We start from the raw sequence: 72,089 nt of genomic DNA on the forward strand, positions 1-72,089 counted from the left end.
TGAAAGAGAGGGTTTTAAGGTCTAAAAACCATCCAAAATAGCTTTGGTCCAAAATGGGGTGTGAAGTTGAGATTTGTCTCTCTCCTTGCCGAAGAAACTGAGTCTTTGCCCTACATACCTTTCTCCACCAAGTAAACCATCAGTAATGCCCAAGTCTTGAGGGCAGTCAAAAATGGGGTGTCTACAGCGTCATGGTGATGCAGCTCTTGCCCTCTTTTAATCCCTCGGTGACCTCAATCAAACGAGTACTAAACCCACCGGAGCCTGGGGCAAGCAAGAAATGAGACAGCATGCATAAGCAAAGCACATGTCGCCGATAACCCTTCCAATGATTATCGTCGCGGCCGCCGGCATCAGAAAACTGACGAATCAAACTTGGAATGTCCAACTCTCTGTCGTGAATCAGTGACCGAGCGTCATGCAAAGTGAGGCCGTACATCCGTCCTAAGGCTTGGACGTGGCCGAATCGGAGCTGAAGCAGGATTTCTTCATCACGCTCGGATTCCATTAAAGCTTGGAAATCCTCGAAAGTGGGACACATCTCTTGTCCGCCAAAGCTAAAGACGTGTGTCACCGGATTCAAAAACCTTGCCGCGGCATGGAGGAAGGGAAAATGCAGCAGGGTGCGACTCAACGTGAATAGTGCATTTATGCCAAAGCCCCAGAAGTTTAGCTTTTTCGAGCCATCCAAGTTGGCAATCCAATTTGTGAGATTTTGGACAAGAAATGCTTCCATTTGGTGCAAAACTGAGCTAAAATGGAGAAAACTACGAAGTTGAGGCTTTTGTAGAAGATAAGGTATTGAGTGGAAGACAAGTGTCAGCATTTTGGAGGTGCTTTCCATTTTTGGCCGATCGGCCAAAAATAAGGTGTTGAGGCTTTTGTAGAAGATAAGGTGTTGAGTGGAAGACAAGTGTCAGCATTCTGGAGGTGCTTTCCATTTTTGGCCGATTGGCCAAAAATAGTGCCGACCGACCATCTTTTTTGGCCGATCAGCTAGTAATGATGGCTGATGGCCATTTCTTGTGGCCGATGGTCTCTTCCTTTGGCCGATGGCTCTCCCCTTGTTCTCTAAGCTGTATATGTGTTGAACATATTGAGAACATGTGACTGGTTCCACTTCAAATGCCTTCCGGTGATGATTTTGCAAAGTCGTACCTGTGTCACTTCAATCTGCTTATCGAGTTGTTGTACTTTTGTATTCTTTAAGTCTTTGTTTTGCTTATCGAGTTGTATTTACAATTGGTTGGCTTGTCAAGTCCTTTGTTTTGCTTATCGAGTTGTTTTGTTGTTAGCCGGTTCACTACCTGATTAATGCAATTCAAGTGTTCATTTTCCAAAACAAAGGTCAATCTCATTTACATTATTATGTAATGCGATGCGATGCATAGAATGTACAAATGCAACACTTTTTCAACAAAAACACCTGTTTCATTTCATCATATTCTCTTTTGCAAAAGTACATAGTTTTGAAGAAAATAAAACATGCCTAAGGTAGTACAATGTGCAAAACTACCAGTAAAAAGAAAAATAAAGCAAAAAAGAAGAAAAGCAGCAAAATGTCTGGATCGGCGCCGGCAGCCTCAAGTGCGAGAGTCCATCCTGGTCCACTTCCTGGACGAAGGTCCAGGATTTCCACCGTCAGAGTCTGAATCGAGCCATCCCCGACCTCATCCTGAGACGATGCTACCTCCTTGGCAGACTCATCATCTGGGGTAGGCTCACGTGAGCTGCTCTTAGCACGAACACGCCTATGTTTGCCTCGGCTGTGTATCGTCATCCCCGGTCTGGCTCCCCCTGCTGCTCTGGGAGGCGCTGAAGGTCCTACTGGAGCACCCCCTACGGCCGGTATCTGAAATGGGGCCTGAAAAGAATAATTGGCAAACGCATCAGTTATGATATGCAAAGCAGAGTATAAATACCGAATACAGTGTATGAGTACAGTGTATGAATGTCGTGGGCAATGCTGTGAGCAGTGTATGAATGCTGTGAGTTACAGTGTATCAGTGCCGTGAGTAGTATGTGAGTGCAGTATATCAAGTGCCGCATCGATAATGTGATGTATCAAATTAGTACGGAACAGAATGTGCGATGTTTTGGGACTGAGGTTGAAGGGATTTACCGGGATACCGTAAATGGTCAACAGATCGATGCTCCTCTGCAGCATCCCCATCACCGAGGCTGTCAGCTCTAGAGACTAGTCAGTGTACTCGATGGAAGCCTGCAAAAGTGTTGAAATCATTAGTATTCTGCGGGATGTTAAATGAAATGAAATGAATGTACAGAATGCAAAGTACGGTACATACCGGGGTCGAGCCGCGAACTCCGACATGCTCATGATCAGCCGGAGGAGGAGCGATGGGTATCTGATAAGTCTCCCTACCCTGTCCTCGGCATGTCATGGTGGTGGGCAGCTCTGGCCACCCGACTCCCTGTCCCCTCCGGGACCCACTCCTGCTACGGGCCTAAGTCGCCCATGGTGCTCTCGCTCCTCTAACAGGCGCTGCAGGCCTCTCCCTCTCAACTCGGCGAGCATCGGTCAGAGGCCGCATGAGATAAGCTTGGGTGAACTCGGTGTAGTCGCCCTCATCTCTGAAGAAGTCAGAGTCCCAGCCGATCATATAGTCCATCATCTCCTCCAAGGTGTACCTCTCGGTAGCCCTCATATGGATGGGATACGGCCTCGGGACTATCTGCTCGGGCAAGCCAAGGGTCTACCGCAAGAAGCGCTCTCCAAAATACCATGCCCGGCAGACCGAGCCCTCCAGCAAAATCCTGAACCAGGTAATCTCCCGAGCACCTACATACTGGTCCCTCACCGCATCCAGCAAAGCGACCCAAGGCTGCCAGGTGATCTACAAATAACAGGATATACAGTTTGTTATCTACTGTTGAAAGTACAATGTAAAGCGAAGCTTAAATAAACTGTAATGTTTGAAATACCTCTGCTGCGGTGATGGTATCGAAGTATCTACGGAAGAACAGGAAAGACTCCCGTGGCCTCCGCTCGCACCTCACGTCATAGCGATGAGAATATGGAATACCGAGGGGTATCTCTATATCCAGCACTAAGGAAAGCCTCGGAAAGTAGGCATACACCCATAACTACAGAATGTAACAGGGCAAATATGAGTATGCTTATCAGTAAGGCAGTATGCGGATAAAGCAGAAATCAGAGAATGATATGTAGTGCATTGTGCAGTGTGTGCAGTGTATTGTGCAGCGTGTGAAATGTATTGTGCAGTGTGTGCCGTGTACAGTCAGTGTAAAACAAATTGCGTGTGCGCAGTATGTGTGGTGTACAGATAGTATAAAGCAAAACTATAAAAACAGAAAGGGAAGGTGTACCTCCCAGGCTCGCCAATAGCCTCCAAGCAGATGTCCGCTGCAGCGAGAGGATGAGCCCATGTATCCATAAAGTGTGGCCAAGCCTGCACCACCCCCCGTCATAGCGGCGGACCTGCGTCACGTCCACCAATGCACTCAACAGATAAAGGGCAACAGTGTTCGCCCGGTCGGCGAAGAGGGTGGTCCCTAGCAAGAACATGATGAATCCGTGAGCATACTGCTCCACCTCCTCACAAGTTGTGGGCCCCTGTACCCTGAAGTGGTCCTCGAACCAAGAATACCTCATGAATCCTGGCCAGGAGAGAGGTGGCCGAGCGCCGAGCAAGAACATCTGGGCGACGTCCCACTCATCCATATCAGTGTCAAAGGGAATCGGATCACCCCCTACTCCATTGCCGGTGAGCATCGAGAAGTCGAAGGGAGTCATCGTCATCTCCCCTGTAGCAGAAAGGTAGAAGGAATTGGTGGTGTCCCACTACCTCTCCACCAGTGCACCAAGAAGGGACCTACTTACAGTGAGGCACAAGAGTCCCATGCAGAAAGTGTCGAAGCCAGCCTGATCAACGATGTGGTGGACCGCATCAGGCAGCTCTATGTACCAACCTCGGGCAATGGTGTTCCCATACCCCCGGAAGGCATGGGAATCTCCCCGTGTTCAAAGACAAACAGATGCGATGCAGTGTGAGAAATATAGTGTTCAAATGCGTTCAGAATTGATGAAAGTGCAGTGTGTATACATGTGTTCGAGTTTAAACAGATATCGTGTGTGGGTGTGCTCACGGTGAACTAAGCATGTGATGTATCAGTGTGTTTGTGATGATCAATTAAAGAACAGTGTCGGCTATCAAAGATACTTGATCTACATTGCAGAAAGTAAAAGAGGGGAATAGTGTACCTCAGCAGCACCGTAGGACAGATGCGACTCTGGCTCGCGTAGCAAGAGCTCCAATGGCGCGCCTCGCGCGTAGCTCCTGAACTGACGGATGCTATCAGGAGGCAATATGTGTATCGCCGGCCAGTATGTCATCGGGTCGAACGGTCGAACGCTTAACGGCAAGAGCTCGACCTCAGGTTCTGTATCCATCTCCGGGGAAGTCCCACCTTGTGGAATGTTGTCCGACATCTCGAAAAGGGTGCAAAAATGGCCGAGAGTATGGAAAATGGGTGAAAATGCAAAAAGTCAACCCAAAAGTCAACCTCGAGGGGTGAAAAATAGGAGAAAAGGTTAGAGTGTGGGGAAAGGCATGAAGATCGAGGTAAACTCGGGGGGGAAACAAACCCCAAGTGAAGGAAATTGAGAATGGGGCACCGAAATCGTGTTTCATTCCGTTAAAAGTGTTTAGAACGTGGGTTTCGCGAATCAGAAGTCGCGGGAGGCTCAGAAACAAGGGAAAAGCTCAGATCTAAGGGTGAAGAATGACCTAGAGAGAGAGAGCACTGATTTTTGACTAAGAGGAAGTGAGAATATAGGGTTTGGAACCCTATATTTAAACACCTGAGGCAAAATGTCAAAACTGCCCCGAAATTGCCATTTTTGGCCGATCCGCCAAATTGTTAGCCGATCAGCTAAATGTTTGGCCAATGATATCCTTTTGTGGCCGATGGATGGCCGATGGCATCCCCTTGTGGTCGATGAACCTCCAATTCCCTTGTTTGGGTCATTTATGTTGATTTGTACCCTTATCTCTCAAGGAAGTGCAAGAAAATACACTTTTGAAACTTAATCGGCCTTCGTGTTGACCTCGAACCGTGTCTTCCGTGTGCGGCACTCGATATATGAAAGGTGTATCCTTTTTCGTATCCTTTTGTATATTGCGAAACTCGAGAACTACTTTTGAGCATGTTGCATTACAATGTTTTGTCATGTTTGTAATAAGCACGCTTGTTATGCGTCTTTTCGCTCTTGCATTGAGCATGCTTCTCTTGCTTTCGAGTTGCATCTCAACATCCAGAATAACATGCCTTTACCATGCTTCCGTTGAATATGTGCCTCTCTCTGTTCTCACATTGTTACACACATTATATGCGTTGTTGCGTATGCTTTACTTACAAGTGTTTATGCTTTTCCTCACATTGTTACACACATTGTATGCGTTGTCGTGTATACTTTACTTACATGTGTTTATGCTTTTCCTCACATTGTTACACACATTGTATGCATTGTCGCGTATGCTTTACTTACATGTGTTTATGCTTTTTCTCGCATTGTTACACACATTGTATGCGTTGTCGCGTATGCTTTACTTACATGTGTTTATGCTTTTCCTCGCATTGTTACACACATTGTATGCGTTGTCACGTATGCTTTACTTACATGTGTTTATGCTTTTCCTCGTATTGTTACACACATTGTATGCGTTGTCGCGTACGATTTACTTACATGTGTTTATGCTTTTTCTCGCATTGTTACACACATTGTATGCGTTGTCACGTATGCTTTACTTACATGTGATTATGCACCCTTCTCACATTGTTGCACACATTGTATGCGTTGTCGCGCATGCTTTACTTACATGTGTTTATGCTTTTCCTCGCATTGTTACACACATTGTATGCGTTGTCGCGTATGCTTTACTTACATGTGTTTATGCTTTTCCTCGCATTGTTATGCTTGTTTCAAATTGCATTGTTATGCATCCCACTCGGCTTGCGTTGTCGCGCATGCCCTCCTCGCATTGTTATACTTGTTTCAAATTGCATGTTATGCATCCCACTCGGCTTGCGTTGTCACGCATGCCCTTCTCGCATTGTTATGCTTGTTTCAAATTACGTTGTTATACATCCCGCTCAGCTTGCATTGTCGCGCATGCCCTCCTCGCATTGTTATGCTTGTTTCAAATTGCATTGTTATGCATCTCACTCGGCTTGCGTTGTCGTGCATGCCCTCCTCGCATTGTTTTGCTTGTTTCAAATTGCATTGTTATGCATCCCACTCGGCTTGCGTTGTCACGCATGCCCTCCTCGCATTGTTATGCTTGTTTCCAATTGCATTGTTGTGCATCGCACTTAGGTTGCATTGTCATGAACCCCTCCGCATTGTTATGCATCACGCTTGGGTTGCATTGTCATGCACCCCTTCACTTGCGTTGTCACCCACTTTTCACTTGCATTGCTATGCATATTTCTAACAGTATTGTACCTGTTAACTTTCTTTTTTAGGCACAATATTGTATGTACGGTTCATTTGAAGCTGGCGCGACCAGACGAACCAGACGGTATTATATGTACTTCGCGTGAAACGTAGCGAGAATTGTATAATTCTCTTACATCCTTTCTGCGTGTTTTGTAGTTTGATTCTTATTCGCTTTCTTAAACTGTTGCATGTTATACTTCATTACAGCTCTCTTTGTATGATCATAAGTTATGTTCGGCATCGTGCATGTCATTTGCATCTTGCCCCTACTTGCGGGCGCATCTCTTTGTCATCTTGTAAGCTTGTCTAAGTCTTCGGCCTTGTCAAAAATGGGTTGTCTCTAGGCTTTGACATTCACTCCCGTCATCTTATGACTTTCGAGTTCTGTCAAAGAGGGGCAACTGTAGACACCCCATTTTTGGCCGTCCTCAAGACTTGGACGTCATCGTTTGAACACTCAATGATCATCCATGCTCGTGTTCATTTTGAGTTCCCGAAGGTCTCGACTGCGCGCCTTGCCTTAGGATCTCTCAACTTGTCTGTTTTGTACTTGGTTGTGGACCAAGCATTTGTGGTTTTGCTTCTGAGGGAAGAGGGTGGCTTGTTGGCCATCCCCTCAACCCATCGGCTAAGGCATTCTGCCATCGGTCTTGCTTTCTTGCCATCGGCCAAAAGTGGTGCCCGATTAGCACTCTTTTTGGTCGATCAACACTTTTTTTGGTCGATCGGCCATATTTTTGAGCCGAGACCTTTCCATCTGCTTTTTGCAGATATTTTCTGCCAGCTGCAACAGCTAGTGGGCAATATTAGGGATTGCATTCAAGACTCAAGCTTGTTCAACAAGCTTAAGAATTGAAATTCTATAAGAAGGGAGGCCCTCCTCCCTATCCAAAGGTTCAGAAAATTGAGATACAAAGTTCAATATCTCTGTCTCTATATTTTACCTCTCTCTCTTGTTTTACATTGGTTTATACTCAAAAGTGTAAAATCTTCTTACTTTTGCACTACAACACCTAGCAATACACCATCCTTTTGTTGCTGAGGTACTAGGGAGTTGGTTTTGGTGTTCCTGGGTTGGTTTGAACTCAGAAAAGTTGCTGGAGTAGTGTTCTTGAAGGTGTTCTTCAAGGGTGAGCAACTAACCTTTAATCCCCCATTCTTGCTTAAGCTCTTAAACCTATTTGCATATTGTTTTAAGCTTAACTCTAAACTGTAAAAAGTTCTGATTTTCCATGCTTGTGAAGTTTGTTTAAGGTCACTTTTTGGTTAGGGGTTGTCTACCCCCTCTTAGGCCTTCTTTGGCCTTATTTTGTGCCTTTCTTTTTGGGCTTTGGAACCATCTTGTTTTGACCTTCTCACCACTAAAATCCCGTGGATTTTTAGTGATGGAAAAGTGATTTTGGAGTCTTGAATAGGAGAGGGACACCCCCCTCTCCTTGTGTCTCATTTGCTAGTATAAATGGCTCATATTGGTAGCATGTTTGCTTAGCATGTTTTGGCTTCATTTCAGCAAGTATTTGGTGTTATTTTTCCATGCTATACCTATGTTTTAGGTTAATTTGATAGACTCTTACATGCATCATGCACTTGTAGTGTAATCCTCTCTATTGCCTTAACATGCATCTTGCATTTGGATCATCTTCCTTGCATGTTTTGGCTCAACTCAAAGAAGCTTTTAATCATGTTTTACCATGCTTGAGCTCTGTTTCATATTGTTTTAGTCATGCATGCACTGTTTTGTATAGCCTTGGTTCAATCTAGCTTGTTAGCATTGAGTGTCCAAGTCATTAGCATGCATTGCTTAGACCCTTTTTTTATGATTTGGCATCATTTCATATATGATTTTAGTTCATGTAGTGTAGCCATACACTTGCATGTGTCATCCTTTCAATGCTTTGAAGAGTTGGTGTTTTATGCCTTAAGAGTGGACCATTGTGCATGCCTCTATGCTTAGGCCTTTAGGATGCCATCTCAGTGGGTTTTTGGGCTTATTTTGACATGCCATAACTCTGATTTTTATTGGTTAAGTCATGCCATGTTTGGTTTTAATAGGTGTAGTGTAACACCCCTTGTTAGCCTTGCATGCTTCATGCTTTTGGTTTTTTGTTCTAGCTTGTGTTGGCTAGGTTCGAGCATGCTTTTGGTCTTGTATTGACCTGCCTTGGGACTGTTTTGGGTGCCCTTGCCCCTTTGGGGCTTGCTTTGCATGGCCATGGTTTAAGTCCCTTGGGCTAGTTTCGAGTTTTGAGCTTTCTTGCATGCTTTGCTTGTCTTATGTGAGTGGTTTGGCACCATTCCATGCATGATTTCAGGGCCTATAGTGTTGTCACACTTGCATGCTTTTCACTCTTTAATTGCTCTTGAGGGTTGTCCTCTTTATGCCATAATTCTTGGGCCAATTGGCATGCATGCTTGTCTTGCATTTCATGTCATCAATTTACCATTTTCGCCACTGATTTGGGCATGGCTGAGTTCTGCCCATTTTGGTTTAAGTCCATCTTTGCATGTTGTCGCATGCTTGTCACATTGCATGTTGTTGCATGCTTGCATCTTGCATGTTGTTGCATGCTTGACATGTTGCATGTTGTTGCATGCTCGCTAGTTTGCATGTTGTTACATGCTTGTCCATCTTTACATGCTAGGTATGTTTGTGTGTTTAGGTTGCATTTTGCATGCTTGCTAGTTTGCATTTTGTCACATGCTTGCTTAGGTTGCATTGCATTTGGCATGCTTGTTACCTTAGCCTTGTGTGCATGCTTGAGTCATATTGCATTTGGCATGCTTATGTTGCATTGCATAGCTTTTCCATGTTGCATGCATTGCATTGTGTTTGGTTTGGGTTGTGAAACCAAAAACGAGAATCGAGGGACGTTTCATACTTGAAGCGACGAAACGTGCCTCAATCCTCGGTCGCCGACACTCTTGATCCAACATGATAGAGTGTGAGGCATTTGTGTGTTTTTGTGCATTCATTCTATATTGATGTCTGCAATTCGGCCTCTTTGGCTATCATGCATCGAAATGCATGATTGATGGCTCGAGAGTCAAACACTACACTCCTTTGAGTCTCAAACATGATAAGGGGTGTAGTTGCACAACATTTTCTTGCAAATGTATTGTCATGCCCTTGTTTGTCCTCTGCTGCAGCAACAGGAGCAGTTTGCAAGAAGAGATGGTCGATCGACTATCTGCAGTGCCGATCGGCTAACAATTTTTGGCCCATGGACTAAAAAGTGGTCGATGACCCTTTTCCCTTGGCCGATGGCCTCTCAGAATGTCCATGAGGTGGTTCAGAAGCATCACAGAGATTTTCACAGTTTTCAAAGGTGCATAAGTGTCCAAACAGAGGCAACATGAGGCATGACAACGAATTTCCAAGCGAAACCGATCGAGCATGCATTATTCATCATTCCGAGGCAGAGCTAGGGCAGCTTGTTTTAGCTTCTTTCTGTTCTTACTTAGTTGGTTTTGTAACTTAATTAATGTGCTTAATTAGTTAAGGTTTTGTAGTAATTAATTAGCTAGGGTAGTTGATTAATTAGTTGGTTTGTATTATTTATTCAGACCCTCCGTCGAGAGGGCAAATTTTGTAATAAGTGTGCATGAGTGTGTGAATGTCTTCCAACCTCACGTCTTTCTCCCTTTTACTTAACCGCTTTCAATGGTTAGTTTAGGTCATGTTTCAATTAGCATTCTTATGCTCGCATGTTTGCATCCATTCATTCGTATTGCATGCACCGGGCTCGGCGCATCATACTAACTGCATTGTATTTCAATTCCTACTTGAATACATGATTATCAAGTTGCATCTCATATGCCATTTTAGAATAGCCGAGCTTACTTCTAGTCATATTTTGCATGTGTTGCATTAACCATCTTAACATAGCTAGGATCATGCATTGATTACTAACTAGCCATTGTTTTGGCTCGAAGTACTAGGTAAGCTTTTATGCTTTAGCATCTTGCATAAGTGTGAGTGTTAACATGACAGCATGCTTGCCATGAGGCTATTTGCTTAAATGATATAACTGCCTGAATGCTTGTGGGTGAAGGTTGGATTACTTGAATTGGAACAATTCATCAAAATACGAGTTTTAAGCCCACTTGAGAGTGGCAAAATCATGTTTTCTAAGCCCACTCGAGGGTGGCAAAATCCACGTCTTAGTCTACTTGCGGTAGCACCCTCAAACCATTTTCAAACAAACATGAGATGTTTTGTTTCAACTTAGGCGATCTAGTCTATACTTGTGTGTTGTGCGCATCACATAGTAATTCTAGGCTAATAACCAGAATAAGAACACATGTGTTCTCAAAAACAAAATATCATGTTAGTAAAGGCCGATCTTTGATCGGGCGAGCAGGGGTGCTCATTGAATGACCTTCTCCTCTTGTACCCAAGTTCCCGAGCCGAGGCAACTTTGGTGATGACGGACACGTGACCTTAGGCACGAGTCAGGGTTTCCTAAATTTCTCAAAATAAAACATTTAGATGGCAACTCTGTATCTGGCAAAGCAGTCCATGTCTGGCACTTCTTTATAAAAATCAGTTTTCCAAAACGATTTTCCAGATTTGGACTCTTTGGTGATTTATCGGTCTTGCATTGCACTTTGCAAGATTAGATTCAAAACCATGACATTTGAGTCCGAACTATAGTAGCAGCCTAATGAACAAAACGGATTTCTGCGCCATTCCGCGCGCGCGAAGCTCGTTGCGTTCGGGCACGTCTGCACTACCCTAGTGTCTTTGGGAAAAATATACAACATCTCGAGAGCTCCATTTTGATCTGAACAAAAGTCAGTTTCGACGTCTTTGAAGTTTTCTCCTTGCTTTGCTCATCTTCTAACTTTGAGGTAGGGGCTTTCTATACTCTTCTACGATTTTTAACTTAGTTATTTGTTTGTTGTATAAATGGTATTGGGATTTGGAGGATTTTAGACAAACCTAGGGTTTTAGTTTGAAATCAAAAGAGGGGTTTTCAAATGAAGGTATTGAAAGTGATAGCGGGTGTAGATATGAGGATGTGTTGTGTTAAATTTATCGATTTTAACATATGGGTTGAATTTGGAAGAAATTGGAGTTTTGCCCTAAAATGTTTCAAATAATTTTTTTTTTATAAATAATGAAATTGGTATGGGAAATGTGAAATTGAATAGATATGTATGTAAATGGTGGAGTTGGATATTTGTTATCTCTCATCTATGAAAATTTGGATAGTTTATCTATTTTAGAGATTGTATATCTATTTAGAAATATCTATTTTGGGCTATTGCTGGAGGATAGCTATGGTTGCTGTATAAATTGCATGAGGTTAGGTGAATTGAAATTAATCTCTTATCGGTTGTCATTGAATATGACTGTGTTTTTAATACATTGTATATGCATGATGTTTGGGATGAGAAAGGAGATGTACTCCTTGTTTGGGAGAAAAAAGGGGATGGACTCCATTGAATTAAGTTAGCCTGTGTGTCTAGGGTGAAAGTCTCAAAAACCACGCGTATATACATGGGTGTGGATTTCCACGGACGAAATTTCCATAAAATAGAAAATTGAAGTGTTTGTGAAATGATTGTATTGGTTAAAGAACCACTGAATTGTAGTCTCAGTTGGGTTGTCTGGAGAACAATGGACTTGACTCATAGATTGAGGTGAAATGAATAATCATAAAATGAATTAAGATAAAATGAGTTGAGACATCAAACTTGGCATATTATGATCTGGTAAATACGAATGATTTTATCATGAGCATTGTATATTCATGTCTTACCTATATCTTTGTTAAGATTTATATATTGTGATAGATTGTTTCTACTAGACTTTGGTTCACCCTACTTGGAAAAAATCATTTTCAGGTGCTAGTGATATGCCTCTGCCAAGAATTTAGCTTGGGAGAACTGTGGAGCTGAAGGCTCAATTTTGTTTATTTTGTATTTACCTTTTTGTACAAGTCTAGGGCTTTATTTGTATTGAGCTTATGACTCGTTTTGTTGTAACCAAGCATGGTCTTGGATAGCTAAATATCTGAAAGCTAAATAACTGAAAGCTAAATATCTGTTTAGCTTTCATCACATAAATATCTGTTGTAACCAAGCATCGTTTTGTTGTAACCAAGCATGGTCTTGGAAAGATGTAAGCTAATATCTGTTTAGCTTTCAAGAATGGTGAATCCAAACGGTCGACAAGACCTCATATTAATTCCCGACACATCTAGCACGAGTATGCTAATCACAATTACAGGAAAAACAATACGGGTTACATACCCGGGCATCACAACAGACAAGCTACTATTACAAAACTCTAAAGATGAAATTATCTATATTTTATCGTAAGGTAATTTTTGTATTTCCCTTATATTTTTCTTTTTATATTTATCAATTATGTACACATGTTTTCATTATTTAATATTTAGGGCGCACTGCACCATTAATAATAAGACTACAAAAAAAAAAAATGAGTGTAGCTGTTATGAAAATAGTTAAGTTTATTTGATTGTAAACAATTTCATTGTAACTATAAAAATATCTTTTATTTTTAAAATATTGTAGTTTATTATGTAAAATTGTGCATAGCACGGATATTATACTAGTATCTATATATATATATATATATATATATATATGTATATTAAGTAAAAGGGGGTTTTGAAGTTTGAGAGATGTAGGAGTTTCAAAATTTCAATCCAGTTATGTTGATTTTTGGTTATTTTTTAAAAATAGAAAATTATCATTGGCTACTAACATTGAAATTTAAAGTCTAAAATTTAAAATTATAGTTAACAAAGAATTTATTGAATTCACCTATGATTTAGGGATTTAAATTTCAAAATTATATACCTAATAATACACATTATTTAAGAAATTTTTTTCCATAAAAATATACTATATATTTTACCTAGCTAATTAATCTTTGTTTCAGTAGAAATTACTAAATCCCTTCTTGAAAAAAAAAAACATCTTTCATATATGTAGTCTTTCATAATCCCTTCTTGGAGTTTGTGACTGAGTATAGATGTATCAAATAGATTATAAATAAAATAAAAATTCGTATCATTTATTGATTTTATATATGTAGTCTTAAAAATTATTTTTCATAATTTTCAGTTTCAATTTTATTCAGTGACTCAATTAGTGTGTTTCTTAGGTGTAGAGTATACAAGTGACATAAAATTAGTGTGTTTCTAAATAAAAGAAACTTTTGATTTAAAATGCTCTTGGAATTTCAAAGTATTAATATAAAATTATGAATTTTAAATAAAATTATTGATGGATTTAACCGTATCGATGATTTTAATTTTAAAAAAAATATTTATATATAAAAGTCAAATAAAAAAATTTAACCATATCTAAGCCACATCTAATTTGATATTTGGAAATCCTTAAAAGGAAATTCTAAATTTAATTTTAGCATTATATAACTTAAAATTATAAAAATATGTTTTTTTAAAAAAATATTATTATTTTAATATTTGAAACTAAAAAATAAATATAATTTAAGACTATTGACTTTTATTTCACCATATCTAATTTTCAAATTCAAAAAAAATATAAATAAAATACCAAAAAAATAACTTTAGCTATATCTTTTTGGTTAGATGGTAATATTTTTTAACTATGTCTAAGCTACATTTAATTTAAATTTAAAAAGAAAATACCAAGAAAATTTAAATCATGTATAATTTTAAAATATTTAAATTATTTTTAGCTATAAATCATAATTTATCAAATTGTTAAAAATTTCAAGTACACATGTCATAATCTTATTGAAAAATGGAAAAGTTAAAAATTTTAAGTGAGAACTTCAAATTAATAATTAAGAAAATATATATCAGTTTTTTAATACTTGTCAAATCTTGTTAATTTTTTGTTTCTCAATTGTCAATTAAACAAATTAAAATCAAAAGCAAAAATATCTTGACTTAGATAGTTAGAAAGTTACTTTTGCTAAAATCAAATACAAATAACCACTATATTGTCTATTAAAAGTGTTGGTTAGTGAAGCTTATTTTTTTTAAACTTACTATTTTATTAAAAGAATTAGAATATCATTCTAAACTTTCTTCTTACTCTTTTTTTAATTCATATGCTTTTATTTTGTGAGAAATTATATTTATGCCCGCTTTCTAATATCAACATGATTATCTCTTACAAAAGGTGCATTTTTTTAAACATTTTTAAAAAAATTTATTGAAAACTTGAGTTAATTATCTAAAAATTCTATTTACAAATATTATGGTAGCTCAGGTCCTATCTAAGATTTTTTGAATCAATAAGTCATTTTTTAGTAAAATTGAATATGTTATCAGTTTTTCCTAATTTTTAAAAATAAGAATATTATCAATTTTGTATAGTAATGTTCCAAATAATTTTTTCACTAACTGATGAAAAAAAACAGAGCATGAGATTAAACGTTTTTTCCCTTCTACTTGTTGGTTTGATTCAACTATCCAATAAAACTGAGAACATTATCAGTTTTTTTTTTCAATTTTAAAACTGAAAATAATATCAATTTTTTCATTTTTAAAGTTTTTTTTTTCAGTTTGCACATCAATGTTCCATCATTATGCTCCTTTATAGACACAAAATTTTCAGTTTTACACAAAAAAATAATTCAATTTTTTTAAAAAGTATTTTTTTACACATAATTTTTTTTTTTTTTAGTTTTTTCAATTTGAAAGTTGATGTTTTAAAGTTTTGAAAATCAAAATAAATGTCAAATCATCATATTCCTTTATAGATAACCATAAATGATGAACAATCATTGTTTGAATGGCAATTCTGACTATTAAAATTTAATGGGACTTGAAGGTCTAAAAAATATTAGTTAGGACTTAATGAAATATAAGTTCATAAATTAAAACTTGTGTGTCAATGTCCCAAAACTTGAGTATATCGCTTTTACCTCTGTTCATTCATATTAAATTTTTAATTATTTTTACTAATTATTTAAAAAAAATAAATTAGCAAATAATTATATATATATATATATATACAATTCGAGTTTCAAATTGTTGAGTTGTTTGATGTTTTTGTCTAAGTCCATTCAAATTTAATTCATATTTTTTCCTAAGCCCTTACCAAATTAAAAAAATATGTTGTTTAATCCTTAAAAGATTTCAAGTTGGGCCCAAGTTTGTCACGCCTCAAAAATTTTCTCAATAAATATTCACCAACTCCCATTATTAGACATAAACAAGAGGAAGTGCTCAATGTTAACATCATCTACAAATCTCCATCATTTATATTCATTAATCAATAAGAGATTTACAAAAAATACTCCATATGCAAATATACATTCAACATCCCTAGTATGTGAATCTATAGCATGTGGCATGGCAATTCAAAAACAATTAAATGCCCTCAAGGGATACAGTTTCCAAGGCTTATGCTTGGTTACACAACAGTGGTTTTTCAAACCCATACACTTATAGCCCTCGGCATGGCAAAATAATTACAACAAAACAAAGAGCCTTATGCTCTCAAAACATATCCCACGCCTTTAATTCGGCGGAATCGCTACATCTTTTCTTGTACAAAATTCCATAGGGTGAGCACCAAGCCCAGTAAGAAAAATCTTAACAAAGCATATACATTTTATACAATCTCATGGGATGAATGCATATGTCATGCCATGTTCAAAAACACATATCTTTATCCTTTGAAAACCTTTATACACCATGAAATCTTGAAGATTCAACAACTCAATAGTTTCAATAAAGTTCAAAGGGGCAGTAAATATGACTCAGGTAATCCCTAGGTTGGTGTCTGCAAGTAAGCTTAACCAGTACTACCAAATCCTCACTTTATCGGTAGCTAACCGGAAGGCACGTGATATCTCATCTGCGTGTTTTTCGGCCTTTCACCCTAGACATTTAGGCCAACTTAAACAATACCAATTTACACCCCCTGTCCGGACCTACCAAACATATTTACCCCAACAACAATTCAATATGATCTTGTTTCATAAACAATTTCTTTCTCAATGCAATAGCTTTCAAATCTCAATTCGAAATTCATAATAATCAAATGAAAAGAAATGCCAACGCAACATGCATCAATGCATTACAAAATGTTTTCATATTTAATTCCACTGCACAATCTTCTATTATGATCAAGTTTCCACCTCTTTTCTCAATGTAGTTTCACAATATATATATATATATATATACACACATATATACGTCAATCGAGGAATAAATCACATTTCCACATTACAGGTATTCTCCACATGTTAATCAATATTTTCAACTTGGTCATTTCAAGACCAATCAATAGTATGTTATACAACAAGCTTTAAAACCAACCATTTCTCATATTCCATGGGATTTCTCATTATATGCAAAAATAATAACAATCCTCAATCATATATCACCATAATACCTTATCAAAACAAAATCTCAAGAGAACTCAACCTTTTTCCCAAAATCTCCAATTTCTAGGTTTTCACCAAAATTAGATATTTCCCCCATTTTTGAAAGGGATTTCCAAAACAATAATCCCCTTTAACAATATAGTTCAATCCCGCAAGAGTTTTTAGAAAACAAAGGGTAAACCCATTTTTTTTTTAAATCATCAAACACTCATAGACCAAAATCAAGTTCAATACTACAAAAGGGAGTTACAAAATCAACATATTCTTGCAAAAAATGTATATATAACCCCAAGAAAATCCCTACCTCAAGTTCTTGAAGGAAAGAGAGAAGAAACCCCCAAAATCAGCGGTGTTGAAACCCGATCTCCACCGCACACAACGTAACCCTCAAAGAGATCTCCAACTTTGATGAAGGAACTAGGGTCAAAACTTTAATGGATTTGGAGAAATCAAGGATTTAATGTAGTTTGGTGAAGGAAAAGTATAGAGAAGGGGGGGAAATGTGTTTTATAGAGAGAGTGAGAGAGAGAGAGAGAGAGAGAGAGAGAGAGAGAGATGAGAGAAAATTGAGATACACTCAGCCCAAGGAGGAGAAAAGGAAAAGAAAATTCAAACTCAGCATTTCCCGTACGTGCACGCCTTCTTCTACACATGCAGCACATCCTTCACCGCACGTGGGCCGCCTCCCTCGTACCTACCCTTGCTCGTGCAATTAAAGTAGTACTGCACCATCACAACCTCACCTCAGCACACGTGCGATCTCACCTCCCGCACGTGCGTGGCCCAAGCTCCCGCATGTGCAGTCCTGCCTCCATCTAAGAAAAACACTAGCTAAGCCCAAGACACCCCTGATCCAATTTCACGACTTTTTGAAACAAGCAAATTTCAACTCCAGAGCAAAATAAATGCGAGAATCTGAAGAAGGTTTCAAGAACGGTGAACCCAAACGATTGAAAAAACCTCAATTTAATCCCTGACACACCTAACACGAGTGGGCTAATCACAAATAAAGAGGAAAATAAGACGGGTTATGTACCCGATTATCACAAGTTGCTCTGGTTCTGGTTGAATTCACCCAAATTTGCTACTTTATCAAGGGGATTGAAAGTTACATAGTGGAGTTAATGACAACTTAAAAATTGACACATAAAGTGCATGTCATTATGGTAAAATTGTGAGTTATGTTTGGGAAAAATGATTTTTAGTCAAAAAAATCACTACAAGTTGTCAATTAATTATCTCTATTTTTTTTACATAACTTTTTATAAAAAATTAAAAAATTACTAAAAATTTCAATTTCCAAACAAGTCCAATTGTGGGTTCCTATCTTTTTAATTTTCGTAATTTACATACAAAATTCTAACTATTTATATTATTTATATAAAAACTATGTCATTAATTTTTTTTCACATCACGTACACAGCACGGGCTTACTGTTAGTTGTAATAATGAATGACTGAATAATGATTTTTTTTTTTTTTTTTTTTTGCAAAGTTAAAATATTGGGTCATTTTTTGATAAATCGTCTTTCTAAGTATTTTATTTGTAACACTTGTATCCTTTAAACTATTGGAGAATGTATTTAATTCCTTTATTTTCATTTTGGGAGTCCTTGGGAGTTGTTGTATCTTGGTTTTGGAGGAGTGCAATTCAATTTAATCTTGTTGGGATTGTTCGTTCACACTTGTTTACGTTGAAAATTCTTTGGAAACTTAAAAAATTTTCTCTGGGGTCGACACCAACCTTGGAGGTGTCGACACCATCTCACTGTTGTGTTCCTAGATCGCTGCTGAAATTTAGTGTCGACACCGGCCCTTGGTGGTGTCGATACTTTCCTTTTCTTATTGACCTTTGGGGTCGACACCAGTCTATGAGGTGCTGACCCTTGTTTATTGCAGAATCTGGGGTTTGCTTGCTGAAATTTAGTGTCGACACCAGTCTGGGAGTTGTCGACACCTTGTCCTCTGCATACATTAGTGTCTCAACTTTCTTCCTGAAGGGTCGACACCTTTGTCTGAATGGTCGACCCCTATGTGTAATTTTCAAATTTTTGGATCAGTTTGGGCCCTACTTTTGGGGGGTTTTTGACTTGTTCTTTTCATTTGACTCTGGGGCTATTGTTCTATTATTATCTTGCTACTATAAATAGGCTGCAAACACTTATTCATTTCACTTTTCCTCCTCTTTTCCATCTCTACATCGTGAGTTCTCTTCTCTCTCTCTAAACTCAAACTTTTTCACCCAAGATCTTTAGATCTACTCACCTAGAGTGATCTTTTCACCTTAGTTCTTTGAGAAAGATTGTAGATCTCATCAAGGGCTTCCTTTTGGTACGAATAGTTCGTGGTTTCGTCGCTTGTGATTTTTGGGTTGTCTTCTCTTCGCTTCAAGAGGTAGGGGTTTCTAGCTCTCCTTCAATACTCTTATTTAGGGATAAATTTATGGTATTTTCTTTATATACATGCAAAATTTATATTTTTAAGCATATAATGAATAAATCATGAGATTGGGAGTTTAGCGTTTGAAGAGTTGGGGTTTACTTGTTGGGTTATGATTTTAGGTTATGAATTTGGGTGTATAATTAATAAGAGAATTAGAATAAAAAGGTATTTTGTGAAAAGCTTTAATTTCTCTTAAAAATCCTATTTTGGTTCATAAAGATAGATGATGGTTTTGCTTAAATTGAAAGTAGTATCATAAAATTAAAGTGTTAAATTACACATATACAAGTTTAATTGATATTTTAAAGAGTTTGAAAATTTATGTAAAAGTTACATTGAAATCTTAATGTTGATATTTTAAATTTTGTCATAATATGAAACCAAACCTGGGGAAAAGAAATTACTAATGGTATAGATGATATGAGCTTTGTAATGAAATAATGATATGGAGGTTTAAGAGTTTGTATTGAATTTTGAAAATTGTATTGAATAGTTTTGAATTTGGCCTGTGTTGAAGTTTGTGCGTTATGTTGAATTGCAGTGAGTTATGTTGAGTTGAGTTTTGTTGAGTGGTGTGGGTTGTGTTGTAATTGTTACCCACGCTAGTCAAAAAGAAAAAGAGGAAAGTGTCTTTTAGAGCCCACGTTTGTCTGTATAAGAGCCGGTAAATGTGGAGGTGGTTTTGAATTCAAGGTGCCCAAATGCCCTATCTAAGCTTATCATTGGACGAATGTGGAAAAAATGATTTTTGGGTGTCCACACAGTCCTGTCGTATTGTAGCCGACAAAAATGGAAAAATGTTTTTGGGTGTCCACAAAGTCCTGCCATATTATAGCTAGCAAAAGTGAAAAAATGGATAACTTTGAAAATGTTTTAAGAGTGCCCACTCCCGTCGTATAATAGCCGGCAAATGTGGGGATGGTTTTAAAGTTAAAATGTTTTTGGGGGTCCACGTCCTGTCGTATGACAGTCGGCAAAAGGTGGAATCTGTTATGAATTGGGTGCCCGCTATCCCACTGTATCAAGTCGGCAAAAGATGGAAGGTGTTATGAGTTGGATGCCCCCTATCCTACTGTATCAAGTCGGCAAAAGGTGGAATGTGTTATGAATTGGGTGCCCGCCATCCCACTGTATCAAGCCGGCAAAAGATGGAAGGTGTTATGAGTTGGGTGCCCCCTATCCTACTGTATCAAGTCGGCAAAAGGTGGAATGTGTTATGAGATGGGATGAGTCGGTGATGATATGTGTGACTTGTGATGAACTTATGAAATTACAATTTGATGTGTAATTTGGTATGGAAGGGGAATGCATATAGAAATTATTTGAAAAGAATGGATAATGAAATGGTAATTAGATAAGGGGTTGGTGATAAAGAACTCACCGGGTTGTTTGTATCTATAAGGAAAGATTAAGAATTTTGTTTTGTGATTAATTAAGAAATTTAATTAAATGGGCTTATCATTCTTGTGTTATGTTGAATTACAATTGATAATGCAAATGTGGATGTGGCGTAGTTGTTAGACAAATAGAAGTTGAGTGTGGGAGAATTGTTATTGAATATAAAGGAGATGTGGATTTCTACGTTATGGAGTTACAATAATGGAAGTCAGTGAAAAGGAAAAATGAAAGTAAACAAAAGAGGAGTATTAAAATGGAAATTAAATGAAGAATATTTTGGAATTGGTTAATAAATCCGAAATGATGTCGTTCCTTAAACATAATGGTTTTCGGAAAGGATTATGGTTTTTCTGATAATGATGGATAGTTTTTATGGTTGAAGGTTTTCCTCAAATGTTCAAATGAATTTTGAGAAAAATGTACTCTACGTACGATATTTTGAAATTACAAAACGTCACCTTACTATATGGTATCACCCTACATGTATGATCATTTTTATCTGTGTGTTAGTTATTGTTGTAGAACTATGATATTCCTACTGGACAATTGTGCTCATCCCTCATTGTTTTATTTTTTTTTAGGAAGAGAAGTCGGATCCAATAGTTGAAGAAAGTCCATGAGTCTCTTTTGTGTAATTTCGTTGTGGATGTGAAGGAGATAAATATTGTATATTGATATCTATAATTATTTATTTGTAGCTCCGTAGCGGAAGCTTGGCATGTATCATTGTTATTGTTGTATTCATTGAGAGAGAGAGAACTTGTATTATTATGTCTCTATTACTTAAGGGTAATAGATATTTGTAAACGTTTAAAAATAAAATGGACCTAAATTACAAGCTTTTGGTAATGTTTCCGAGTAATTAAAATTCGGGGCGTGACATTATTCCATCTAACCCATATTCATTTTGCGTATTCTATTAAATTCTATTTAATGTAATATGACCAAATCATCATTTCTAATTTTTTTACACATGTTTCTATTTTGAAACTAATACATAACAATAGTCACTCATTTTATGGAGAAAATATCTCCCTTATTCTAAAGAGAATCTTTCCCTTCTTCCATGAAGAAATTCTCTCCCTTATTCTAAAAAGAAAATCTCTCCCACATTCTATGGAAAAAAATCCCAAATTATGAACTTTGAACCTTTTTATAATTTAAAAATTTTGAAAATAACGCAACAAAAATCTGAATGAAAATCAAAATACAATGTGAATGTTCATAGTAAATAACAAACATACAACTAATTTTTGAAAAAACAAAACACATACTAAAATACAATGTGAATGTTTACAACAAACAACAAATGTAGTGCCATGATGGTCTGTGTTGCATTGATGTTTGGGAATTCAAACTTGTTTAATTCACTTCGCGTTAGACCGAGTTAATTTTTTTTTTCAAGTTCGGGCGTAAGGAGGAAATTGAGGGGAGTGGGGTCACCTCAAGAAGTTTAGGCCGCACGTGCGGATTGGGGGCCGCATGTGTGGAGGGAAGTGTCGCACGTGTTGGGTGAGAAAAATGGTGAGATTTCAGTTCTACTTTAATTGCACGTGCAGTGGGAATTTTTGCACGTGTGGTGAAGTCTTCGCACATGCAGTAAGGGGCTCTAGACGTGCGGCCAAACACGTGAAATTGCCTCAATTTTTGTGCTTTTCAACTATGTATTGATCATTTGCCCTTTTTTCATTCATTTCAGAATATATCTCTCTCTTTCTACAATATTTTCTCTCATCCCTCTCTACCCAAACCCTCAAAGGTCTACATATTCTTTTGATCCCAAGAATCCATTGAGATTTGGGTACTAGTTCCTTACACCAAAATGACGAGCATACCGAGAGCTTCGTTTTGATCGGTGGAGATCGAATTCCAGCGAAGTTGATTTTTGAATTTTCTTCTCTTCTCTCTTTGAGGTAGGGATTTCTTTGATCTTTTTCAATACCTCGTCTATAGATAGACATGTGGTAGATTCTATTGCATAAAAACCATGTTTGTTATGGATTTTTTGAAAATCATGAAAGGCGATCTAAGATTTGATATTTGAGATGAAGATTTGTGAAATTGATTGTTGTTTGGGTTAAGTGAAGAGTGGTTTAACATGTTCATGTTGAGAAAGTGGAAAAGCCCTAATTTTAGTAATAATGCCTAATAGGTAAAAAGGGTTGAAATTGTGAAATAATCATGTTATCAATTAATGCCAAGTTTCGTGGGACCACACGTGCGGGGGCTTAGGCCACGCGTGCAGAGAGAAGTGTCACATGTGTTGGGTGAGAAAAGGGGTGAGATTTCAGTTCTGCTTTAATTACACGTGCGATGGATATTTCTGCAAGTATGGTAAGGGCTCTGTATGTGTGGTGAGGGGCTTCGCACATGTGGCCAGACGTATGAAACTGCCTCGATTTCTGTGCTTTTTTAGCTATGTATTAATCATTTGTTCCTTTTTCATTCATTTCAGAATATCTCTCTCTCTCTCTCTACAATATTTTCTCTCATCCCTCTCCACCCAAACCCTCAAAGGTTTACATTTTCTTTTGATCGCAAGAATCCATTGAGATTTGGGTACTAGCTCCTTACACCAAAATGACGAGCATACCAAGCGCTTCGTTTTGACCGGTGGAGATTGAATTTCGACGAAGTTGATTTTTGTCTTTTCTCCTCTTCTCTCTTTGAGGTAGGGATTTCTTTGATCTTTTTCAATACCTCGTCTATAAATAGACATGTGGTAGATTCTATTGCATAAAAACCATGTTCGTTATGGATTTTTCGAAAATCATGAAAGGGGATCTAAGATTTGATATTTGAGATGGAGATTTGTGAAATCAATTGTTGTTTGGGTTAATTGGGGAGTGGTTTAACATGTTCATATTGAGAAAGAGGTAAAGCCCTAATTTTAGTAATAATGCCTAATAGGTAAAAAGGGTTGAAATTGTGAAATAATCAGGCTATGAATTAAGGAATTTGATTAATGATTTAGTAATTAAATTGAGATTAAATCGGGTCTCATGATTTTAGCATCAACTTTGTGTTGGGTTGATTATAGTTGAGTATAACGAATTGGTAGTTTGTTAATTGCTAAAAAAAGGGTTAAGCATGAGATTAGAATCATTGGGTTACATTTTGTTGAGTTGAAATTGAGTGGATTATGACTTTGTTATCCATGGATTGAGTTTTTGGTTAAATAAAGGAAATGATTTTTTTTTTTTTTTTTTGAAAATATAGTTTGTGTATTGTGAATTGGGAATTATGGAAATTGATTTTGGAAAGAAGAGGTAATTATAACTCTTTTGCAAATTGAGAAAGACCTTTAGGTAAAGTTGAAAACCTTGGAATATTATTGTTGTTGTTGGACTTAATGTCTCATAAGAATTGGATAATTGTATTACGTGTATTCAATACATATTGTTTAGAGGTTTCGTCCTTGGTCATCGGTAGAGGAAGACGAGTTGGGTGAGTTAAAGATTCAACTCCAAGAATTGCTAGACAAGGGTTTTATCCGCCCTAATACTTCGCCTCGGGGAGCACCGACCCTTTTTGCCAAAAAGAAAGATGGTACATTACGGCTTTGTATTGATTATCGAAAACTGAACCGGGTGACTGTTAACAACAAGTACCCATTGTCCCATATAGACGATCTGTTTAATCAGTTGAAGGGGTCTTCTTGCTTTTCAAAGATAGACTTGAGATCGGGTTATCACCAGTTGAGGATGAGGGAGGAGGACATTCCGAAGACAGCATTCCGTACGCGGTATGGCCACTATGAGTTCCTAGTCATGCCTTTTGGGTTGACTAATGCACCAGCCTTGTTTATGGACATGATGAATTCGGTTTTTCATGAGTATCTTGATCATTTTGTGGTTTTCTTTGTTGATGATATTCTGATTTATTCACCCTCTGATCAGGAGCACGAGGAACACTTGCGGGTCGTGTTGGAGTTGCTTAGAGTCCATCAGTTACATGCTAAGTTTGGGAAGTATGAGTTTTTGCTGAAAAAGGTGAAGTTCTTAGGCCATGTGGTATCTGGGGAAGGGGTGACTATGGATTTCTCCAAGATAGAGGCAATGCAAGATTGGGGGCAACCCAAGAACGCCTTTGAGATCTGGAGTTTCTTGGGGTTGGCCGGGTATTATCGCCGTTTTGTGAAAGACTTTTCTAGTCTAGCCGCTTCATTGACCGGACTGACGAGGAAGGGAATCAAATTTGTGTGGAGTGAGACTTGTGAGAAGTCATTCCAGGAGTTGAAAATTAGACTCACCACTGTTCCAGTTTTGATTATCCCGGAGAAGGGTTTGGGTTATGTTGTATATTGTGACGCATCTCGGGAAGGTTTAGGTTGTGTCTTGATGCAAGAGGGGAAGGTAGTTGCTTATGGTTCACGGCAGTTGACCGACTTTTTGTGCCAGAGTCTTGCTGAAAGGAGGTACTCTATGAGTTTCATCACTCACGCCTTGCGGTGCATCCGGGAGGTACGAAGATGTACCACGATCTTAGCCGCCAGTTTTGGTGGAAGGAGATAAAGAGGGATGTAGCATTGTTTGTGTCGAGATGCCTTACTTGTCAGCAAATAAAGGCCGAGCACCAGAGGCCAGCGGGTTTATTGCAACCCTTGCTTATAGCTGAGTGGAAGTGGGAGCATGTCACTATGGATTTCGTTGTGGGTCTTCCGAGGACTCAGCGGGGTAGTGATACCATTTGGGTGATTGTGGATCGGTTGACTAAGTCAATGCATATTGTACCTATGCACATGAGTGACTCCGTAGATCATCTTGCCGACCTTTATATTCGAGACATAGTCCGACTTCATGGGGTTCCAGTGACTATTGTCTCGGATAGAGATCCACGTTTTATGGCTCGGTTGTGGTAGAGCCTACAGAGTGCCTTGGGCACTAAGTTGACTTTTAGCACCGCCTATCATCCTCAAACTGACGGGCAGTCAAAGCATACTATTCAGATCCTAGAGGATATGCTTCGGGGTTGTGTTCTTGATTTCAAGGGGTCTTAGGAGAAACACTTGCCTTTAGTGGAGTTTGCCTACAACAACAGTTTCCAGTTGAGTATTGGCATGGCACCATTTGAGGCCTTATATATCCGACTGTGTAGATCCCCAGTGTTTTGGGCTGAGGTGGGTGATGCACCTATGATAGGCCCAAAGTTAATTCGGGAAACGACGGCGAAGATTGCTCTTATCCGTAAGAGGTTGGTTACAGCTCAGAGTCGTCAGAAGAGCTACGCCGACTGTAGGAGGAAGCCGTTATCTTTTGAGGTTGGGGATCATGTATTACTTAAGATCTCACCTAAGTGGGGTTTGATGAGGTTTGGGAAGAGGGGGAAGTTGTCTCTGCGCTTTATTGGGGCTTTTGAGATTTTGGAGCGTATTGGAGAAGTGGCACATTGGTTTGCCGCCACCACTATCTGGAGTTCACGATATTTTTCATATTTCTATGCTTTGGAAATACGAGCTCGATCCATAACACATGTTGGATTGGACTAAGTTAGAGGTGGACAAGGATGTCTCTTATGAGGAGAGACCAGTGAGGATATTAGACACTCGGGATCAGGTCTTGCGTGGCAAGACAATTCCCTTGGTGAAAGTATTGTGGAGACACCACAGGGTTGAAGAGGCCACTTGGGAACATGAGACTGAAGTTCGTGAAAAGTATCCAGACCTTTTCATCGATGTTTGAGAGTTGTAATAGAAATGTTATTTTGATATTAGGATGTACATTGTATATGTTATGGAGTAGGGTGAATTTCTTATGTTAATTGGGAGGTTGTGTTATCATGCCATGATTGCATTTCTACGATTGTAATTGATTTTAATTCAGCGAGGTTATCTAGTTAAAATTTCGGGGACGAAATTCCTTAAGGGGGGAAGGTTGTAACGAGTTGAATCAAATTGAATTTATACTTTAATCTCAGTTGGGGATTTATTTTAAATTATTAAACTCTATTCATTTTGGACCCAATTGATTGAATTGTGACCCATTAGTAACCATGTAATAGTGTTGTAGTTTTATTATTATTATTTGATTACCATAAAAGAGTTGTGAATATTTATGGGGTGTACCATTAAACGAAACATATTTTGTGGTAAAAAAATATTATATTTACTTTTGTCATTAAAGATGTTGAAATGTATTTTAATTGATATATATATATATATATAGGTGTATATATATATATATATATTGTAACGCCCTCAAAATAGACTCATTATATATTTGTCACTGACACGCAATATTTAAAGTAAACAATTCATTATCTCATTCATCAGAGTATTTCTAAATAAAAGCATTACACGTAACATCAAATTAAATGCCCTACGGGCTTACATCTTTCCAAGCCAACACTTGGACACAAAAATATGAGTTCTAAATCAAATACAAGTAAAGCCCTAGGCTTGAATGTTTACATGTACTATCAAATCAAAACAACTAACTGAAGATAGTCTTCAAAATCCAAAAGTCAAATCCTTCCAAGCCAAGTCCTTGGAGGTAGCTTATCACCTGAACCTGAAAATGATGTTCCCATAAAGGGTGAGCCACAGCCCAGTAGAAAAATACTAAACCAAATATAAGCATTGAATAAAGCTATAGCATTCAATAGATGGTTAACCAAGATAATCAATTGTATCATTGTACAGTCTCATGACACTAATGTCTAAGACACATTTCACTTTCCATTATTATCAACATGGCTCAGAACCTGGCCAAACTTACAACAGTGAACTATATATCATATTCACATTACTTTCAATATCAACAAAACAAATGAGACTCAGGCTCATATCAAAACACTTCATACTTCCCGTTTGATACACATTGTAGTGCTGTATCAATAACATGTAAAAACACTTCAATATAATAAGCACACATAATAGTGATGCTAATGGAGTCCATCTCCTATCTCCTCCCAAACAAAATCCGGTTTAGAGGTCCATCCCCTATCTTCCCCTAAACCGTGGAGTACATCCCCTATCTCCTCCCAAACAATATGCATATGCAATGCTCAATCAATACATGTAATTTCTGTATTAATTCAATAGTCTAAATTTATGACTTAACAAATTGATTAGTTTCAATTTTCCCTAATCCACATGCAATGTCTACAACAAACACGACTATCCTCCACCGATAGCCCAAAACAGTTATTTCTAGACTGGAAATAAATATATCAACAATTCAATAGGCGAGTGATTTTAATTATCCAACTACACCATTTAATCAATGAATTCCTCAATTTCATGCATTTAACCAATTTCCCCAATTTCCTTAAATTAATTATACAAATTTATTTATTAATACAACTAGGGTTATTCCCAAAATTACCAAAGTACTCCCAACATATCAAAATACCAAAACTTAGAACAAAACTTATAGGATGGAGTAGGAAATCCCTACCTCGAAGAAAATAACCCGAATGGAGAAGACGAAGATGAAGACCTAAATTCCAAAGTGCTCCAAACCACCAAACGTTCAGATTAAATGGAAGCCCTTGACTCACTCTATCTTTTTAATAAAGGACTAAGGTTAGATACTCACCTTAGGTAGATCAATTCTTAGAGAGAAGGCAGGTTTAGAGAGAGAGAGACTCTCAAGGGGCGGTTTTTAAAAGTTAAGAAAGAAAAGTAGGTCAAAAAGTGATCCAAAAAGTGAAATCACGGACTGATGTAGTCGACTCCCCGCTCGAGCGTCCAAACTCCCGCTCGAGCGTCGAATACGCACTCCCAGTACTTTTGCAGAACCAAGTCCCCGCTCGAGCGTCCAACTCCACGCTCGAGCGGCACTCACACATTTCCGCTCGAGCGTCCATCCCACGCTCGAGCGTCCAACACTGCACAGGAAATACTGAATGGGTGATAATCCCGCTCGAGCACCAAAACCCCCGCTCGAGCGGACAAGCAACAAAAGAATCCCCGCTCGAGCGTCAAACTCCCGCTCGAGCGGACAGGTCAAAATCTGGGCAACTAGTTTTGGCATCTAAACTCAACCGACCTGTAACAGACCCGCCCAACACATCCTATAACTCAAATACAAAGAGATTAAAGGACGACAACAACCTATATATACTGACAGAATCCACGGAACCTAAGTCCGGATACAATAATCTAAAGGAAAAAGACCGGGGTCGCTATATATATATGGTTAGATATTTGTTTAGTTAAACAAAAAGAAAAGAAAATATCTATATAAAGTAACCAAATAGATTTTTTGTTCAACTTTTGGGTTCTTGCCGTAGGGAAAGAAAGAAAAAAAGGTTCCAATGTTGGTTTTTCATGGGTTTAGAAGTCATTTTTGACCCCTAGTGCTTTGGATCAAAACGTAGAGGGCGGAAAAGGCATCGTTTGGCTCCGAGCAGATTTAATTTTTGGTGCCAAAAAATTTGAAAGCTTCTTGGCTTGAGGTAGGGATTTTTCCTACACTTCTTTATGCACTTTTACTTGATTATATGGAGCTTAGAGTGTATATAATTTAATTATAATTTTTGAAAAATTTGTGATTTATTTGCTTAAAAGAAAAATTTTGAGCAAAATAAAGAGTTGATGCCCAAATTGTAAAAGTGTAAACTTGGAATATGTTTATGAAAGAGCTATGTTTTAAATTTTGAACAAAAACAGACTTCTATTCAATTGTGTTGAAATTTTTACCGATTTGAGACCAAAAGAGCATTTTTAAAGAAAACAAAGGAATTATGTTTAACTTTTGGGGCTTTTGATCAAAATAGGATGTCATAGTTGAATACTACTTGGATAATGAGTTTGGAAAGAAAATGATGTTTTCTTGGGCATTAACAGTATTATTTTGCTTAATATATCTGTTGGAATAAAACCAACACGGTTAGAAATGGACCTTGAGAAGTTACCAGATGTGATTGTGATATGAAAACTAATGTAGTTCATATTTGTTGAGATGTGGAATAGATTGTATTTATCGGAATTTTTGGAATTTAATTGTTTAAATATCTATTTAGAAATATCTGTTTTGGGCTATCAGTGGAAGATAGCCATGATTGTTGTAGAAATGCATGAGGCTTAAGTAGATTGAACCACATTCCTCATTTGTTGCATTGGACATTGCATTACATTCATTTCATTGAAAATGTATCTATTTTTTAGAAATGTTTGGAAATATATCTGTTTGCGAAAAGATGAATACTTGCTGAATCTGGGTAGGGGGTGTAGAACCGCACGGTTAGGTGTCGAGCCTTCTAGTTTACTGGTAAAAATGACAGTGGTAGTGCATTAGGGCCTATTTCTAGACACTCACCTAGAGATTTACAGAGCCTATATTCTTGTAACATATATGGTTTAAAATGAAAATGGTTTTATATTTGTTGCAGCATCTCAGCATTGCATGCTTTATAAAACGAGAGATAAACTGTTTTATCATAAGCATGACATAAGCATACTCCTCTTTAGTCTTGTCATGGTCCATATATTGTGTAGTATATCTCTACTGGGCTATGGCTCACCTTATAAGGGAAACCGTTTCAGGTACAGATGATATGCCTCCGCCAAGGCACTAACTTGGGAGGACTCGGAGCTGAGGCTTCATTTTTGTTTTATGGTTATTTATTAAATGTAAGCCCAGGGCTATATTTGTGTTGAGTTGAAACTCCATTTTGTGTAACCAAGAATGTTCTTGGATAAATTTGTAAGCCTGTAGAGCACTTATTATCTGTTTGGCGTCCATTTCATACTTGTTGTAAAATGCATGCTTATGATTAGAACTGCGACATTGAGATATGAACAACATGTATTTGGCATTTAGGATTAAATGGAAATGGATGTATGGAATAGTTAGCTATATATGTGTTCGTCTATCAGGTGGGTTTGTTGTATAAATAGATATACCCTGCCCAAATTTTTGGGGCGTTACAGGCAAAGTGATTATTATGTAATACTTTGTTAAAGATGGAAAATATGGTTATTATGTGATATTTTGTTAAAGATGGGAACATGAGAAGTAAATGTGAATTGGTTGTGTTGTTGAATAAATCAAATGATTTTGAGAAAAGTATCTATGTATGCATACTTTGGTTATAATCCGTCACAATATGTATATGATATGATGTGAAACATTCATGATTATAGTTATATGTATGTTGTTATTGTTTAGGATCATGTTGGGACCTCTATTGGATTTTATGTTCATCCCACGTTGCTAATTTTTTTCAGGTGATGTTAAGAAGTGCTTAAGAACGAGTATCACCCTTACTTGTTGGCCACATGGCCCTTTTATTTGTGGGCGGAATGCCATTATTGTAAAAAGGTTAAACCCTTTTTTTTTACTTTTAAAGATGTAAGCTTATGGGCAATTTATTTAGTTATACTCCTGTTGCATTCATTTTGTATTTGGATGAGAGAATCTTTATTTATTCTTTCTCGTTAATGTAAAGAGTTTCCATATGTTATCTCTGAAATTGAATTAATTTAATGATTTTGGTGATGGTTTCCGAGTAATAAAAAGTGGGGTGTTACAACAAACACACAACTAACCTTCGAAAAAATAAAATTCATACCAAAATACAATGTAAATGTCCACAATTTAAAATCAATGTAAACATTTACACTGCAACGTGAAAACATAAAACAAAATTGAAAAAAGTGAAAATCAACTATTTCAATTGTTCAATGGTAACAAAAATGATTGTTCAACTAACAAGCATAGTAACGAAAACAGCAAACATACAATTAACTTTCGAACAAATAGAACTTATACCAAATACAATGTGAATGTTCACAAATTACAATTAATATACAATTAGTTTTACAAAAAAATAAACTCATGTCAATGTGAATATTCACACTGCAACGTGAAAACAAAAAATAAAATTGAAAAAAAAATGAAAATTGACTATTTCGATTGTTCAATGACAACAAAAATGATTGTTCAACCAACAAGCATAGTAAAAAAAATAACAAAATACAACCAACTTTCGAAAAAACCTCAAAAAAAAAAAAAAAAAAAAAAGAAAACCTCATACCAAAATACAATGTGAATATTCACAATTTACAATTAGCATACAACTAACCTTAGAAAAACTAAATTTTTACAAATGTGAACATTCACACTGCAACATGAAAGAAAATTAAAAAAAAAAATGATTATTTCAATTGTTTAATGGTAACAAAAAATGATTGTTCAAACAACAAGTATAGTAACAAATAACCAATAATATGTGAACATTCACATCTTACAAAATATATAATTATGTTCATATCTATATTTCAACACTTATTTCTTTAACTTTCAAACAATGTGAAATGTGAACATTTACACTGATTGACAAAAAAAAAAAAAAAAAAAAAAAAAAAAAAAAAAAAACGATGGCAGCAATAGAATTATAAATCCGAAAAAAGCTCAATCACTCTAAAAATAAAAATAAAAGTATTGCACACACCCGCATTTTCATCATCATCGTTATCATTATTACTATTATTAACAATCTATGCAATTTCACCATTCCACCAATTCAAATCAAACCAAACCCACCTTTGAAGAATATGTTTGTAACAAAATTGATTGGACATAAATAGAGTTTCAACTTACAACAATGGAGAAACTTAGGGTTTCAAACACAGAACAACAATGGACGAATAGAGAACTTCGAACACAAAGTGACAATGGAGGAATACAAAACTTCACCGCAACAATGGAGGAATATAATATTATTTCACTACCATAGATAAACTAGAGTTTCTAAACCCTACCAAATAGAGAGTTTTGAAAACCTAGCACAATGAAACAATACTACAAATTTAAATGAAACTGATTAAAAAGAAAAACATGAATAATGGTAACTACCAAAATAGAGGTAGTAACAAAAAAGAAATATATATATATATATATTATTTTTCTACGTAATACATATCAACAATAGACATGAGGATATAATAGTCCAACAAACAATATAAATAAGGAACAAAAGGACCTCAAGTATAAATATGTGGGGACTAACTAGGTTATAATTTTTCTTGGTGGACTCACTACTACAAAAATAGTTAAAGATCATACTTTGACAAAAAAAAAGATCTCACTTTTGTTGGAAGTGTGATCAAAAAAATTAGATTGATATTTTAATCACACTTAAATTGATTGAGTGTGATAATATTTATTTTTTATGTCACTTTTCAATTAAGCGTGATTATATATATATATATATATATATATATATATGTTTTAATCACACCTTCTAATTAAAAGTGTGATTATATATACACAACTACTTTTTAATCACACTTTTTAAACAAGTGTGATTATATATATATTTTTTAATCACATATTCTAATTAAAGTGTGATTATTTATATATTTTTTAATCGCACATTCTAATTAAAGTGTGATTATATATACATTATTACTTTTTAATCACACTTTTTAAACAAGTGTGATTATATATATATTTTTTAATCACATATTCTAATTAAAGTGTGATTATTTATATATTTTTTAATCACACATTCTAATTAAAGTGTGATTACATATACACTACTACTTTTTAATCACACTTTTTAAATAAGTGTGATTATATATATATTTTTTAATCACACCTTCTAATTAAAGTGTGATTACATCACTACTACAAAAATAGTTAAAGATCACACTTTGACAAATAAAAATATCTCACTTTTATTGAAAGTGTGATAAAAAAAATTAGATTGATATTTTAATAATACTTAATTTGATTGAATGTAATAATATTTATTTTTTATTTCATTTTTAAATTAAATGTGATTATATATATATTTTTTATTCACACCTTTTAATTAATGTGATTGTAGATTGTTTTGAATATATTGTTTTTATATTATAATATATCCCAAACTGGTGCCTTTTTCTCTTCCATTACTCTCAGCTAGAGCTGGGCATTGGGTTATCTGACCCGTCCAAACCACCCTATCCAATCCGATCCGCATATATATGGGCGGTTTCACAAATACATTAGAGTCGGATGCTATTTGAATTTTAGCTGATTTTCAGGTTGTGGGCGGATTGCGGGTTTGAACCGCACCCGCCCAACCCGCCAGCATTAACATTCTTTTTATTTTATTTTAAATATTTCAAATTTGGACCGTCTTTTTTTTTGGGGTGAATAATCTGGACCGTTCGACCTTTCATCTTCCTCTACACCCAAACAAACAAAAACCCTAATGAATCTAATCTCTCAAACTCAAAACACAGCGCAGCTCTCACTCTCTCTCTCTCATCTCATCAGTCCCTCTCTCGTTTTTCATCTAGACCGATCAACCTCGCAAGAGATCGACTTTCTCTCATCGCAAGATCGACCGATCGACTCACTCTCTCATCGCACCAATCGACCTCGTAAGATCGAATCTTTCTCCAGCAACTCTTATGTATGCGTCTCTCTCTCTCTCTCTCTCTCTCTCTCTCTCTGATTTTTTGTGGGCATTCAGATCTATGTCTCTCTGACTCTGTTTTTTTTTTTTTTTTTTTTTTTTTGTTCATCAAATGAATCAATGGCTATTGTGTAAATTCTTGATCTAGGAAGAAAGAGAGATTCGGAAGTGTTGTTAGGTCTGTAAAAACATGAATCTTGAGATTGTGATTGTGATTTTCATACACTGTAAAAACATGAATCCTCTGATACTGGTTCTGGCTATAGCTGCTGAAAGCAGACATCTATAATTCCAAATCTTGAATTTGAATGCTTTGATACTGATATTCATGAAGATTTGTATAAGCTTATTAAAATAAGAAGAATATTTCTTATTAACTGTTTCTTGGAGCCTGAACTCCAGTGTATTTGCTTCTTTTCTTGTGGTTTCTGGATAACCAAACAGACCATGGATAAGTTTGGGAGATGTTATTTGATTGGTCAATAAAAGGGTGCTGAAGAAGTAATGTCGTTTTTATTAGTTTCCTGAAAATGATGGCGCATGCTTGTTATTCAAAACAAACTATAAATAAATATATAAATAAATGAGAAAAAAAAAATTGGCCTTTATTTTCTTTTGTTTATTATCTTTAGATTTTGCTTTTGCCTACAATTTGAGTCCAATTTGTTTCTAAATGTGTTTACTTTTTCCTTATCTATTATATGGTGGAAAGCCTGAGGGAATTTGATTTATTCCCTTGCTTTGTTTGATTTCAGAAAACAGATTGGGAAAAGAAATTGAAAATTTGAATTTAAGATTTCCTCATTATTGAAGACCTTAGAAAACCTCAATCCTCTCTCAAATAACTCTAATGGTAATCTTTTATATGGCTAAGTATTTTAACAGAACATAACTAAATAGAACCTATAATGCAAAATTTACTTGGTTTTGGTGATTCCGTTGTTTTTCTTATTTTCCTCATAAATGGCTGACATCATAGCCGCTGCAACAACTCAAACATTACTTCAGATTTCATTTTTTTCGGTTGAGAAAACTCAAGAAAAACAGGGATGGGAAGAATAATATTTCTAAAAGATAGATGTTAAATCTCACCAGTGGGAGGCAAAATATTCTTCAACAAAATGAAGATAGCCTCTTCAGGACTGAGCTTAATCCTCTTTCGCACCACATACACAAACTGACCGACAGTCAGATCAGCAGGAACCAAGTATCTACTAATTATTTTATGGTTTCTTCTATAATGAATTGTCTTATGAGGGTGGGATTTCATGTTTTATGCAATATGTTTTGTTTTTCTTTTCAGTAGGGTATTTTGTAAATTTGAACATGGGTGGCGCAATTGTCTGCTAGTTTTTTTTTTATTCAAATACAATTATTATTTATGTAAGAATTAATGGGCTTATTTGAGGTGATTGTTTTCATATTAATGTCTGTATTGATTGAAGTTTTAATCCTTATAGTCTACAATTGTCTGCTAGTTTGTGATTCAGGTACAATTATTATTTGAGTGCTCTTTATTCTGAATTTTTTACGGTAGAGGGTACTGACACTGAGTACATTTTCCTATTAAGAATATTTGGTTTTTATCCTCAATTATCAAATTTTTGAAGTCTCACTTTCTAGTCTAAGATATATGTAAGTTATAGATATTGCACTTGTGAAAGAGTATTGGCTAATTGAGTGGGCCCAATTGAGTTTTAGTGTCAGAGTCAGCTCAAAATACTTTTTTTTTTTCTCTCCCCCCGTTAATGGTTCTTTGTCATAATTTTACTTCTTGCTCTTTGATTTATTAGTTTTTGCTTGGTTTGTTCATCTTGACTATCAAAGTAATCATTGTCAAGTGAATGTGCATGGAAGCAGATCAATGGAGTTGTAGTATTAGTTTGAGTTGAAAGTTCATCAGTTCTTTGTTACTTATCTAGGTTGTGATCTTTACTTATTAGTCTTTTGAATGGGTTTGTTTCAATATTTAAATTTGGTTGTTTACTAAGTATCTTTGCATGCTGGTGCTCTAATTGATTAGTTATGTATGGTGCCTTCCCAAACCAAGATTTTTAGCCCAGGCTAAAATAGCCAAAAAAGCCAAAAAGCTAACCCACTTCCCAAACGAAGGCTATGTATATCACCTTTCATCTCTTTAGGTGGTTTCTGAAGCCGTAAGTTGAAAATAATACCAAAACTGCCTCAGGATCAAATAGTCATGAAGGCCTATAAATATGAGACTAATGCCCATAACTTTTTTATAATATATATATATATATATATATATTATATTGGTGCTATAGTTATGATGCTTTAGGCAACCTTGTGAAGAGATTTTAAATTCATAAGTTCTAATTTGGGGACCAAATTAACAAAATTTGAGTCTTTAGTTGCTCTTTAAAAGTTGTTGTTGTAGGATAAATTTCAACAAAATTAGAGCCAAACTTCAGTAGTTTTTTTTTTATATAAAAAAAGTGTTTAAAATCAGTTTTTAGAAACATTTTATCAAATTTGACAGAACATTTCACAGTAAATCTATAGTAGTTTTCTCAAGCTAAAAGGTAGCTTTTTGGAAACAAGAAGTGCAGTAGCTGATTGCAGCACTGCAGTGGGGTCTCTAAGCCAGAATTATTGAATTCTCTTTTGGATAGAAAGCTTTATTAGTAAAAAAAAGTAACAAAAAACACAACCCAAGGGACAGACTCAGAGAAGCATGTTAAAATGTTCTGAGGTTCAATCATCATATGACCCAAAAGAGGATGCTTTTGAATGGATGGGGTGGGATTTTCAATTCCAAGGATATGGAAATGAAAATGATTTCCATAACAGACTTCATTGATGAAAGCATTGTTTGTTTATTTGAAATGGGAATCTAGTGTTCATTTGGTGGCAGACAAGAATTGTAATCTCTCCTATGTACTGTTTGGTGGGGAGGAAACAAAATTTAAAGTCCTATGTACTGTTTGTTTATTTTGACATCTATAAAGTTGTTCTTACCTGGATTTTAATTTATTCATTCTTAGTTCTTACTAAAAAATGCTCCATTTAGATTGATATATAAATCTTGGTATTATTCAGTAATTAGCCTTACTAAAAAAATATAGTTTAATTATAATATTTCATAGTGTCATATATATAATTTCTATGTATCAACAAAAAAATTTAGGTTGTTAGGGTTACTTGAGTTATGAAAACTCATGCGCAAATTGCCAATTTAGTTCTGTAAGAGGGGCTAATTTGAGCCCACTAAATTATTTAGGCCCAATAGCCCAAGATTAGTGGGCCCGAATTTATCGCAAGTCCAAGAATCGGTGGGCCCAGATTTATCGCCATCAAACGGATTGAATCGCTGTAAGCCTCGAAAGGGTTCGGGTCCACGAACCTAGAGACTTACTCGGGCCCGGACTCGAAAGGGTATTAAGCAAGCCTAGAGATCCGAGGCACTCGGACTCGAAAGGATTCGGACCCACGAATCTAGAGATCCGAAGTACTTGGCTTCGAACGGATTCAGACGCAATCTAGAAGTCGCTCCGTTAATGAGTCCCAGAACACTTGCGGGCTCGGAGCTTTCCGGGATCTACGCACCAGAACCATGGGCGTAATGGAGTTCGAACAAAGGACCCGATCCCGAGGACGGTGAGTGGAGATAAATTCACTCTTCGGTTAAACTAGCCTATACCCGGGTCGAGGTGGCACGACCCCGGGGGGTCCATGAGACTCGGCAATATTTTGCGGCAGGACGTCCTCTGGGACTACCCCTGACCCTTTGGGATGATTGGGGATCATTGGTTAGGTGTGGCTAAGAAGAAGGGTTCGCCGAGGGATTGATCTCCTCTTCGGGGTTTTCTCATCCTCGGAGAAGTCACCTCCTCGGAGAAGTCAAATCCTCGGAGAGGTCACTTCCTCGGACAAGGTGGTTAGAGAGAATATCCCCCATGTGCCTTGCACATGGGCTCCATCCTACATCATGAGGTGCCTATAAATAGCACCCACCCATAGCTTTACAAGGGATGGATTTTGGAGATTTTTGAACTCTTGGGAAAGAACTAATTTCCCCTCTCCATTATTAACCTTGAGAGTGAAAGTGGGAGATCCATGGGAGAGCCTTGCCATTATTCTCTCTCTAGCCATTTTGCCTTCTTCTTCACCCAATCTCTTATCTCCATCATCTCCTTTGTTGTTGTGTTCCTAAGTTGAGGTTATTGAAGAATCTAAGCCTCTCATCATATTCTAGAGAACTCGAAGTTGTTCTTCAAGGATCTTCGAAGATCTTCGAATTTTCCAACTCCTTTCTTGAACCCTCTCCTACAAGTTCCAATTGTATTTTGTTCTTTAATTGCCAACAAAAAAAAAAAAAACCCAAGTTGCACCCTCACCTCTAGTTCCAATTGTATTTTGTTCTTTAATTTTTTACAAATTGCCAATTTAGTCCAACTGAACAAAAATCAAGCATAAAAGGATATATTTAAGAGAGAATAGACCATTTCATAATAGATGCTAATTTTTAATATATTGGGACATAAGGCTTAGTTTGGTTTGATTTATGCTTTAAATTTACTGCTATTGACACATGTGTGAATGACTAGATGAATATAATCTTTTTTATTGAAATAAGTTTGCATTTGTTATCATGCTTTTGCTAAGGCAGTCAACTGGTCAATAATTTTGAGAGGTTTCTTTCTTCTCTAAATCTTACTCGTAATTACCACCAATTTTTCATCATGTACCTATCATATCCAATAACTATTACAATAATTTTGTACCTTCATCAAACTATAAATGGCTAATCAGTTTACTCAATCATCAAACTATTCAAAAATTCAGAACACCACTCACACCACTTGTCCTATATATAAAGTATACAAGTTGTTTAGTGTGAATTATTTGTCACACTCTTTCCATTAACCGATTCAATATTTTAAAACTCAACAACCCTTATTTCATATTTTTTATTCGTAAATTACAAATAGTGTGTATATACATGTATGTATATATGTGCTATTTGTAATCAACTTTTTGAAAGTTAAGTGGAAGATAATGGACTAGCATTGCAATTTAGGGAAGATAAGAAAACTGTTGAAGCATTTCATTAACATGTTGTGTGCACGAGACTTGTTTGGACAAATTAAGGGGGGCTAGCAAAAACATGCCTTTGGACTTTGCAATTAGTTTTAGATAACACACAAAGTGATAAAAAAAAATAATAAATAATAAATAATAAATAACTAAATACACGAGTTATAAATGTTTCATAACACAATATCGATGCACATGCTCTTTCATGCACGTTTTGAGTTTTGGTTTTGCTAATGCTGTCATTCTTGGTGTGATGTTTGTTAACATAGTATGTTTCTCTCTTGTTTTTTAGTTTTTCATTTGTTGAATTATGTTTTGTTGGTATAAAAAAACAACTATCCAACACCTTTGATTATAAAAAAAAAAAAAAAAATTTAATGAGTGGGAAGCCGTGTATTTATGTTGACAGATTTGATGATGCAGTGGTAGCGGCTCAAAGAGCAGCACGGCTGCACTTAAGCAGCAAGGAAGTGAACATGGTGGTTAGGAGGACACGGGCGGTGGCAATGGCTCGGTCCAACGGTAACGATTTGTTCAGGGGATAAAGATACTCAGAGGCTTGTGTTGCATATGGAGAGGGACTCGACCATGACCCCTACAACTCGGTGTTGTTGTGCAACAGAGCCACTTGCAGGTCCAAACTTGGTCAATTTGAGAAAGCAATCAAGGACTGGACTGCTGCCCTTAATGTGCGCCCATCTTACAGGAAAGCCAGATTAAGAAGAGTCAATTGCTATGCCAAGGTAACTAACTAACTACTAGTAGCCTATCCTATATGTCTATTTGTTGCAACATTTTTTTGATTTTTTTTGATATTTATGAGCAGCATTTAAAAGGAATTGAATGCTCTTCGCACTACTAGAAATATGATGGTCTAAGTGCTTCATGTTTTACATGTTAACGCATCATTTTTCTATGCTTGAAAATAGGTTATGGCAAGCAAGACAAAGATCTACATTGTGCTTGAGTATGTTGGCGAGGGTGAGCTTTTTGACAAAATAGTAAGGCATTGTTTTTTGAGCTTCTACTCTCTGAGCACCTATAATTTCATTCATAATATAATCAATTGTGTAATGCATTACATCTTAATTTAGGCATTTGCTCATGTCATGCTTACCATTTTGTTGTGGTAATGTGTGTTTGTAGACGTCCCCGAACGCCCCGGGAGGGTGAGGTCCCGTTCCGTTCGTTTTGCGGGTCTACTACAGTTCGGACTCTCAAATTGTCACGGTTCTAAATCTGAACCAAAGAGTCCAAATCCGGCAAATCGTTTTGAGAAAACAGATTTTGAAAGAAGTGCCAAACATGGACTGCTTTGCCAGATACAGAGTCGCCACCTAAATATTTTATTTTGGGAGAATTTAGGAAACCCTGACTCGGTGCCAAAGGCCACGTGTCCGTCATCACCAAAGTTGCCTCGGCTCGGGAACTTGGGTACGATTGGGGAAGGTCAGCTATGAGCACCCCCTCTCGCCCGATCCGAAGATCGGCCTCTACTAACCATGATATCCAGTTTTGACAACGTTATGTGTTCTTATTCCGGTTTTTAGCCTAGAATTACTATGTTATGCGCACAGCAAACAAGTATAGACCAAATCGCTTAAATTGGAACGAAACATAGCATGTTTGTTTTGAAAATGGTTTGCTACTCGCAAGTAGGCTAAAATGCAGGTTTTGCCACCCTCAAGTGGGCTTTAGAAAAGATGGTTTTTCCACTATCTAGTGGGCTTAAAACTCACAGTTTTAATGCATTATTCCAATTTAGGTAATTTGACCACCATCCACAGGCATTCAAGCAGTTATATCACATAAGTAGCTAGCCTCATGGTAATCATGCTATCATGGCAACATTCACACGCATGCGATATGCTAAAGCATAAAAGCTTACCTAGTACTCCGAGCCAAAACAGAAACTAGTTAGTAATCATATGCATGATCCTAGTTCATGTTAAAAATGACTAATGCAACACATGCAAAGATGCAATCTAAACAGGCTCGGCTATCCTAAAGATGGCATGTGAAATGCTGCAACTAACAAGTACTCAACTTGGGATTGAAATACAAGTGCAGTTAGCATGATGTGCCGAGCCCGGTGCATGTAAGACAAATGTATGGATGCACGCATGCTATCATACTGTTATGCTAATTTAAATATGCCCTAGTCTACCATCATAAGCGGGTAAATAAAAGGGAGAAAGAAGTGGGGGTTGGAAGACATGCACACACGCACCCACACTTATTACAAGTTTGCCCTCGCTCGGAGGGACCAAAAGAATAATACAGTCCGAATAATAAATCGACTATCCTAGCTAATTAATTATTACAGACCCTTAATTAATTAACAAAATAAATGCAGCAAGAAGGTGGCCGCAGCCCTGCCTTGGGATGCGTGAGTGATGCATGCTTGATCCGCCTTGCCCGGAAACTCCCTGCCATAGCATTGCTGCCTCTGTTTACACTGCCTAGCTCCTCTGAAAACTGTACAAGTCTCAGGATATGTTCTTTGCACACTGTGGAACACCACCGGCTGGGAGGGGTGGCCATCGGCCTCGGAGGATGACCACAGGCCGCAGATGAAGTTATCGGTCATTGATAAATTGCCGGTCGGCACTGTATTTAGCCGACCGGCCAAAGCTTCCTGTAGAACCTGCAATTGGCAGCAGCAGAGGGCAAGCAGTGTATGGCATGGAATTTTTAGGCAAATGTATGCATGGACACACTCCCTATCATGTAATGGACTCAAGGGAGCATGGCCCTCGACCCTCGGGCCACCAATCACGCACTTCAATGCATGATGGCCAAAGAGTCAAGTATGCATTTCAATATCAAATGCAATGCACACAAAACATACAAGGGACCCAACCTCAATCATGGTTGTTCAAGAGGCAAGGCAAGGCACAACAATGCACATGCGACCTAAGCATGCAAGCAAACATACAAACATGCAATACAACTACATGGCACACACAATGCTAACAACATAACATGCACAACGCATTGAAACATGGCATACACAATGCAAGATGGACTTACACCAATGTGAGTGGACCTCAGCCACACCCACATCAGTGGCCATAGGATGAAAACAAGACAACTCAAAATGCGTGCACGCGTGCACGCAAACCGAGAACCGACCCTCAGGCACCGAAATGCCACTCTAATGAGACATGGCAAAGACATGGAATATGATATGCAAACATGCAAAAATCAGTAGCAAAATGAGGGGGCAAAACAGCCCCGAACCAAGGCGAAATGACACCCGATGCATGGAACGAGTCCCGAAACATGAATTTTGGTGCATGAAATGGCCTGTAGCTATGCAATGCATGCATGGTTGGTACATGGAATGAAAAGACAGAAGCAAGGAAGCCCCAAAATAAGCATTTTTACAGTTCAAAGCATGGCCAAACAGCAAACAGAAATAGGGCAAAACTAGCATGCAAAAATGGCCCTAAATGTGAGATTAAGAAGCAACTCACAGCTTCTGGCCCCAAACAGATTAGGACCCTTCAACAATATTGAATAGGGGCCCAAAACATGATCTTTTACAGTTTATGGTAAACCACAAAAACCAGCACCGGTATGGCTAAACTCTCATGCAAGAAATGGGCTAAAAGGTGGACAAAGAAGCAAGTGAAGGTTTCTGGCCTTAAACACAAAGGGGCCCTTCAACAACATTGAAGAGGGACAAAAAATAATTCATTTTCCAGTTGATGGCCGGACCCAAAACAGTATGCATACAAGTGAAAAATACTATGCAAAATATGGCCAAAAAAGAGAGATATAACACAAAGTATATAAAGGATGTCTCAAATAGTGAAATACCCTCAATGAAACATGAAGAGGAGGCCAAAATAAGGCTGTTTTCAGTTCTGAAAATCGCCCAAAAATAGAAGCACAATAGGCTAATAAATCATGCAAAAATGGGGACCAAAGAGGGGTATAATGACAAGTGGCACATGGAGGTCCCAAACAGTGATGAGCCCTTCTTCAATGTTTAAGAAGGGCTCAAAATAAGCCTATCTACAGTTTACATCATGCTCCAAAACAGATCATACATAGGCCAAAAATACTATGCAAGATTATGGCATATAAGAGGGATAATGAAGTAAGTGCACCAAGGAGGCCTCAAAAGACAAAAGTCCCTTAATGAAACATGAAATAGAGCTCAAAAAAACACTACTTTTAGTTATGGCCGGAGCTCAGATATACAAGAAAGAGAGGCTAAGAAATGTTGCAAAAAATGAGCTAGAAAGAGGGAAATGGTAACTCACCCTTGTAGACCAATCTTTAGCAACTTCTTGGACCAAATTTGCTGCCTCCTAGCCTCTGAGAAGACCTCCAAGCTGCTGGAAATGGAAGTGGTGGTGTGAGGCTTGGTGGTGTAGTGTAAAATGGTGTAGGGTTTGAAGGTTTTTTGTAGGAAATGAGAGAGATGGAGGGATATAATGCAAGAGGCTCTTAGGGAAATTTTCCAACCCTCAAGACAGAGCTGGAGGCTCTGTTATATAGACAAAAAATGGGGGAGAAATGGAGGGAAAAAGAGGGGGAAAAATGGATCAAGTTTCCCCCCAAAAGTTGTCCCCCGGATCCAGGTTTTTTGGGGGGAAAACAGATATACAGCTGGAATCCATTCAATCTGTAGAATACTCCGGAAGGTCGTCGGCTAGCAAAATTGGCCAGTTGGCTACTTTAACTAGTCGGTCGGCCATCTGTTCTGGCCGGTCGGCCATCTATTTGGTCGGTCGGCAGGAAAAATCTACTCTGCAGGTCCAACTTCAAACGGGCATAACGTCTTCATATGGACTCATTTTTAGGTCAATCTTGTGTCCAAATTGAAGCCCCGGAAGTAAGCTTTCCAATGGAATCAGCCTTGCATCAAAATTCCAACTGTGAAAAAAGTTATGCTTGTTTTGGTGAAGGCTGCTCAGTTTCGGTCCAACCGGGATGATGCCCAACTTCAACCAATCATATCTCCGCCCTCCGGACTCGGATTTAAGAGATTCTTGAATGAAAAATGAAGCTCTGGAAGTCTTCTTTCCAACGGTGGTGGCCTCATAGGTTAAATCCAAGTTTATAGACTGATAAGCTTGGTTTAGCGAGGACTGCTCGTCCCTTTCTTAGCGATTCTTGCCTATCTTCTTCTCCAACTTGGTTTCTTCTCATCTTCTCCTCTTTTCTTCAACTCTAAACCCCTAAACAAGGTGTTTTGAAAGATTTTTCAAAGATTTCATCTCTCTTTCATTCATTTCTACTTTGTCCTTACTCGGTTTATCGAAAAGCGCATCATTTGACAAAATGTGAGCCTCGGAACATTGTAGAAACTTTATTTCAAAAATGTTTTGAAAGAGAGGGTTTTAAGGTCTAAAAACCATCCAAAATAACTTTGGTCTAAAATGGGATGTGAAGTTGAGATTTGTCTCTCTTCTTGCCGAAGAAACTGAACCTTCGCCCTGCACACCTTTCTCCACCAAGTAAACCATCAGTAACGCCCAAGTCTTAAGGGCGGTCAAAAATGGGGTGTCCACAGTTGCCCCTCTTTGACAGAACTCATGAGTCATGAAACGACGTGAGTGAATGTCAAAGCCCAGAGACGACCCAGTTTGATGAGGCCGAAGACTTGGACAAACAAACAAAATACAAATGAATGAATGGTTGTGCCCGCGGGCTGCCTACGTATCCCTTTGCAAGGAATCAAACCAGCGTAGTTCAGGGGCAGGATGCAAATGATATGCAGGAAGACTTTGATAATTGGACTTATACGCTACGCGAAGCCGGTTTGAACATTGGACTTATATGCTACGCAAAGCCGGTTTGTAATTGGACTTATACGCTTTCGCGAAGCCGGTTTGATAAAACAATGCAAGTGGAATGTGCGTGACAATGCAAGTGAAGAGGTGTGCATGACAATACAACCTAAGATGAATTCCAAACACACTGAAATCGTGTGGGGAAATGGGACAGGGAGAAACATAGGGACATATCCCGGTGCTTCGGAATAGTGTGAGCTTTGGAACGTATTCCGAACGCTTTTAACCGAAGAGGGAGAGACATAGGGACGTGTCCCGAGGATTAGGGACGTATCCCAAGGATTAGGGACGTATCCCAAAGGTTAGGGACGTATCCCAAGGATTAGGGACGTATCCCAAAGGTTAGGGACGTATCCCAGAGGTTAGGGACGTATCCCAGAGGTTGGGGACGTATCCCAAAAGTTAGGGACGTATCCCAGAGGTTAGGGACGTATCCCAAAGATTAGGGACGTATCCCAAAAGTTAGGGATGTATCCCAGAGGTTAGGGACGTATCCCAAAGATTAGGGACGTATCCCAAAAGTTAGGGACGTATCCCAAAGGTTAGGGACGTATCCCAAAAGTTAGGGACATATCCCAAAGGTTAGGGACGTATCCCAAAGATTAGGGACGTATCCCAGAGATTAGGGACGTATCCCAAAAGTTAGGGACGTATCCCAGAGGTTAGGGACGTATCCCAAAGATTAGGGACGTATCCCAAAAGTTAGGGACGTATCCTAGAGGTTAGGGACGTATCCCAAAGATTAGAAAAAGGAGAAGAAACATAGGGACGTATCCCGGTGTTTCAGAAAAGGAGAAAGAAACGTAGGGACATATCCCGGTGTTTCGGAAAAGGGAGAGAAACATAAGGACGTATCCCAGTGTCTCGGAAGAGGAGGTGTGAAACGTAGGGACGTATCCCGATGTTTCAAAAAGAGAGAAACGTAGGGACGTATCCCGGTGTTTCAGAATGAGAGAGAAACGTAGGGACGTATTCCGGTGTTTCAGAATGAGAGAGAAACATAGGGACGTATCCCGATGTTTTCAAAAAAAGTGAAAGAAACATAGGGACGTATCCCGGTGTTTCGGAAGGAGAAGAAACATAAGGACGTATCCCGATGTTTCGGAGAGAATGAGAAGCATAGGGACGTATCCCAGTGTTTCGGAATGGTGTGAGCATTGAAACGTATTCTAAATGCTATTAACCAGAGAAGGTCTAACTCATCGCACGCGCGAGGAGAAAGAATGATAATTGCAAGTGAAAAGGTGCATAACAATGCAAGTAATGAGCATGACAATACTAGATAGATGTGTAAAATCAATGCAATGAATGAGCATAGCAATGCTAGTGAAGTGGGTGCATAACAATGCAATTGGAACGTGCATCACAATGCAAGTGGAACGGGCGTGACAACGCATATTTGGAACAAAATGCCGAATAAAGGAATACAAGCCTTAACAAGACCAATTCAAACGCAACCTCCGATTTACCTCTCAGAAGGGTCACAATATATATTTCAAAAGGATACACCTCGTGCATGCCAACTGACGATGAGCTACGCATCAAAGACATGAATTGAAAATTCCGCAGAAACAATTTGAGCTGGAAGTGGGTTACTCTTGCTTATACTTCCAAAACGCAGTTACTACCTTTCTTTCCTGGCAAGGACTGGTTTTCTGAGGGAGCACTTTGATTGCCATTCTGGCTTGAAGCAGACCTAATCTTGAGCTTGAGGTAGGGGCACACCCATACTTCGGAGTAGTGACAAGGCCTGAAGAGGTACATCCGGAGTACAATCACGGAATTTGCTGAAGGTGAAACACACTCAAATGCTTCGATTTTCCCTCTTTTCTTTTGCTTTACAGTCCGGAACCCATGTAGCTTCAGATAGGTCCTGGTTTTACTGTTCTCACATGACCTGGGTTGAACCCTGCGATTTTATGAAAGAACGAATCTTGTTTTGCACAAACGTGAAGAATGGCACAGCACTTTAAGCACAAAACAATTTTATTTTTGAAATTAAGAAAAGAGTTCTTAACCGGGTATTGAGCCTACGACTGAACACAATGAAAAATACTCAACAACGAAAGACAAAAGGTAAACAACCTAAACACATCGAGACACGCTCGGAACGACTCAAGACAAGAATCGAGACAAAACAAAAGACACGACACACAGACGTGCACAGGGAGCCTGTTTCACCGGGTATTGTTTCCCACCCTCTCTCATTTGTGATCCTCACATCACTCGGCCCTCAAGCTCTATTTTTCTGAAAAAGCCCTTTTCTCACTTTTTCTCTCATCGCACTTCTCTCTATTCTTCAATCTCTCATTTTTCAATCCCTCCCCTGGGTGGTTGATGGATAAACTAGAAATTGTGGGCCCTTGCCGCTGGTATTCTACCAGATTCTCAATCTTGTTCACAACAGTGAGCTTCTCCCATAGAGGGGCTGCGCTACAACTGGGCATGTAGCAAATTTGCAGCTGACATCGGTTGACGATGCTCTGTTGGGGAGTTTGGACGTGATCAGATTTGTCCAGATGAGGAAGTGGAATATCATGATCCATTCCAGCTCGTGCTTCGCACTTGGCTCGATACCTCGTTGCTTGGAGGATGAGAGAGCTTTTCGGCCCTTTTGCTGTTGACTTCAGTTGTGCCCTTCTTGGCAGGTAGGGTGCCCTTCTTAGCGAGTAGTTGATGACGGGGGAAAGACAGAACACCTGACTCAACTGTGCCCCTAGTTCATCATTTTGACCCTTTTTTTTGGTTTTCTACGAAAACAATTTTGACCAATGTGAGAGTTAGATTAACACACTTGTTCGATTTTTGATTTGAAATCATGCAACTCAGGGTATGAGCACAGAAAATTTTCCTATTTTGGGTCCAAGAAATGGTCCAATTTTTGGAAAAGATGGAACAATTTTCGAGAAAATTAGTCAACTTCAGTAAAAATTCTCAAAAACTATTTTTGCAAACGACCAATGCTTAACAAGCACGGAACCTACTCTTGAGACGCACAACCTCGGATTTGGAGGAAAATTGCCCCTTGCTGGAGGGAAGCTGCATGGCAACGGAAAGTTACTCCTTGTTTGAACGGCACCGCAGCGCATTGAATGGCAACGGAAAGTTGCCCCTTGTTTGAATGACACCGCGGTGCATTGAATGGCAACGAAAAGTTGCCCCTTGTCTGAATGGCACCGTAGTGTATTGTAATCAGTCCTCAGAGCGATGATTGCAGCCGAACTCCCGGATACAGAAAAGACAAAGATGACTAGAACCATCACATGGACACAGTTGAATTTGGAGTGTTTTATGGCTGGACTTCAGAATGAAGTTGCCTACGTATCCCAAAGATGGGAATCAAGCCTTACGTAGTTCAGGGGTTAAGGTACACTCGGGTATTAACCTCTCCTTTTTAGGCTCTAACTTTTGCGAAGGCGCCCGTTGCGGGTTTTCGACCTTGCGAGCTTTGTTCTTCTTTTCTTTTCGATTTTTTTTTTTCATTTCTTTTTCTCTTCTTTTTTTGCATTTTTTTTTTCCTTCTTTTTTTTCTTTTCTTTTGCATTTTTTTTTCGCTTTTTTTTTGTATTTTTCTCTTCTCTCTCTTTTTTTTTTTTCTTTTTCTTCTTTTTTCTTCGCTCTAACTTTTGCCTGGGTCGCCCTTCTGGGTTTTCGGCCCAGCGAGCCTCTCAAAGGGTAAAAGTGTAACAAATCCATGCCAAATGGTTTTAGGGTTTTGAAGCCATCCGTATCCAGGAGAGTGGCTGTTGTATTGATTTACTGAAGGATCCATCTTCGGCTCTTCGAGCATATCTGACATTTTTGCCCCTAGTTTGAGAGGGGGCTTCTGATCTAGCTTTACAAGCTTCCTTTGATCTGATCTTCTTGATCTGACTTTGGTGCCTCTTGTTCGAGGGCTACTTCAAAATGGCCACACAAGCCTCACGTTGTGGTTGACCGTTGAACGTTCTGAACTTAGGTTCAAGGTTTGAAAGTGAGGGGTCAAATCTCGAGGCTGAGAGCGATCCTAAGCTGCACAATCTCAAGAGTGATTCCACACAGGTCTTCGCAAGATCACGCAAAACAGTTTTTGAAATCTTTTAAGAAAGCGACAAATCGCTCGCGCTGAAGACAATGTAGGACCAATCTGGATCAAGCCAGGATCCTTCTCGGTACTCATACTAACAAGCATGATCTCGATCATTAAAGGCTTAACATGCCTCTCTTTCTCTCAATTGATCAAGTTTTGCAAAACCTGAGGAATTCCTTCCTCTTCGTTTTTATCACAATGTTTCGAAAAGAGTTTTGAAAAACTTAGGTCATTACAATGACTTCAAAGGCACAGAAAAGGCAGGCGAAGAGCACTATCATTTCATTCAAACTTTTGGCACAACTGGCACACGGCAGAAGCAAACACAAGAGTGTGAAAATCACTGCTGTTCCATTCAAATCTATTGGCATAACTGGCTCCAAGGCAGAAACAGACTCAAAAGAAAGCAAAAACACAAAACAAGATAGTGATGTCCGAGGTAACACCCCCCGGAATCACCCGACTCTTACACAACAGGACTGACTCGATACGACAAGACAGATCTCCACTGACTCAGTATGAAAAGACTGACTCAAAACAAAAAGACCGACTCAAAACAAGACAACAGAGCTGACTCAATACCCAAGCCAGAACGTACAAAACTAGCATTCGCGAATGCTCAAAATAGTGCATGCCATCCATCACATCTGGAGTAAACTGAGCACCGCCAGCAAGTGGTTCATCCCTCGATCACATCACCTTATCCCCTACAAGTTCACTGATCAAGTGCTGATAGACTTTGCAGGACCTGGTGCGGGGATGACCCCGTTATCAATCAAATTCTGTATCTCGTGGCGGAGACGGACGCAACTATCGGTGTCATGACCGGTTTGTTGATGGAAGGCACAATACTTAGTCGGGTCATGTTTTGGAGGGAGAGGATCGGGTAGAGGCCGTTGCTCTAACGGTTTCAGATGTCCTTTCCTGAGTAAGACCCCCAGGGCTTTAGACAAAGACATATAGAGTGGGGTGAAAACCCTCTTGCCTCGGGGTAGATAGTCTGAAGTTCGGGGGTTTGAAGTGGATGCACCAACAATGGGGGTGGCTGCTCTTGGTGTGGTGGTGGCGACCATGCCCACCTCGGAAGATCTTGCAGCTGCGTCACCGCTGGTGGTCGCATTCGAACTGCGGGTAAACGCCCTCCTGGGCTGCTCCTTCTCCTGGTCAATGAGGCCCTGCTTCATAGCATCCTCGATCTGTACTCCCATCTCATGCAAATCTGAAAAGGTAGGGAAGGGGAGCACGATCATTTTCTGCATTAGTTTAGGCTGGAGGTTGCGCACAACCATCCGTATTTGATCTTTGTCGGAAGGCCTTGTAGCCATCATCGAGGCCTTTGCTCTCCACCTCGTCACGAACTCTGAAATACCCTCCTTTGGCTCTTGGCGGGTGACTTCAAGATCACGAGTTGTGACCTCAATCTGTGTGTTGTAAGAGTATTGATCACTGAAGACCTCAGCCATTTCTTCCCAGTTCTGTTTCACAGAGTTCTCCAATTTCGCATACCAGATTGCAGCTATCCCAAACATGGTTCGACCGAATAGTGATAGCTTCTGGGCTGTGGTCAAACCCATTGGTCTCAGGATATCAGAAAACAAGTGGAGGTGCACCATTGGGTCTCCAGAGCCATCGAATCGATCGATATGTGGCATCTTGAACTGATCTAGCAATGTCACCACTGAGTCGGTATAACCATCCTCTATGTCCGGAATGGATTGAGCTCCTTGAGACTTCTTGAATAGTTTTTCCAGTTTACTCACCTTTAGTGCTGTGGGGTCCACCTCGAGCGCAAAAGGGGAATTCGGCAGGTTGGTTTGTACTTTAGATAGCTGGGGCAGAACCGGGGGTGGGGCTAGCCTGACTGGAATGTCCGTATCATACTGGACGTGGGTTGCCTCCCCGAGTATAGGAACTCTTGGTGGGAGAGGAGCCTGGTGTGAAGTAGATACTCCAATTTGCTGCTCTAACCTGGCAATTGTCTCTGCCTGTTGGGCTATGACCACAGCCTGTTGCTTGGCGAATTCTGCTTGATAGACAGCGTCTTGCTGCATGGCTTTCATACTATCCTGGAGTTGGCGCACCATCTCTTCCAGACTCGACATATTGTTCTGATCTAACTAAGCAACCGATATACCTCTCTGAGGTAAAACAGATATGTCAACCTAACCGCGCACAGGTGAGATGGATAATGACCGCTGATTCAAAGACTGTTGAACTGATGATCTGTGCCTGACTGGCGTTTTTACCCTGCCTCTGGCGAAGGAACACTGATTGCCCTTGAACTGAATCTCTGACCCGACAAAGTCTATCAGCACAAGTCCAATGTACCCGGGAATATCGGAGCCTTCTGAAGCTATAGTTCTAGGACTACCTAGCAAAAGAGAAAACAGACAGCATCTCAGCACAATTTCACTGGAACGGATTTGAGCATACTAGGATGAATGTACTCAATACTGATCAGTGTTTCCCAAATATCTGCCCGTAAACTGATTCCCTCGGGTAAAACTGATTCCCCAAATACTGATGCTGATGCCCACAGCCCTGATACCCAGACTTGCAAACTGGTATATGCGTTCCTGTAGAGATACACTCTAAAAGCACATAGCAAGTAAGAGAGAGCCAAAACACCCCTATGTTGGGGTAGGGTTTCCCTGTCCTATTTTGTCAGGAGCTAGGGTTTCACTATGCACGCAGCAGTTTCAAACAACCTATAATTGGGTGAGCAACCTGTCCTAGCTTGGAATGGTCACTATGGTTTCCGAATATGCACTAGGTCGAATGGTCAAAAAGGGTGCCCCGGTAACAACCGGGTTTGTGTTCCCATACTATCAGAGCCCATAACCGGTCAGCCTTATGGTCATGCCTTGACAAGACAAGCCTCCGGCAAACCGTTCAGGAATGGCAGATGGCAAACACGGTGTCCTAGGCGCACCAATGCACATGCAATACAAAGAGACACATAAATGAAATCAAAACAGGATATCACGAGTTCGAGTCAAGCTCTCTAAAATCCCCAGCAGAGTCGCCAGAAACTGTAGACGCGCCCGCGAAGGGCCTCGCTACTAGTTCGGACTCTATTTGGGTCATGGTTCTTAATCATGAACCAAAGAGTCTAAATCTAGCAAATCGTTTTGAGAAACAGATTTTTTGAAAAAGTAGTGCCAAACATGGACTGCTTCGCCAGATACAGAGTCGCCACCTAAATATTTTTTAATGGGGGAATTTAGGAAACCCTGACTCAGTGCCGAAGGCTACATGTCCGTCATCACCGGAGTTGTCTCGGCTCGAGAGCTTGGGTACGATCGGGGAAAGTCAGCTATGAGCACCCCCTTTCGCCCGGTTCGAAGACCGGCCTCTACTAACCGTGATATCCGTTTTTGAAAACTTTATGTGTTCTTATTCCGGTTATTAGCCTAGAATTACTATGTTGTGCGCACAGCAAATAAGTATAGACTAGATTGCCTAATTTGGAAACAAGCATTGCACATTCGTTTGCTTTGAAAAGTGCTTTGGAATTTGCTACTCGCAAGTAGACTAAAACACGGATTTCAATGAGTATTTCCAACTCAAACAATCCAACCTTCACCCACAGGCATTCAAACAGTTTATCATATAAGCATTTAGCCGCATGGCAAGCATACTGTCATGGCAACACTCACACGCATGCGGGATGCTAAAACATAAATACTTACATCGTACTCCGTGCCAAAACAGTAAACTAGTTAGCAAACATGCATGTCCTAGTTCATGTTAAGAATGGCTAATGCATCTCATGCAAAAATGCAATCTAGATAGGCTCGGCTAACCTAAACATGGCATGTGAAATGCGATCAACTATCACATATTCAATTTGTGAATTGAAGTACAAATGCAGTTAGCGTGATGTACCGAGCCTAATGCATGCAGTACAAATGCATGAATGCACACATGCATAGCATAAGGTATGCTAAATTAAACGTGCCCTAATCTACCATCATAAGCAGGTAAATAAAAGGGAAGAAAGACGTGAGGTTGGAAGACATACACACACTCACGCACACTTATTACATAATTGCCCTCGCTCGGAGGAACCAAATAAATATTACAGTCCGAATAATAAGCAAATAAAATTATTACAGAATTTTTTAATTAATTAAAAAGAAAGAATGCAAAAGAAAGAAAAGGGTGGCCGCAGCCTCTGCCTCGGGATGCGCGAATGATGCGTGCTCGGACACCGGCCCGCCTGGAAAACCCGCACCGTACCTCTGCCACCTCTGTTTATACTGCCCTGTCTCTCTGAAAATTGCCAAAGCCCTAGGACAGGTTCCTTGCATGCTGCAGAGCACCACCGGCTAGACAGAATTCCCACCGGCAGTGTAGAATTTCCATCGGCAGTGTTTGGATTTACCGGCCATTCAAAGATTGCCGGCCGGCACTGAATTCTACCGGTCGGCAGAAGCTTCCTGCAGAAGACAGTTTTGACAGCAAACAGAGAACAGACAGTGCATGGCATGGGGTTTCAGGCACATGTGAGCATGGTCATGCTTCCTATCATGTTTTGAACTCAAGGAAGCGTGACCCTCAATCCTCGAGCCATCAATGGTGCATGATAGCCCAAGGGATCAAGTTTGCCACTTGATATAAATATGCATGCGACACACAAATGAGAGCCAAGGCCTTATCATGTCGAAGTCAAAGGCCCCGGTGACCGAGAGTTAAGGCGTGTTTCATCACTTATAGTATGAACACCCCTTAACACTCACACTTGGTTTGACACCCCAAACCAAGTAATGCAATGCATGTTATGCAAACATGGCTCAAATGCAACATGATACCAATTATGCAAGACATGGCAAATGTTATGCAACTACCATGACAAATATGCAATGCTAAGCATGCAAGGTGCAAATGTGATGCAAACATGGACCAATTTGGCAATGGGATTAACATACTACAAGGCTTAATGAAGCAACCATGCAACAAACATGAAACAAGCATGCAATGGGGCCTTGAACCATAAAGGGACAGACCTTGATCTACCCCAAAACAGTGGCCAAAAGGTGTCTAAAAGGTGGACCAATACTCATGCTAACAAACAAGGTAATGGTCCTAAGGTTAAGGCACAAAGGGGAGGCATTTCACTCCCACCAACATGACCACTCATGGCATGACTAAGACAAGTAAAGACAGAATTTTTACATGCAAAATGGGACTCCAAACCCTCCTAATATGGCAGCTAAAGTGACTCCCATGAAATGCTTCCACCAAGACTCATTTCTAGGCATAAAAGGGTACACCCTAAGGCATGAAAGAGATCATACATGCACACATACAAACATGATTCTTGGACTGAAATGTGGTCCTAAATGATACCAAATCATGAGGATGGTCACAACCATGCATGCTAGAGGTCAACATGCTCAAAGCTTACAAGCCAAAACACAAAGGGGTGACATCAAACAAGGCAAGCATGACTGAAATGCATAGCCACTAGACCTTAAACATGATAAAATAAGACCAACGCCTTCATGGAACTAAGCCAACACATGCAAGAATCAAGGCCTAAATACAAGATACGATTCTAGGCCAAATGGGGGAGTATGAAGCAAGTATACTAAGCATGCAAAGGGCCATAGATCCGGCCAAAAACAGAGATCCCATATGACCCAAAAACACCCAAAAAGTTCTGAAATAAGGCAAAAACCAAGCAAGCATGCATGTTACCCTTTTGGGCCAAAACTCAAGGAAACAAGACAATGAAGGGAGAGGGGTGTCCCTCCCCTATGCAAGACTTCAAACCACCTTCCTTACCACTGAAAATCAACTGGTTGTTAGTGGTGAAAAGACTAACACACTCAAGCAAACAAGGCTTCACAAGGGAAGCACAAAAGGGGCCAAATAAAACCTAATAAGGTGAGTTTGCACTCAAACCACAAAACAACCTTAATGAAAGTTCTAAAGCATGAAAATGCAAGCCTTTTTTATGTTGTGCACAAAAGCTAAATCAGCAAGCAAGATAGGTGAAAAACTATTGCAAGTTTGGGGAATCTAAAGTAAAGTGCTCACCCTTGAAGATCCTTTGAAGAACAAATGGTCCAGCCCTCTTCTTTTGATCAAAATCAGTCCAAAAACTCAAGAATCAACCCCCCAAGTCCCTCAATCTCGGAGCAAGGTATAATAGTGTGTGTAATGGTGCAAAAGTAAGGTAAAATCACACTTTTAGGCCAAGAAACACACACAAAGGAGGAGAGAGGGGGAGATATAGAGATAGGGTGTATCTATCTATGGAAGCTCTGGTTTTTGCCTCCAATTTTTCTAACCTAGAGCCAAGAGGAGAGCCTTCCTCTTATAGAGGTCCCTCTTGCAAAGCTTATACAACAAGCTTGCTTAGAGGGACATCCCTCCATACACGAGTATGGAGGGAGGCAGAGTTGGTGCCAGCTATCACAACTGGCACAAAATACCTCCATAAAGTGGATGAACAGTGGTCGGCTGCCCAAAAATGTCATTTTGACAAAATTTAGTGCCGACCGGCAACATACAGTGCCGACCGGCAATAAAAAGTGCCGATGGCATCAAAAAGCCAGCCGGTGACCTTTAGCCACTGCCGGTGGTGTGTGGGGATGCCTCACAAGGCATTCCCTGCCCCTCCAAGGCAAAACACAAGTGTTTGGTGCAAAACCAGACACTAAACAGTCGAGTTCGGAGATCCTGAGGCAAGGCGCGTAGCCGAGACCTCCGGGAACTCCAAACGAACACAAACATGGATGATCACCGAGTGTTCAAACGGGACGTCCAAGTCTTGAGGACGGTCAAAAATGGGGTGTCTACAGTGTTATATTGAGGCTCATTTATGTAAATCATGTGGGTACCGAGTCTTGTATTTGTCTAATAATATTCCCTTATTGACCCTTTTATAACTAGGCCAAACTAGGAAGACTTAAAGAGGATGAATCTAGGAGATATTTTCAGCAGCTCATCAATTTTGTAGACTACTGCCACAGTAGGGGCATGTACCATAGAGACTTAAAGGTTTAACAAACTTTCTTACATGTTTCATTGATTAATTAATGTATTTATTCTAATTTTTTCCAATAAAAAAGAATTTATTATCTAACAGTAATTTGGTTTCTTTGGCTATTTATTCGACCATGACTCTGAAATTTGCATTACCTTGCATTGCATCTTTTGCAGCCCGAGAATCTGCTTCTAGACTCATTTGGTGTTCTCAAGGTTTCAGACTTTGGATTGAGTGCATTTTCCCAGCAAGTGCAGGTAAGTATTATGTGAGTTTGCAACAATTTCCTCATCTAAGAGCAGATTTTTAGCAGGTGGGTGTTTAATAAATTGAACGTCAAATTTTTGAAAGTGGTAGCAGCACTGAGTCAATTTTGCAGCCTATTTGGTTTACTAAAATCACGTAGTCCAGAAACTACCTTTCCGGCCAGGAGCAGTGCCCTACTCTGAAAGGAATTCCTCAGGAATAATGTGGCCATTAGTTTTTCTTCTGTCCTTCAGTAGCTTGTTCATTTCTTGTTTCTATTAATTTGGAAATGAACTTTTTTTTTATGATTTGTGTCTTTCCTTTCCCTCTTTTTATATTAGTTTCCCCAAATCAAGGAGGCAGTTTAGTTTTATTAGTTGACTTCTTCATAAGATTCTGTATTATGCATCATCTAGATTTCGACACTTTGAAAACATTCAGTGACCATTTTTTAAGACTTGATCTAATCCACATTGAGGTTATATGATCTCAATATCATTCAGACACACAAGTTGTGGATTGCCTTAAACCTAACCCTCATTCATCAATATAAGTTGGTGTTGTGGCTTTGCTTAATCAAAGACTGACTACCTTTTTTACTGTAGGAAGACGTGCTATTTCACACTGCCCGTGGAACCCCAAATTATGTTGCTCCTGAGGTATCAATTATGATGTCATGGAAATGGATGGTCGCTTTGATGCAATTTTTTTTTTCCTTTTCTTATCAGTTTCTTGCATTTGTGATACTTATTTCTTTCTTTTTTTTCCCCTTTCTATCAGGTGCTCACTGCTAAAGGTTATGATGGTACAGCAGCTGATGTATGGTCTTGTGGGGTCATTCTGTTTGTTCTTATGGCTGGATACTTACCTTTTGACGAGCTGAACCACATGGCTTTGAAAGCATTCAAGCACTTAATTTTTTTAAGTTTTTTTAATTTTTTAATGTATGTAATCACAGCTAAATTTTTTTTATTAATTTCTTTGTATATACTTTTGAAAATTTAACTTTCATTTATGAAATATATGATGTTATTTCATTCAATATATGGTTGTGATTCAAAATATAATATATAGTGTGTATTACATTCTTCAAATGCGCTTACAAAAATAGTATTGATTATTTTTCAAATATGTCGATTTATTTTATTTTATTTTATCATAGGTTTTATTAGTTATTAATCACACTTAAAAGATGTGATCTAAATATTTTTAATCACACTTAAAATGTGTGATCTAAATGTTTTTAATCACACTTAAAAGATGTGATCTAAATGTTTTTAATCACATTTAAAAGGTGTGATCTAAATATTTTTAATCACACTTAAAAGGTGTGATCTAAATATTATTAATCACACTTAAAAAGTGTGATCTAAATGTTTTTAATCACACTTAAAAGGTGTGATCTAAATATTATTAATCACACTTAAAAGATGTGATGAAATTATTTTTTAATGACACTTAAAAAGTGTGATTAAAAGCATTTTTTAATGACACTTAAAAAGTGTGATTAAAAATGACCCTTTTTAATCACACTCTCAAAGACCACACTTTCATAAAACTTAAAAAGTGTGATTAAAAAACATACATCACACAAAAAAAGTGTGATCTTTATCTGTATTTGTAGTAGTGACTTATTGGGTTAGAACACCTCTAAATAGGATTTATCAATAAAAAATCCTAAAATAATTAACTTAGTTGGCATATATATATAGAATGTTCTAAAAATGTTAAGATGAAATGTCAATTATAATACTATCATATTCATCAAATTAATAATGTTTTAAAGGAGGTAAGATTGAATGTCCAATATATTACCATATTGATCAAATGACTTAAAATTAAAAGAATTTAAAAGGGGGGCGGGGGGGGGGGGGGGGGGGGGCGGGTGCATTGACACTTTTAAAAAATAGTATAGATTTTAAATTAAATGGGTAGATAAATCAATACTTGAAAATTTTTAATTGGTATTTTGGAGATTTTTTTTTTCTTTCTTTCTTTCTTTCAATTTTATGAGAGAAAATAGATTTGGATAAATGAGGAAGGATATTATTTTATCTTTCCCTCTAAAAAAATAAATCATAGAATCATTTACTATTTTTTATAATTATCGTTTAATGGGTCAATCAATAGTGTTTTTTTAATTATTTTTAATTAAAAAAATTCACAAATTTAATCAGAAGTGTTGAAGTTTTCTCAAGACCCTTCTCGAAAAGTCTTTTTTTTAAAAAATATATAGTACAAATATATAGAGAGAGATGGATAGATATAATTTTGAAAGAAAATTTTAAAATTTTGCTGTGTTTGATGGGTAAAGATTAATGTATGAAATATGGAATATTTATTAATTATGTAATAAAGATTTTACGACAAATTAAGAAAAAAATTTAAAAAATTACTCTACTTGATGTGTAAAGATTTTAGTGTTTTTTTTCTTTTTCTTTTTTTTTTTATATAGTATGACTAGTGTTTGACACATGAAATATTTATTAATTTTGTAAGATTAGTGTTTAACATATGAAATATTTATTAATTTTGTAATACATAAATTTTAGATTTTACAACGTAAATGTACAATTAATTTTCTATTTATAACTCTGGACAGAAGTATTATGTTTGGAAATTTTAAAATATTTTCATAGGTGTAGATAATGGTTTGAAAATACTCCAAGATCCAGTCAAACGCCCTTGATCCTCTGATTGCTACCTAAAAAAGGGATGAACACTTCGGTCGGGGGTGCCGGAATTAGCACTCCAACGGACAAATTAGTATGTTCTCTAGTTTACTTCTATCTCAAGTTATTTTACCTATTCTCACATACCTTTCTTTTGTTGACATTCCTCTTTTTATACTACCCTTTGGGCCCATAGGTCAAGCACACCCTTAATCTCTCACTTGATGGCTTACTCGGCCTTCTGATTGCGTGCTGGTTCCCATTCGGCCCTTCATATGGCCAACTGTACATTCAGATATCTTCAACTAGATGTCTCCAAATCTTTTCATATGGCCGACTATACTCGATCTTAGATTATAGCCGAATTGACTTCGGCCAGATGTCTTCAAATTCCTTGGCCTTCCTCAATACATAAGTATTCGACCTCCACAATTGCCCCCCAAACATCCGACTAAAGCCAATTATTCGGCATGTTTGGTTTTAATATATAGAAAGTCAAAAATACGACACTTGCACTCCTTCCAATATCAAAGCGTCAACACGACCATGGTTTAGAAATCATTACAATTTCCTGCCCCTTCGTACGAATTGTTCATTTAATGCGATATGAAGCCACACTGTCCCTTCGGATATTTTTTGAATTTGCAAAGCTCTTTTGAATTCACCTCTGCAACTTCACGACCTCTGCAACTTCCATCTGCTCCCCATTGTCTTTCTCTCTACCCTGTAAGTTCTTCTCTTCCTTGCATTTCTTCCTCATTCCAACTCTCATTTTCTTGTTTGTTTTTAATTTAGAGTATTTTCCATTCTGATTTGGATGGTGAAACATTTGAAAGCTCTTCTTTCCGCGGACTGTGTTTCCGCTTTTCGACGTCATTTTTTCATTCCAGATGATGTCCATCTATCACTTGTGGCAGATAGCGTGCTCGATATAGAGAAGACCGATGAGAGTACGATCATCTTTCCTCTCTTGTCAATCGCTGAGGGTGGAGTCTGTTTCCCCCTTCATCCATTTTTTAGGATCGTCCTTCATTACTGGGGTCTACTTCCTTCACAATCCAAAGTAAACTTTTGTCAAATCATAATGGGAATAGTAGAACTAAACCGCCGACTTAGGATTAATCTAGGAATCCCTACTATTTGGCATTGTTATGCCTTGGCGAAATCATCTGGTTGGCAGGGACACTACTTTCTCAGGGCCAAGGACACTGATCACCATCTGGTGACTATGCTTGCCAGCTCTGGTAAGCATGTTGACGATGTAATGGTCGTTGTCCAAGGCAACTGGGAATTCGGCGAAGGTGAAGATCGCCTAGATCCTGTGCCTAGACAAAAAAGCGAACCAGGTGGTCGTATAGTCCCATTTCTATGCACATTTGTTATACATTTATTCGGCTTAGATTGCATACACTTATCATTTCATTTGTGCAGGTAACGACTTGAAAAAAGTACTTGTCTCGGCCGACGACGATGTGCTTCAACAAATCAAAACTGCACTCCAATTCTTCGGCCGTCCAAACCTCCAAAAGCAAGGGAGGTCTGCTTATATCTTATTGCAGTACGAGCCGACGTACGCTACTTTTTCGGCCGCTGATCACATTCCAATTCCAAAGGGAGAACAACAGCTCACGGCACTCATTTTCCCAAATTTCAAGAACCACAGGGAGATTGGTCTTGAAGTTTCAGATTCAGAGCAAGTCACCAAGCTGGGACTTCCCCCGTTTGCGAAATGAAACCAGCAGGACACCACGCCCGTTGAGTTTTTCAGTCTTCGTTGGGGAAAAATCGATGACGGAAGCGAATTCGATAATCTGCGATCCAAATGTGGCAATTGAGTTCGCTCGACAGAATTTTTCGCCCGAAGTCCAGCAATCAATTGTCGGTCGGCCCGATTACAAAGTTTTTCGGGAGGGCGCCCACGGAGCGGTAAAGGGACTATACACCTCCTATGAAATCAGCATGCATCTTTGTGCCACATGAAGAGAGATAGAGCAAAAACACAGCCACATTCGAAGCTTGGAAGCTCGCGCAGAGAAAGTCGAGAACGAGCTGAAGAAAACTAAGGCTTCCAAAACGCAGTCGGCGAGTCAAATGAACCCGACTGTGGCGAAAAGAGTAAACCAGCGTCTGCTAGATCATGCAATTGCTGACCGAGGTACGACGAGCATGTTCGCAAGAGAAACAATAAGAATGAAGGCTTATGAACAAGGTTTTCATGTTGGCCAAAAAATTGGTATTGAAATGACAAAGGAAAAATTAGCTAAAGATATCTGTTGGTGTGAAAATCGTGGATTTAAACATGGATGGATCAAGGCTCTGTAGGCCGTGGGTATCGATTCGGCATCACCTCTGTATCAGAATTACAAATTTCTTGTAGAGGCTTATGACGCCGAGAAATCCGACGATGAAGAGAGTGCTAACTAGACTTAGATATCAATACATTATTGTACTTTTGAATTAGTCAAAAAGCCATGTATTTGTGTTTATTTAATGAAATAAATATGTTCTTTATTATTTAGATTTATGTTTGTATCTACTTGTGACAATCGTATATTGATCCATGCCATTCTATTGTCAAATTTGGTCCTTCTGAATTCGGAGGATTACCCGGCCGTGCGAGCTTATGAACTATGGGCGCTCCAAATTCGGAGGCTTATTCGGCCCAAATGTGACATCCACACAGGGCGCTCTGAATTCAGAGTCTTATTGTCTTGGCAAATCGTGATATCCACGAAGGGCACTCCGAATTCGGAGGCTTATTCTGTCACAACCCAAACCCGCCCCTATAAGTTTAGTGTCGTAACTGGCCAGTAATCCTTGGATTACCAAAGGCCTCTTAGCATAATAACACATAGTTAGGAGCTGAGGAAGCAAATACATGAAATATACATAGTCCATCAAGCTGTGCAGACATACATGAGACAGATAATCTTAAACTTTCATAATTATATAGGTGATCAAAGCATAATACGTCATTTCATGTAGATTGAACCGAAAAACTTGTTCGTGATCAGGGGGAACAAAAACTTATACATCCACAAAACACAGCCATGAAACTTGACTTAAACTGGAACCTCCTCAGGAGGCACAACGGCTGGCTGACAAAAATAACCGAGGCACCAGGTCTTCAACTTTGAGCCTGGTCACGTGCTTGATCACCTACATACATAATATAGATAGTGAGCGAAAGCCTAGTGAATAACAACAAAGTAAAGGGTTAAATGAATAATGATCCGTAATTAAATCCATACATAGAACCAATGATCCGTAATTAAATCCATACATAGAACCAATTCATATTCGTGATCTCATTCAGTGCGTATAGAAAATTTGGGAACCATGCTTGATCATTCATAGTTCATTCATTAGCACTAGCATATCATATACAAAACATCATAGATTATACTTGTCAGTTCCATAGAGGATCCTTCGGCCAGGTATGGATAACTTGCCAGTTCCATAAAGGAACCTCCAAACTGGGTACAGATAACTTGCCAGTTCCATAAAGGAACCTCCAGCCGGGTACCGATAACTTGCCAGTTCCATTAAGGAACCTCCAGACAGGGTATAGATAACTTGCCAGTTCCATAAAGGAACCTCCAGCCGGGTACCGATAACTTGCCAGTTCCATTAAGGAACCTCCGAACTGGATACAGATAACTTACCAGTTCCATAAAAGAACCTCTAGCCGGGTACAGATAACTTGCCAGTTCCATTAAAGAACCTCCAATCCAAGTATAGATAGCTTAGTTGAATCATAGCATTAATGTCACAAATATTTGCCAAAGTTGGACAATCATTCATAGTACAAAACATAGCATTTCATAGGACAAATCTTATTGCATTCGCAGAAAATAACTTCACTTGAACATAACTTTACTAAGTTATTACTCACAGATAACCGGCGGCTCCAAATAGACGAGTAGAATAGGCAATTCACTTAACTTAAGGCCCGTGACCTGCATAACATGATAGACACATACATTGGAACACACGCTCGGATTATACATAATTTATTTCATTTGTTCTTAATATGTTTCTAGCCTTTGTCCTCATCATAGTGTCTTGATCTTGGCCTAGGAATGCCTATGATGGAATGAGGATGCAAAAATGTACTTGAAAACATTTTTCAAAACTTGCTAGAAACAAGGTCTACGCTGGAGTGTGGCTTTCCTCGCTCGAGCATACATGCAAAATGTGAGGGTCCGCTCGAGCGCAACTTCCTTCGCTCGAGCGGTCTACAAACTTTGAAAAAGTACTGGTTGCTTGATTTTCATGCTCGACGAATGCTCGATCCCAGCTCGAGCGTGAGACTTAGACCTTCGCTCGAGCAATCTGTAAAAACACATGAACTTCTGGGAGCATGCATTTCACGCTCGAGCTGACTTTTGGTCGCTTGAGCGGAAGTACAAGATTATAAGGTCGCCGCTCGAGCATAGAATCCGACGCTCGAGCGGAAATGCAAAATCTGGAATTTCCAGATTGCACTCCCCAGCTCCAAGCTCGAATTCTACACCCTAAGACTCATCTTCTTAGGCCAAAATTCTGGAGAACATCTAGGAACTTGTAAAATATTATGGTTTGAAGATCTTTTCATGAAATCAAGGCCCAAAAGTATGTCAAACATGCAACAATTCAACTTTAAATGTAAAAACATGGTATGAACATGACATGCATGTGTTCATTTGAGTTTATGGCTTCTAAAACATGATCAAATGTGATCCATTGATGAGAAATGTTATGAATTCTTCAACTTATGCTAGAATTACAGCATGCATGGAGAAAATCCTTGTAAAATCTAACTCAATTACACAACTAAGAGTTTGATTCCTTACCTAGAGTCCACAATTCCCTTAGATTCTAGCTAGGCTCAACAAACTATCACCAATCCCTTCCAATTCTTGATCACTCTGAGCAAATCTCTCTTTTCCTCCTCAAATCGAGCTCAAGTTCCTTCTTCTCTCTCTCTCACACGTTTGTTGCTCAAGATGGTGGTAGGAATGAGTTCTCTCAATTATGAGTGATCTATTTATATGTTTGATTAGCTAGGCTAATTAAGTGGGCATTAATTTAATCTAATTTAATCGTTCCAAATCGAATCTTGATTAAACCTGCCATAAGGTTCTAAAAATTTCAAATAGCACATAAATCAAGTCAATTTCTGATTCAGATGCCGATAATGTGATAACCCAACCCATAATATACTTAATTATGCATATGATTATGTGTTTGATATGAATTTTTATGTTTAATTATGTGAGTTATTATGTGAGTTATGTGATTATGAATTTTTATCTGTTGAGTGTAGAAAAATCTATTTAAATTAGGGGCTTTGAACTGAGAATTTATAGCCTTAGAGGTGCCAAAAACCAAAGCGGACTTTACATCTGTGTTTAGCATTTTTTTTTAGAGCATGTGGTGGAATTTGGCAAAAGTTCGATTCGTAATGAATTAATCGAGTTTAATTAGCATAAACCGTAGATTAAGCCAACCACATCATGTATATGATTTTATGTTTAATTGATTAAGGATATTTGGATTCTAATTGGTTGTCACTCTAATATAATTTGAGATTTATGAGAATTCTGGAGTCTAATTCGTGTTTGAATTTAATAATGATTTATTTTGGAATTAGAAATTAAGGGCCTAAATGACTTAAGGAAGTGAAATTAATGAATTGAATCAATTGAATTTTAAATACGGATCCATTTGGGAGTTTAATTAATATTTGGTTTAGTTTAGTAAAATCAAGAATTGATTAATTGGGTCCAAATTGGAGTTTATTAAATTAATTATGTTATAAGGTTTGAGAAATTATGATTATTATGTATTAAATCTATTTATGAGGTATCCAATTTGAATATGTAGTTTATTGACGGAAATTTTGAATCTGATCAGAAATTGAAGGCGTAAATGATTTGAGGAAGTAAAATTGAGGATAGTGATAAGTTCAATTTGATATTTGGAGCCTTTTAGGAGCTTAATTGAAAATCTAATTCAGATTGAGAAAAATTAAATATAATTAATTGGGCTCTAATGGAAGTCAATTAGACTAATTAAATTATATGGGTTGTGATTAATATGATTAATTAAGTCATGTGCTAATCAAAATTAATTAAGACAAAATACAGTTTTGTTGAGTTAATTGTGTGATCAAGAGACAAGCCAAATTTACCCATGTAGTGTGATTAATTGTGAAGTTGTGAGTAGGGGATTATAATTCTTTGGGAGTGTGCTGGCACATTATTATAGTGCCTAGTGAAGTGTTGTGTTGGAGCCTCAATATGTGAGGTGTTGTAGACGCGCCCGCGTGGGGCCTCGCTACAGTTCGGACTCGATTTGTGTCACGGTTCTTAATCTGAACCAAAGAGTCCAAATCCGGAAAATCGTTTTTGAGAAAACAGATTTTAGAAAAGAAGTGTCAAACATGGACTGCTTTGCCAGATACAGAGTCGCCACCTAAATATTTTAAAATGGGGGAATTTAGGAAACCCTGACTCGGTGCCAAAGGCCACGTGTCTGTCATTGCCAAAGTTGCCTCGGCTCGGGAGCTTGGGTACGATTGGGGAAGGTCAGCTATGAGCACCCCCTCTCGCCCGGTCTGAAGACCGGCCTCTACTAACCGTGATATCCAGTTTTGAAAACGTTATGTGTTCTTATTCCGGTTATTAGACTAGAATTACTATGTTATGCGCACAGCAAACAAGTATAGACTAGATTGCCTAATTTGGAAACAAGTATTGCATATCCGTTTGTTCTGAAAAGCCCTGTGGAATTTGCTACTCGCAAGTAGACTAAAACACGGATTTCAACGAGTTTTTCCAACTCAAACAATCCAACCTTCACCCACAGGCATTCAAACAGTTTATCTCACATAAGCATCTAGCCACATGGTAAGCATGCTGTCATGATAGCATTCACACTCATGCGAGATGCTAAAGCAGGAAAATACTTACATAGTACTCCGTGTCAAAACAATAAACTAGTTAGCAAACATGCATGGTCCTAGTTCATGTTAAATTGACTAATGCAACACAAGCAAAATGTGATTAGGAGAGGCTCGACTAATCTAAGATGACATGTGAAATGCTATAACTAACACGTATTCAATTTGGAATTTGAAATACAGATGCAATTAGAATGATGCGTCGAGCCTGGTGCATGTAAGACAAATGAATGAATGCACGCATGCATAGCATAAGGTATGCTAATTTAAACGTGCCCTAATACTAACCATCAAAGCAGGTAAATAAAAGGGAAGAAAGAAGTGGGGATTGGAAGACATACACACCACTCACACACACTTATTACAGATTTGCCCTCGCTCGGAGGGACCAAATAAATATTACAGTCCGAATAATAAGCAAATAAATTATTACAGAATTTCTAATTTACTTAGCAGAATGAATGCAGAAAAAAAGGAAAGGTGGCCACAGCCCCCGCCTCGGGATGCGCGAATGATGCATGCTCAAACCCGTCTCGCCCAGAAAGCCCGCACCATACCATTGCTGCCTCTGTTTTTACTGCCTTGCTTCTCTGAAAAATGCCAAAATTCTGGGACAGGTTCCTTGCACACTGCAGAACACCACCGGCTGGAGGAAATTCCCACCGGCAGTGTATAACTTCCATCGGCTGCTGATTGGGTCATCGGCCATTCAACAATGGCCGGTCGACACTGAATTATGCCGGTCGGCAGAAACTTCCTGCAGGAGACAGTTTTGACAGCAACAGAGGACAGACAGCATATGGCATAGGATTTCAGGCACATGTGAGCTTGGTCATGTTTCCCATCATGTGTTGAACTCAGGGAAGCATGGCCCTCGATCCTCGAGCCATCAATTGTGCATGATAGCCCAAGAGATCAAGCTTGCCATTTGATGTAAAAATGCATGCAATCACACAAATGAGGACCAAGACCCTATCATGCCGAAGTCAAGGGTCCCGGGGACCGAGAGTCAAGGCGCATTACATCACTTATAGTATGAATGCTCCTTGGCCCTTACACTTGGTTTGACACCCCAAACCGAGTAATGCAATGCATGTTATGCAAACAATGCCTCAAAGATACAACATGGGATTAAAATGCAAAGCATGCCAAGTGCCATGCAACTTAATATGGCAAGTATGCAATGCTAGGCATGCAAGATGCAAATTGCAATGCAAACATGGACAATTTAAGCAGTAGGATCAACATGTTACAACACTTATGAAGCAATTAGGCAATGGGCATGAGACAAGCATGCAAAGGGGCCTTAAACCATAAAGGGGCAGACCTTGATCCACCCCAAAACAGTGGCCAAAAGTGCCTAAAAAGGTGGACAAAACTCATGCCAACAAGCAAGCCAATGGTCCTAAGGTTAAGGCACAAAAGGGGGCACTTCACTTCCAACAACATGACCACTCATGGCATGAATTGGACAAGCCAAAACAGTAACTTAGCATGCAAAATGGACCCCAAACCTACTGATATGGCAGCTTAAAGTGGCTCCAAAGAGACGTATGCATCGAAGCTCATTTCTAGGCATAAGAGGGCACACCCTCAAGGCATGAAAGAGGTCACACATGCACACATACAAACATGATTTATGGGCTGAAATACGACCCTAGATGATGCCAAATCATGAAGATGGTCCAAGCTACACATGCTAGAGGCCAAAATGCTCAAGGCTTACAAGCCAAAACACAAAGAGATGACACCAAACAAGGCAAGCATGACTGAAATAGATGGCCAACAGACCTTAAACATGGTAAAATAATGCCAACACCTCCAAGAAATGAGGCTAATACATGCAAGAACCATGACCTAAACATAAGATGCATTTCTAGACCAAATGGAGGAATGTAAAGCAAGTATGTTAAGCATGCAAAAGGACAAAAACCCGACCAGAAATAGAGATTACATATGACCTAAAAACACCCAAAAACCTCTGAAAAAGGGGCAAAACCAATCAAGCATGCATGTTACCCTTTAAGCCAAAATGCAAGGAAATAAAACAATGAAGGGAGAGGGGTGTCCCTCCCCTATGCAAGACTTCAAACCACCTTCCTCACCACTGAAAATCCACTGGTTTTCAGTGGTGAGAAGACCAAAACACTTAAGCAAACAAGGCCTTACCAAGGAGGCAACAAAAAGGCCAAATAAGGCCTAAGAGGGTGAGTTTGAACTCAAACCACAAAAGACCCTTAATGAAAGTTCTTAAGCATGAAAATACAAGCTTTTTTTATGTTATGCACAAAACTTAAAACAGCAAGCAAGATAGGTAAAAAACTAGTGCAAGTTTGGGGAAACTAAAGCAAAGTGCTCACCCTTGAAGCACACCTCAAGAATAGCCAATGCAGCCCTCTCCTTTTGATCAAAACAGCCCTAAAACTCAAGAATCAACCCTCAAAGTCCCTCAATCTCGGAGTAAGGTGTAATAGTGTGTGTATTAGTGCAAAAGTAAGGTAAAAGCACACTTTTAGGCCAAGAAACACACACAAAGGATGAGAGAGAGGGGAGTATAGAGAGAGGGTGTATCTATATGTATAAGCTCTGGTTTTTGCCTTCAAAATTTCTAACCTAGAACAAGGAGAAGACCTCTCCTCTTATAGAAGTCCCTCTTGCCAAGCTTACACAACAAGCTTGCTTAGAGGGAGATCCCTCCATACACGTGTATGGAGGGAAGCAGAGTTGGTGCCAGCTATCACAGCTGGCACAAAATATCTACATAAAATAGATGAACAGTAGTCGGCTGCCCAAAAATGCCATTTTCGCAAAAATGAGTGCCGACCGGCAACAAATAGTGCCGACCGGCAATATATATTGCCGACGGAGACAAAAACCAGCCGGTGGCCTCTGGCCATGGCCGGTGGTGTGTGGGGATGCCTCACAAGGCATTCCCTACCCCTCCAAGGCAAAATGCAAGTGTTTGGTGCAAAACCAGAGACTAAACGGTCGAATTCGGAGATCCTGGGGCAAGGCACGTAGCCGAGACCTCCGGGAACTCCAAACGAACACAAACATGGATGATCACCGAGTGTTCAAACAGTGACGTCCAAGTCTTGAGGACGGTCAAAAATGGGGTGTCTACAGTTGCCCCTCTTTGACAGAACTCGAAAGTCATAACAATGACGGGAGTGAATGTCAAAGCCCAGAGACGACCCATTTTTGATAAGGCCGAAGACTTAGACAAATATGCAAGATAAACAAGATATGCGCCCGAAGGCGGGGGCAAAATGCAAGACAATGCACATAACCAAACAGAACTTATGATCATGCAAAGAAAGCTGTAACGAAGCACACATGCGACAATTTTAAGTTAGCATACACCGAACTACACTACAATGCAGAAGGGATGTAAGAGAATTATGTAGTTCTCAATACGTCTCACTCGGAGGATACAATACCTGTGCGGCTCGTCTGGTTGCACCAGCCTCAAATAAACCGTACATACAATATCGTGCCTGCAAAGAAAACAAACTTAACAGGTACAATATTGTTAACAACATGCATAGTAGTGTACTCGAAATGCGTGACAACGCAAAGCAAGTGGGGAGCATAACAATGCTGTGAAGGTACAGATGTGTAAATGGAGCACGCGGTCTACGCAGGCAATGAATTTGATCATAAGCATGCAGTCTACGCAAGCAATGAAGTTGGACAATCATGCGGTCTACGCAAGTAGAATATGCGGTCTACGCAAGTAATGAATTTAACAATCATGCGGTCTACGCAAGCAAAACATGGGGTCTACGCAGGTAATGAAATTGAACAATAATGCGGTCTACGCAAGCAAAACATGCGGTCTACACAGGTAATGAAATTGAACAATTATGCGGTCTACGCAAGCAAAACATGCGGTCTACGCAAGTAATGATATTAACATGCGGTCTACGCAAGTAATGAAATTGATTACAAACATGCGGTCTACGCAGGTAATGTAATTAGCATGCGGTCTACGCAAGTAATGAAATTGATTACAAACATGCGGTCTACGCAGGTAATGTAATTAGCATGCGGTCTACACAAGTAATGAAATTGATTACAAACATGCGGTCTACGTAGGTAATGTAATTAACATGCGGTTTACGCAAGTAATGAAATTGACATGCGGTCTACGCAAGTAATGAAATTGATTACAAACATGCGGTCTACGCAGGTAATGTAATTAACATGCGGTCTACGCAAGTAATGAAATTGATTACAGACATGCGGTCTACGCAGGTAATGTAATTAACATGCGGTCTACGCAAGTAATGAAATTGATTACAAACATGCGGTCTACGCAGGTAATGTAATTAACATTCGGTCTACGCAAGTAAAACATGCGGTCTACGCAGGTAATGAAATTAATTACAAACATGCGGTCTACGCAGGTAATGTAATTAACATGCGGTCTACGCAAGTAATGAAATTGATTACAAACATGCGGTCTACGCAGGTAATGTAATTAACATGCGGTCTACGCAAGTAATGAAATTGATTACAAACATGCGGTCTACGCAGGTAATGTAATTAACATGCGGTCTACGCAAGTAATGTGTATAAAGAGAAACTTGAACGCATGTGAGCGAAAACATATCATTCATAATGCAGGGATGTAAAATACTGTAATACAGCATAATTGAAATGATTTGTGGGAATCCACAAGATATGAGAAGGATACGGGACGGGACGTCCTCCGTGTGAATCGAGCATCGCCCGCAGAAGTTGTGGCCTGAGGTCGACTCGAAGGTTCACGTTTTAAAAGTGTGCTTTCCCATATTGTCTCGAGTGATGAAGGCGTCAAACCATGTAGTTAACCCGAACAAAGGTGCGGAAGGTGCGTTGACCGCAAAGGGGAGTTTTATTGGTATCAGTTCCGATACTTTGCTACCCTGCCATTCTATGCTTTACTTTCCTTTTTACTGGTAGTTTAAGCACATTGCACTGCCTCGGGCAGGTTTTTTTTTTTTCTTGAAATTACATATTTTGCAAAATACGTGACGGGAATGAAACAACCATTTTGTTCAAAAGATGTTGCATTTGTAAGCTTTCTACGCATCGCATCGCAAGGTATCACACCACAGCGTGAACGAAATTGAACCTATTTTGAACACTGAAAATTTGCATCGTAATAATCAGGTAGTGAACCGACTTACAACTCGATAAGCGAAACAAAGACATGATATAACCAAACAAGTGTGAGTACAACTCGATAAACAAATCAAGAGCTCAAAGAGAGTGAAATACAACTCGATAAGCAAATGTACAATAACTTGACAAGCGGACAAGTGTGACTCCGCAAGAATCGATCACCGGGGGAGGGATCGGAGGTGGTGAAGTTCCCCAATGCCTAGCATAAACAGCTCAGGGAACCAGGAGGAAGCCCACCGGCCAGGGGTAGAGGCCATCGGCCGCAAGGAATTGCCACCGGCCATAAAATTGTTCGGTCGGCAAAAGGTAATGGCCGGTCGGCAGTATATTTGGCCAGCCGGCTGTTAATGAGGGAATCACCAGAATGCTGACACCTGTCCTCCACCCAACCTTATCTCCTACAAGAGACCCCAGCTTCGTAGTTTTTCTCAATTCCACACTGATTTGCTCCAATGGAAGAGTTTTTTGCTCAAAATCTCACAGCTTGGATTGCTAGCTTGGATGGCTCGGAAAAGTTGAATTTTTGGGGTTTTGGCATAAATGCACTATTCACTCTGGGTCGTACCCCATTGCACCTCCCGTTTCTTCATGCCGCGGCAAGGTTTTGAAATCCGGTGACGCATGTCTTTAGCTTCGTTGGGCAAGAGATATGTCCTACCTTTGAAGATTTCCGAGCCTTAATGGAGTCCGAGCGCGACGAGGAGCTCCTGCCCCAACTTAATTTCGGCCCTGCCCAATCCTTAGGGCGAATGTGTGGACTCAGCATGCATGACGCTCGGTCTCTGATTTGTGACGGGATGCTGGATATTTCGAGTTTGATCGATCGGTTTTCTGATGCCGGTGATCGCAACAACCATCACTGGCAAGGCTTTCGGCGACACGCCCTCTGTTTGTGCATGCTATCTCATTTTCTATTTGTCTCAGGCTCCGAAGGGTCTAGCGTCCGACTGACCGAGGTCGCCCAAGGCTTAAAGGAGGGCAAGAGCTGTATTGCCATGACTCTGGCTGAGACGTTGATGGGCTTAGACGCCTTTCATCGTCATGAGACGACCAGATTAGCAGGGAGTCCACTATTACTGC

At 38.9% G+C, this 72,089-nt stretch overlaps 1 protein-coding gene across 6 annotated transcripts; it reads left to right on the forward strand.

Moving 5' to 3' along the window:
• The first annotated feature begins 33,761 nt into the window (after positions 1-33,761).
• LOC114301255 (CBL-interacting serine/threonine-protein kinase 9-like) lies at positions 33,762-57,264 on the forward strand. Of its 6 annotated transcripts, none has more exons than XM_082890523.1 (7): positions 33,762-34,039; positions 39,524-39,843; positions 40,030-40,101; positions 55,883-55,990; positions 56,153-56,233; positions 56,828-56,881; positions 57,003-57,264. In XM_082890523.1, exons 3-7 carry the CDS (start codon positions 40,033-40,035, stop codon positions 57,225-57,227), a joined length of 537 nt encoding a protein of 178 aa, XP_082746649.1. In that variant the 5' UTR covers positions 33,762-34,039; positions 39,524-39,843; positions 40,030-40,032; the 3' UTR covers positions 57,228-57,264. The 6 variants fall into 6 exon arrangements, with proteins under 6 accessions (XP_082746649.1, XP_082746656.1, XP_082746652.1 ...); XM_082890526.1 differs by having other exon boundaries at positions 33,818-34,039; positions 39,510-39,843; XM_082890530.1 differs by lacking the exon at positions 55,883-55,990.
• Positions 57,265-72,089: the final 14,825 nt, after the last annotated feature.

Source organism: Camellia sinensis, chromosome 1, assembly GCF_055761805.1.
Source record: "Camellia sinensis isolate YWXY chromosome 1, ASM5576180v1, whole genome shotgun sequence".
NCBI classification, from domain to species: Eukaryota; Viridiplantae; Streptophyta; class Magnoliopsida; order Ericales; family Theaceae; genus Camellia; species Camellia sinensis.

Excerpts from the sequence above, each read along its gene's own strand:
- LOC114301255 (XM_082890523.1), top strand. The coding sequence starts at position 40,033 with ATGGCAAGCAAGACAAAGATCTACATTGTGCTTGAGTATGTTGGCGAG. Across the intron at positions 40,102-55,882 it reads GTGAGCTTTTTGACAAAATA|GCCAAACTAGGAAGACTTAA; the intron begins GTAAGGCATTGT and ends TTTTATAACTAG. Across the intron at positions 55,991-56,152 it reads TGTACCATAGAGACTTAAAG|CCCGAGAATCTGCTTCTAGA; the intron begins GTTTAACAAACT and ends CATCTTTTGCAG.